Source organism: Balaenoptera musculus, chromosome 2 (genome assembly GCF_009873245.2).
Source record: "Balaenoptera musculus isolate JJ_BM4_2016_0621 chromosome 2, mBalMus1.pri.v3, whole genome shotgun sequence".
NCBI classification, from domain to species: Eukaryota; Metazoa; Chordata; class Mammalia; order Artiodactyla; family Balaenopteridae; genus Balaenoptera; species Balaenoptera musculus.
In genome coordinates, this window is record NC_045786.1 from 160,018,374 (window position 1) to 160,090,462 (window position 72,089).

The window sequence follows — 72,089 nt, forward strand, 5'->3', positions numbered from 1 at the left end:
GGTTAGTTGGGGACCTCTGGTTTTCATTATACACCATTTACTCTTTGAATTTCAAACTAGTGCACACATTACTTTATTAAAAATTGAATTTAAGAAGCAAAGAACTGGGCTAGGAGATTGGAGTGAGAAGTGACAGGCAGCTACCTGGTAACTGAAGCACCTGTGGAACCTGATAAATATCGGAGTGAGTAGTGAACTTCCTGCAGGGCTGTGGAAAGGGGCTCATGTTATTTTAACTGTATGTTAAAGGAAAATATGAGGCCAGCAAAATGAAGGACTCAAGAATATTTGGGTTAAAAGCAAAACCCAAAATTCATGGACTTTAATAAATCCTAGGGTCATTTATGGCTTAATCTTTGCAGACTAGTAATCAGAAGTAATTCAAAAGTAACTCCATTCAAAAAGCATGAAAGGAAATTCAATTCACAATCCAGCACAACCATTTTGAAAGCCGTTCCTCCTGTCTTCACTTCTCTTGCTCTTCACAATGGCTTTGGATCTCGAAATCAAACCCTCCTCTCTCTGCAGCGTGCACCCCACCAGCCCTTGATCATGTAGATTGACTTGTTTTCACTCCCTTTTCTCCACATCTGTGGCCGGTCCCTCTCCACGTTTTCTATCAATTTTATATTCACTAAGCAGGCTGGCAAGGCCTTTTCTTTAGTTAGCAGAATTGGAGAAGAGAGGAAACCATAACAAGGTAGTAAATATTGTCCTTATTCCCACTCCTAGAATTTTCTGGGTTAAAATCGAAGGCAGGAAAAAAAAATTCACACCACAATGCCCTTTCTTTAAGTTATTCCTACAAAGCACTACAGTGGTATGCTTTCACTCTTGGGGTGAGTTTGTGAAGCTCTGAGAAGAGAAAATGGAACATCACACATTGGCTGTGCCCAGGCATAAGAGACCCAGACCTCAGGGCTAAATAGTCACTAGAACATATGCTCTCCTTGAGAGCAGGGATTCTTATCTGCTTGGTTCATGCTGCTGTATTCCCAGTGCCTAGACCAGATCCTGCCCTGAACTAGGTACTCGATACGTTTTTGAAAACTTGAACCTTTGGCAGCTAACATCCTAGCAAGGTCATACAGTTTCAGCAAGCAATCCCCTTCTCCGTGCAGTGACCCAGCCACAGTGCAAGGTGGTGTTTCTCTTGCAAACTAAGAAACCGGAGTGCCAGGATCCACCTCAGCCTCATAAGCAGGTGAACATGAGACCATTCCCCAGCACATTCTTGATATACTGAGAGAATCTGGTTTCTGAGCATACACTACCGGGTACCTGATCTCAAACTAGGGTGAAATCACCCAGGAAATCCACTCAAGATGGTCCATTGCAGCCTGCCAGCTGGCCAGCCTCCCCTGGTGATACCTCCAGCTTAATATATAACCTAGTGTTTACAGAACTAGAGTCCTGGGCTAGGAAACATGAGACCCAGAACTGAAAACAAAGTACAGAGCCCCTCACTCTATAGAGTGTGGGATTTCGGACCCAGGACCTGTTGGAGTGGCAGGGGAAATATCCAAGAACACACACAACAGAAAAGCAGAATTGCAGAGCTACTGGGCAATCAGCATGTGGGGGAAACCAGGGCTCCCGGGTCACTGGGAGGAAGTTCATGGCAGGAACGAGTCAGCCAGCATGGGTGATTCTAGTAAGATATGGCAACTCAACTAAATATGATCTTTGAGGACATATCAAAATGACAGAGGGAATTTTAAAATGCACTTCTGTACAAATGCAGATGACTCACCGATGTATTCTGAAACAAGCTATTTGACATGGAGTTCCCTTGACCATGCCCTGGGATGACTCAACTTGTTCCCAAGGGTAGAGAGCAATGCCACTTCTCCTGGGGAGGAAACGTAGAGAGAAATGGATTTCCCATTATAATGTGGTCTCCTTTGCTACTTTAGTGTCTACTGTCATGTAAGTCATTTCAAAAATCTGAAAAGAAGTCTTATTTTCAAATTCATAATGTTGACCAAAGAGCTTACCTTTATTATGCTCATAAATCATTCATACCTCCTTCATAACAAAGAAATTATTTTTAATTTTTATGTTTTTTTTCTCTTTCTTCACAACAGGAGAGGAAATGAGAATAATATTTTATGTTAATAGGAACAAAATGTTCAAAATGTATGCACTGTATAGAAATCTTATAAAATGTTTCAGTGGAAACATTTTTTAACCAACAAAGGAAATGGAACACAAAAATCCACATTAAAAAAATGCTGACGATTTTTACTTCAACGAGGAACCTGAGAGGAGTGGATTATGGGTGTGTGGAGGGGAGCCTTGTGAGAAAATGACAGTCCACAGGGCTCGTGCGGTGAGGGGCTGTGTCGAATACCAGTGGGTAACCCAGCCTGGCTCTCAGGTGCACTCCCTGCTGGTCAGCCCCTTCCAGAGGCCAGGCAAGTCTTCCGGGGAGGGATCGAAATCCCTGAGTTCAGTCTCCAGGGACTGAGGCAGATGCTGCAATACGGGAAATTCTTTCCCTCTGCCAGAAAGATGCCATGACTCCTTGGACCATGCAATTGCTCTAATGATAACCCAAGGATTCATTTCCATGCACTGAAAGGTTAATAATAAAGGGAGGGGAGAAGGAAATAGCTAATAGTAAAAAGCAGGGAGCCCTGGCATCTCATCAAAACCCACAGCATCCAAGGCAGTACTGGTGGGAAACAAGATTTAGAGGGGAGAGAGTCATTTCTTTGACACTGATTGAGTGCTATGCTCCTGCCGCACATAGGCCAGTGAATGCAAAGGTGGTACTTTGCAGTGGGACTGTTGGCATGTGGTGGGACAGAAGTCTGGGGCAACCAGGCTTCCCAGCATCCAGAGAGCTTTGTGACCCACATTTTCGGATTTCAGCACCTTCCTGTGGGAACAGCCACCTTGAGTCCTACAGACGAGCTGATGGGGAAGGACCTTAACCCCCAAGGCAGGACAAACTAAACAAGCAGTTTCCCTCGCCATGAACTCTGAGAATGGAGACATATCTCTCCTGTCCAACCAAAATGCCACTCCCCAAAATGCCACTCACTGAGTTATTAACTTCTGAAATATCCAAAATGCTTTGAATTAGTCTCATCCTTGTTAAAATACATTTTTAAACATTTACAGCTTGTGCAATAAATGAATCACAATTTTTGGAGAGCAGATTTTCATCAGTGAGAAAGGGGAAAGATGAAAGAGGAAAAAACATATTTTGAGGACCCATTATATGCCAATTACTTTGCCTGGTGCTTTTTAAATTTATCTCATGTAAGTCTCAAAGTAGCCCTTGTAAATAAGCATGAGCTCCTAAACTGGTCATTTTATTTGTTTGTTTGCCAGCTTCCTTTATTCTCTCTGCATCTGTTTTCTGCCCTACTGAATGCATCTCTCAGGCTCCCCCGTTTCTGGTAGAGATCGGCCAATGGGAAACACTGGTATAAGATCACAAGGTTGGGGGAGAGAGAGAGAGATCAAGGTGTTTCTTGATCTTGATTCCCTCCGTATTTTCAAGCTGCATTTCTGTCTGCCACTGTTTTTCATTGTAAGTCCCTTAATATTTGACTCAAAATATCACTTGCATTATTTTGATAAGCAGTAATTTTAAGAAATGAAGAATTGGACTAGGGGAAAAAACTGGAGAGAGAGGTGACTGTTAGTTACTTGGGAACTGAAACACTCCCCTTGGAACTTTGAAACTCTCAGAGAGCCATCAGAAGGCATGTGGGGGACCGTGATACATCACACCCAAGCTCATCAACCCAGCACCACAGGTAACCCAGCTGGTGGCCCATGTCTTCCAGCTTTCTCCTAATTAGGGCGGTTTTCCTGTCTTCTTGCTTGGGGCAGTGTTCATCTCTCCCCTTGTTTCAGAAGTGATTAACCTGATGGGACCTATAAGGCCAAAAAGCCCCCTTCACTGTTTGCTTCCAGGAAAAGCAGCTAGTTCTCTGACAAATAGGAATCCTGTGTCCAACTCTGATATCTCGGCTTCATTCAGATCCCATCTCCACCATGACCCATGCTAAACTACAAGTGATCTAACGAAATATAAATGTTTACTTGTCTCTTTATTCCTACTGCAACGGAAAAAAAAAAATAGCTAAGCCATTGCTCGGTTCACTAACAAAATTAAATACAATTTAAAAGAATGCTAAATACTGAATTTTTATTTCCCATGTAGAAATGGTACAAAGTAAATATACCACATAAATAAGGAGAATATCAACCGTTTCCATATCCCCAGGATTTTATTACCTAAGGTGCTTTATATTGAAAGAGGATAGTTAGTATAAACTATGATTTTTCATTTATTACACTCCTTTTGTTTTGAATCTCAGGGGCTTATTGTTTGAGACATACTTGTTGATGTCTGTAAATAAAGACCTTTTTTTAACCATACAGCTCTTCTGACATTAACAGAGCAGCTATCCATCTGAAAAAATTGGCCCCTTTGAGGAAGCCATCAGAATTTGTGCAAAAATCAATACCCGTGAATGGGAGCTCTGGCTTGTAATGAAACACTGAGGAGACATTTCACGGTCCCTCACCGGCTGGGACTACCCCCTGCTCCGACCTTCTGGTAGGCAAGACACACCTGGGTGGAAAGTAAAATTCTATCAATGGGAAAAGAAACAGCAACAAACTCTCAACTTTGCTTAAAGAGTGGGGCTTAAGTCAAGAAGGATCACATTTCTCATCATTCTATCTGTAGGAAGCTTAAGAATCAAGCCTGCATATGTTGTGCTTTGTAAATAAAAGAAATCTGATATATATTTTTCTTAAAGAGCAGACTTATTAAAGGTGCAGAATAAAATGCTGCCAAATGAGCTAACGTAGGCATGATTCTCCTGAGCCAGAAATTTCTAAGTAAGCACTTACCTAAAGCTCAGAAATAATTAATGTTCCTAACGATAACCCGATGATGCCCCAGAAGTTCTGAAAGACCTTTCTGACTCATCTTGTTTCCTGTGGAGCTATACTGCTGGATCTCTGTTATAGCCTCCCAGTTCTTGATGAAGTCATGATTCTCACACAGGGTGCATAATCTTACTTTCATACCAAACAGACTATTTTAATAATCTGTGCAATTAATTCTTGAGCTAGGTTTGTGAAACTTTACTTTCAAAATGTTTCAAGAAGTTGTAGATTAACATCACCAAGTTAAATCACCTTCTGGTCAATGGAATCTCCTTTGTGTCGATTAAATCTTCTCTGGGGCAGTATACATCATAATTGTGATGGCTAATTTTGAGTGTCAACGTGACTGGGTGAAGAGATTCCCAGAAATTTGGTTACATATTACTTGTGGTTATGTCTGTGAGAGTGTTTTCAGTGAGATTAGCATTTTAATCAGTAGACTGAAAGTAGATTTCCCTCGCCAGTGTGGGAAAGGGAGGTATCGTCCAGTCCATTGAGGGCTGGAGGAAGGGAAAATTCTCTCTCTCCCCCCCTGACACAGCGGGACATCAGTCTGTTACTGCCCTTGGATTGGGACTTACATCACTGACACTCCTGGTTGTCAGGACTTTCTGTTCAAGCAGTAATTTACGCTGTAAGCTTTTCTGGTTCTCCACCTTGCCGAAGGTAGATTGTGGGACTTCTCAGCCTCCAAATCACATAAGCCAATTCCTCATAATAAATCTCTTTTTATATGGATACTGTTTCTCTTGAGAAGTCTGACTAATACAATTACTGTCATCATCAGTACTGTTATAAGTAATATAAATAATAAAAAATAATGCTAGCTAACAGTTACCAAATACTTAACTGTGTGCCTGGCACTGTCATGTCAAGGATTATCTCAGTTAAGCCATCCTTTAAAAGGAAGAGGGATTATTTTATCCTCACTTTTCAAATTCAACATTCAATATCTATTTATCGAGCACTTATTGTATTCCAGGCACTGATTTGAGTTTACAGCTATAAACAAGTCTGACGTGGAGCCTATTTTCTCCTATGAAATATGTTAATACATAAGTAAACCAACAGACAAACAAGATGATTCAGGAAGTAAAACTTTTCATAAAGACAATAAAATGACGTAATATGAATGAGAATGACCATGGGGGCCAGGAAGTAACTAGAGAAAGCTTATTTGAAAAATGATATTTGAGCAAAAGCTTAAGGATAGAAAGTGGTTACCCGCTTGAAGGTTCTGGGAAGATGGTAGATCAGCTGTGTCTGGTGTTATGAGTGTTTCACTGGATGTGAAATCTCCCACTCCAACCGAAACTTCAGTGCTCTGTCATGCTTTACATCCAATGTATTGTTAGCCTTTATATCCCCATAGGGTTATGTTGCTCTGAGATTTGTATCCAGCAGACTAGGCATTTACATATCCTTCTCATGGCCCTCCTCTCTGGTGATGCATGAGCAATTACATCTCTAATCTCCAGTTGCTGCTTTTATTATAATTACCTTTTCTTTCCAGTATCTAGGCATTTTAGTTCTAAACCATGCATGTTATAGCTACTGTGTATTATCAGAACCAGCTGTTTGGCTCTTTTTGACTATTTTGAACAGACTGAGAATGAACAGAAGCATAAAGGTACTTCTGATGAACCAAGAAAACACACACATAGCACACACACAATCAGAGTTAGCACTAAAACTAAACAAATCTGGCACAGCATTCATCAGTTTCATAAATACCAGGAATACCCACATGCTATTTGTTGAGCATGATATATTTTTTAAAGAGAGATGTTTTAAATTTTCCATTTTGTGCCAAGGTAAGTTTTATGCCTCTGTAATGTACAACATATGGATCTTATGACATTAGGCATTATTTGCATCCCAATAAAACAGCTCATTAATCAAATGGCCTATTATAACCTCCAGCTGCAGAAACCATAAAACACGCCCAAGAAAGAGGGTCATTTTTCACTTAGAATGTGTCCTTTTAAAATAACATTTGTCTGATCATGTTAAACAGTGGTCAAATCTACAAGAGATGTTAGTGCATTAGGAAAGAGATGGTAATAAGGACACAGCCAGTCCTGAAACACACACATAGAGAATTTCTTCTCTGACTTCGGGCCACATGTTTTGCTTTCCTCCAGTTGATTTTGAATGGTGTTTTCTTATGAGGTCAAAACAAGGTCTTTTTGTAGTAACCACCATTTAGCTATGATAATGTACAGCTAAATTAGGAGCAGGTCAGTCGTTGAAGAGCTCATTAGAGAAGTAAATTGGAATTTTACACCCACATCAATGATTGCAAACCCACCAAACCTAATAAAATATGCAAACAGGACTATAAGCCCTAGCCTACCGGTTCTTTCATATCAGTTCTTGACGTGTGTGTCAGCCAGGGTCCTAATGGCAAACAATAAAAGCCAACTCCAGCTAACTTAAGCAAAGAAGGATTTCTTTGGAAGGATATTCATGGAGAAAGAGTGCTGCTGCTTCTAACACAATCAGTGAGAAGCTAGAGGGTCAGACTTGGGAATAAATAGAGAAACAGGAATATCCAAAGGGAAGCAAAAAGCACAGCAATGGCACCATAACTAAAACAGCTTGATCAGGAAGCCTCAGCTACCATTGCCCCTAACATGAATGATCTCTGTTTCTTCTGACTTTGCGTCACTTTCTCAAGATGCAAAGCCCCAGGAGAGCATGGCTATCGGGTAGAGTTTAGGTTATGGGCCTGCTTGGAGTGGCAAGAGGATCATCCTCTTGGTTTCTTGGGTAGGAAAGCAGTGCCTGGAATTACTCTCCCACTAAGACCTTTACCATGGTGAAAGAGAATCACTACGCTCTGAAAAAGGGAGTGATTACTAAGTTGTGTGAAACATTGAGTACCTGTTACGTGCCAAGAACTGTGCTAGATAATTTTCAACAGACGATTTCTCATTTAATTATATTTATATTATATACCTCATGTAGTTAAAATCCCCACAGCCCTCATGTGGGGTTTTCTACTCACTTCCTAGATGGGAACAATGAGGCTTAGGAATATTAAGTGACCTGGCCAACTTGACAGTGCCTAGTAAGGTACAAGTCAATTATCCAGTCCTGGTCTCCTGACTCCTGGTCCAATGTTCTCTTTGCTGTTCCAGAGCTGCCTTATTAACCGAATTCAACTGGACCTCTAAATTTCAACTTTCTCAGCCCTGATTATTGGTCTATATGTAGACCAATTAGAAATTTGAGTGACTGAAATAGTCTAGCCAAGAGAATTAGGTTTAGAAAACCAGAGGTTTCACTGAAGGTACCCTTTTGCCTGTCTTTGTGTCATATGATGGTCCTTGTGCCATCTTTGGGATTCAACTATGGTCCTGAGTGTGCAAAGATAAATCACCTAGACTTATCTCAAGTATGGACACACAACTCCATCAGTACGGGCATCTTTCCATTGTCCCCATAATAGAGTTATTACACCAAGAGTGTAGCACAGCCGTTGCCCAGAGGCTGACAAACCACCCTGTTTGGTTTTCCCAATCACTGAGAACATATAAGAAGATGATGCTGACAGTCATATATGCCACTTGAACCCATGAGGACTACTACCCAGCCCCCAATACATGGGGCTACCTTCTAGGAATTCTAGGCTGAAAGACTGCGCTCTGTTTTATGAAGAGCTCAAACTGTGGAGTCAAGCTGACCTGAGCTCAAGTCCTTTCACTGCCTTTCACAAACATGTTCTTGGTTAAATTTTTCACTTTCTCTAAGACTCAATTTCATACTCTATAAATTAGAGATCATGATATATACTTTGCAACATTTTAAAAATTATCAATAAAGGTAAAGCCCTCAGCTTCAAGGCTAGCTCATATAGATGTTCAATAAATGGTTGCTCTTATAATTAATATTGTTTTGAGTGATACATGATCAGAAAATCTTTTCAACCTATTTTTCCTAGGTGGATGAAGTACAAGTTCATGAGTTTTCAGCATTATGATTCCACTACATAGCATTTTGCCCAATATAATAATTTTGAATTTGATGATATATATATCATTGCATATCTACTGTGCTATTTCTATTAGTCAGGGCTCTACCATAGAAATAGAATGAGTGATATATATAGATAGATAGATAGGTACACTTTATATATATATATATATATATATATAATGTATATATTTATATATTACCTAATTATATATTTTATATAATATATATAATTTCAAAGAATTGGTTTCCACAATGTAGATACTGGCAAGTTTTAAATATCTAGAGTAAGCCAGCAGGCTGGAAACTCTCAGACAGGATCTGATGCTGCCATCAGAGGTAGAGTTTCTTCTTCCTCCGTTTTGCTCTGAAGGCCTTTCAACTGATTGATGAGGCTCACCCAGATTAGTAAAATAATCTCCTGATTTGAAAGTCAACTGATTGTAGATGTTAACCACATAAAAATGTCTTCACAGCAACACCTAAATCAATGCTTGATTGAAAAACTGGGTATCACAGCCTAGCCAAGTGACACATAAAAGCATCAGAGCCCACCCTTTATCAACTTGGCACCTATAAATATCTCCTTAAACAATGCTTAAACTTCCATTAAAGACCAAAAAAAAGTAATATTTCTGCCTAATAGAATACACCTATCTTGTATACAATCAAAAATGCACTAACTCTTTCTCTAGAAGAGGATGCAAAGTGGGTTTTATGTACACTTCTCTTTGATATCCTATAACTTAAATACTGTGATATAAACATAACTATTATTAATACATCTTACATTAGATGGTAAGGGAATGAGAGAGGAAAGAAAGCAAAAATATTATATATCTGAATACACACACGCACATACATACACACAAATGAAAAATTTCATAAAAATTAGGAAGAAACATTAATAAAAATTACAGTCTTTGTTTCTGCAATTGGCCACGTGATCATAGCTAGAACGTATAACCACTTTCTTCCACAACCCATTCCATATTCTCTTTGCCTCTGCAAACATCTCAGCTGGTCATGGTTTTTAGCTTGGTGAGGTGACCCAAACCTTCATTCCTAAAGGGTCTGGGCCATTAGCAATCTGGTTTGAATTAGTCATTGCGTTTTCCATTGACTTGAATCACAGGTCATGGTAGTACTAAGAAACAACCTAAGGGATCTCCTGTATTCTAGACATAATCTTCCTTAGCTTCACTGTGTAGTAGCAGCGCAATTTCCCCTTGGGAGTCAAGATCAATACACCCAGCCAGCACAGGACTCCCTTCTTTGCCTGTTGATTCAGAGGCATGAGGAACAAAAGTGGCTTAGTAGCAATCTTAACCTCCAGTTCAGTGAAATCACCATTGTGTCTCCTAGTTGGAAGCATTCCTCCCTTTAGAACTAAGACCTCTAGAACAACAGAGAGTAAGGTCACAGGGACATGAGCAAAAGTTTTGGTGAGGATCATTAGGGGTGATAGTAAATAGTGCCATTTCCATTTCTACCCCTTGTTTCCTGGACATGTTAATACTGGCTATTAGGAAAACGGCATCATACATTAGATGCTGATTTAGAGCATATATAGCCTGCTGGATAACACTGTTCCAGCCTTGCAAGGTATTACCGCCTCACTGGCATTGTAACTGAGTCTTCAAAAGGCCATTTTATTGTTTAATCAAGCCACCTGCTTCAGGAAGATGGGGAACATGGCAAAGCTCATGATTTCCACAAGCATAGGCCCATTGCTGCACTTCGTTTACTATGAAGTGATCAGAAACAATTCTGTGTGGAATACCATTATGGGAGATAAGGAATTCTGTAAGTCCACAGATGGCAGAAGCATTGTATGCATGGAAGACAATCCATGTCCAGAGTAAATGTCTGTTCTAATAAGAACAAAGCACTGCCCCTTCCATGGTGGAAGTGCTCCAATGTAATCAACTTGCCACCAATTAGCTGGCTGATCACCCTGGAAAATGGTGCCATACTGGGGACTCAGTGTTAGATCTGCTACTGGCAGATTGGGCACTCAGTAGTGACCATAGTCAGGTTGACCTTAATGAGTGGAAGTCCATGTTGCTGAGTCCCTGCCACTGTACCCGCTCTGTTCATGAATTCATTGCACAGTGACAGGGATGGCTGAGGAAAGAGGCTGACTGGTACCCATGGAACAGGTCATCCTATTCTATTGATTATTAATATTCTCCTCTGTAGAGGTCAACCTTCAGTGAGCATTCACATAGGACACCAATATCCTCGTGTTTTTCACCCATTCAGAGAGATTCATCCACCTATCTCTTCCCCAGATATTGTCACTAACTTTCCAGCAATTTTTCTTCCAAGTCCCTGACCAAGCCAAACCATTGGTGGCAACCCATGAATCAGTATAGACTCATACCTCTGGCCATTTCTCTTTCCAAGCAGAATGAGTAACCACTGAGAGGATTTCTTTTCGCCACTGTTCTTCAGGGATGCTGCAGGTGTCCACTTGTGAGCGGTGCCTGATTATCATGCAGAATTGTCTATAAATCAAAATTTTTTTCTCTTCTTTGGTCAGTTGGTTCTAGGGAACTCCCTATTAGGCCATTGGTACAGATTCGGAGAAAGAAGGTAATATAGCAAGAATAGGGACCATGGGCATTTGTGGCACTTCCTCATGTAACTTATTATGCCTTCAGGGTCTGATCTTGTACATACTACTTCCATTTGATAAGGGAATGCATTCCATCTTGGCTTGGGTAAGTCAGAAAACAGCAAATTCATGATGCACAGGTCAGGTCAAATGGAAACTTAGTGACTTATGGTTAAGCATTCAGCCTCTATTAAGGCCCTGTAGTAAGCCAAAAGATCTTTCTCAAAAGGAGAGTAGTTATCTACAGAGGAAGGCAAGGCTTTGTCCCAAAATCCTAAAAGTCTACACTGACCAATCAGCATAGTATCATCAGCATAATGGATGTGACGTACAATATGATGTCTTATAGAGGGCAAAGTTGGTCAAGGTCCATGCAGACTAAATTATGACATAGGAATGGAGAGTTGATATACTCCTGTGGTGGGACAGTGAAGGTGTATTGTTGGCCTCGTCAGCTGAAATCAAACTGCTTCTGATGGTCTTTACTAATGGGTATCCAATAAAAGGCATTTTCAGCTCAAGAGCTGCATATCAGGTACCAGGAGATGTGTTCATTTGCTCAAGCAATGAAACCACATCTGGAACAGCAGCTGCAATTGGAGTGACCACGTGGTTAAATTTACGATAACCCACTGTCATTCCCCAAGATTCATCTGTCTTCTACACAGGTCAAATAGGTGAGTTGAATGGAGATGTGGTGGGAATCACCACCCTTGCATCTTTGAGGGCCTTGATTAGAGGCACTAATGACTGCAGTCCCTCCAGGAATGCAATATTGTTTTTGGTTCACTACTTCCTTAGGTAGCAGCAGTTCTAATGGCCTCCACATGGAATTTCCCACCATAATGGCCCTTATTACACAGGTCAAGAAACTAATGTGTAGATTCTGTCAGTTGCTGAGTATATTCATTTCAATTATGTATTCCAGAAATGGGGGAAAAAAAGCCACAGGATGGGTTCAGCAACTCTCTGAATCCACTGTGTTCTGATCTGCACTAAACCTCCATTGACCACCTGGTCTCCATAGCCCCTGTTCTGTTTGCCCACTGTGATGTTTCAGGTCTTCTGGAATTAGTGTTAGTTCAGAGCCAGTGTCCAGTGGTCCCTAAAAGGTCTGATTATTTCCTTTCCTCCTTTTCTTCTCTTTTATCCTGGTAAAAGATCATAGATCCCTTTGGGGAAGGCTGGGAAAAAGCTTGAAAGTATTAGCTTTTGGCAGTATAGCAGGGTCCTTTCTCAAGGGGTTCTGGCCTTAACTTGCTCAAGTCTGGGAATTGACTGAGGAGCCCTGACTCTCTTACTTTCCTAGGGCCGCCATAACAAAATACCACAGACTGGGTGGCTTAAACAACAGAAATTTATTTTCTCAGAGTTCTGGAGGCTGGAAGTCCAAGATCAAGACATTGGCAGGAATGGGTTTCCCTGAAGCCTCTCTAGTTGGCTGCAGATGACCACTTTCTCTTTGTCCTCCTATGGCCTTTTCTCTGTGCTCACACATCACTAGTGTCTTTTCCTCTTCTGATAAGGACACCACTTATATTGGATTAGAGCTCCATCCTTATGACCTTATTTAACCTTCATTACCTCTTTAAAGGCCCTATCTCCAAATTCATTCAAATTAGAGCTTAGGGCTTCGACCTCCAATTTCAGAGGGACACAGTTCAATCCATAGCACTCTGTTTCGGTGATTCAAGTTAGACTTCTTTTCATTCAGCCTAGAACTCCTCAACTTATACAGATCAAGTAAGAATTTAGTAGAATGTCCATCTATTCCTTTTCTAGAGACACCATGATCCACTAGCCAGCACCATAGGTCTCTGTGAGTCAGATTATTCTAATTACTGTTTTGATGGCAGCAGATTCCATTGCACTTTCTGGCCTAAAGAAAAGGGTGACCACAGAGCTCTTCAAGGACACTGGGACTGCCCTCAAAATTTATTTCCCACAGTCATCGTGAAAGGTGTGTCCTCTACATCCTCCCCAGGTGGATGAACAGGTCTTCTTATGTGATAAATCCACTCTAAAATTCCAACCTCCCTAAGCCTTTAAATACCTTCCTCTACAATACAACAAGGCAGTTCTGGCATTTCAACTTAAGTTAGAGCAGGCAACTTTTTGGTCCACATTTCAGCCAATCAGACAAACAAATCTAAAGCCCTTTCTAAATCCTCAAGTTAAAAAATTGAATGCAGAATCTCTGCTCTGTGGGCACATATCAATGAGTTCAGCCTGATTCAACTTTATGTTCCTTCCAGTTTTATCCCACACATTTAATACCCACTCTCACACATAAATTGGAAAAATCATGCAGTTCTTTCTGTGTGTATTGCATCTCCCCATGCATCACACACTGCATCTCACCCTCTGGAAATTGAGTTTAGTTATAATTTTAGAAGCAAAGAGGAGTAGGGTATATGTCCTAAGGAAGATCAACAGTGTCTTGCCAGGGAACTACCTCAAGAGAGACCATTACAGATTCTTCAGACAAAACAGAGTTAACCTCTTCAGAGAGAGAAGGAAGGGTGGTTTCTACTGGCAAAGAAGATTCAGCAGAACTTAGGAGTTCAATAACCTCAGGGTCATTGGGATCTGTTTGTAGATCCTCATTCTAATTTTCAGGATCCCATTCCTTTCCAATCAATGCTCTCACTTTAACAGAAGAAACTCTGTAAGGTTGGGAATTCAGTTTTTGTTTTATTATGGCCACTCACAGGATGAAACTCAGGGTTTGGCTTTCAGAAATCTCAGCCCTCAACTATAGAATGTAAAGGTTGCTTTCAGGGCAAATTTAGAAGTTTTCAGATCATGTATATGGAGCTTGAGCTAGGAATTCAGAGCTCTTAGTTCATTCTTTTATTTCCCCAGTTTCTCCAGGGTAGTTAGGAGCAAACAGCCAATCTCATTATATATCTTAGTTTGACTAAAATGTTCTAAGCTATCAAATACATGGTCACTGATAACCTTGCCTTTTATACACACTTGATAAGGAGTATTGAATGATGGTATTTTGTGTATTTCTATTGCTATATCATGCCACGGACCTCCAGTGCCCTCTTTACCACTGAAAATAAGTTATTAGTGCCTTTAAATCCAATCAATCTAATCAGATTAGAGAACCAATTCCAGAAAACCTAGAATAATTGAGAAACCTATCCTAAAGAATCTGTGCTTCTAGAACCACTCTTGCTACAAAAATCTGTATCCGTCAGGGTTCTGAAAGAGATGGAGAGCCAGTTTAAAGAAGATAGATTAAAGAAAGTTAGAAGAAAAGGAAGGAAGGAAGGAAGGAAGGAAGGAAGGAAGGAAGGAAGGAAGGAAGGAAGGGAGAGAGAGAGAGATGGAGAAAAAAATTAAGGACTGGCAAATCTGAAATCCATATGGGAGGCCAGCAGACCAGAAACCTGGGCAAGAGGTGATGCTGTCATCCACAGGAGTAATTTCTCCCGTCTCAGAGAAACCTCAGTTCTGCTCTTAGCCTTTCAAATGACTGGATGAAGCTCACCCAGATTATGAAGGATAATTTCCTTTACTTAAAGTCCACTGATTGACTGCCCACAACTACAAAATACATTCAGAGCAACACCCAGATTAGTATTTAATTGAATAACTCAGTACTCTTGCTTAACCAAGTGGAGACATAAAACTAACCATCACACTATTGTCTGCTCAGAAAAATTGGAACATTAGAACATGTGACATTTAAAGAAAATGAAGTCCATGTGATTGTCCCTCATTCCAAGTACTGCTCTGGCATTGAACTCAGTCCAGGTAATTCTGGAAATAAATCAAAATCCAATAACTGAGATGAAACCAATGTTGATCTGTCAAAGACAACACCAGAGCAATGAGACCTGCCTCTCAATATAGTTAAGCCTTTGGGAATGGGCATTGGTCACTCAGCGGGTGAGAATTAAGGGGGCTTCCTGCCCTAAAGTAGTTCTATGGCATTAAAGCGCACTGTTTCCAGAAGTCTCTTTTCAAAACTATTCCTGAGAGTGTTCATATTATGTCATTAGTAAGAATTATATTGAATATTAAACAAGACTTTTGGCAAGAATCCAAGGAAATAAAACACATGAAAATGTGGGGGTTTTTTTTTTATCAAAGCAGAGAAAGGAGGGAGGTGGCCCTTGGTTGAACAGCTATTTAACTTTAAGACTACATTACATCACTTTACGTTAATTCATCTTATCCTCAAAACAACTAGGAGCAAGTGTTATTATCACCATTTTAAGTAGGAAAATTGAAGCAAATAGTTGGTGCTGAAGGTTTCTCCAACAGTCTGGCTCAGGATACACTTTCCATTACATCTAGTTACCGTCCAATCAGAATATATCCCCAAGAGATGCAGAGAGAGCCTGGGGGCAGGAGGAGGAGAGGGAGGAGCAGGGAAAGGAGAGGTCGAGAAGAGACCTGGAATCTTTTCCACCTCTGGCATTGACTGCCCGGCTGTAATTCCATCCTTCTCCAGAGAACAGGTAAGTCATCTTCGGGAGATATCCAATCACGTCCAACCTAACAGCAGCCCAAATTCACAAAGCCTTCTATACCCTCCCAACAGCCAGTTCCTGCCAGTCTCAGCCCTAATATTTGCAGGGCCTGCTGCAGGAGTACAAATGAAGGGCCATGCACCATATCTCTAGACTTTTAGATGTGAGAAACCAAGCTAACAACTTTTATGTGAGACATATTCTATCTGCCTACCTTGACAAGCATGCCTTCATAATGACCTAGAAGGCCAGTTTAACTTCGCCCATCGCAGACTCGGAGTTTCATGCTAGAGCAGGGTGGCAGTGAGGGGGAAGCTGGTCTGGCCCTCAGCCCAGAGCCCACCTCACTTTTCTCCTACCCCCACCTCCCTGTTGCACCCTGAGAAGCATCACATGCGCATGTGCGGACACACCATCCAGCGGCAAAGCTTTGGGCACACCTCTCCTAACAGCCTCCCCCGGACCATGCCAGGGACCTAAAGATTTCTACCTGCAGAGTGGCCTCACCACCTCAGGAGGATGGACTCCTGGAATAGACCCTGGAAGGGGGGCTGGGACTATTTGAGAGGGAATTCCAGGTACCAGGCTGCTTGAGAAAGATCTAGAAGGGATGAGTATAGCATAGCTCCTTGCTCTCGAGCTCTGAGCCCACTGGGGAAAGACACAGATGGAAAAGGACCAGAGCAGGACCCTCTAAAACATGCGAGCAGGGGCAGAGACCCCTTTTGCTTGAGTAAAAAGCACAGTATAAAGACTCAAGATGGCCTGCCTGACAAACTGCAGCTCCCAGCCCCTCGGCTACTACTGTACCCGGCCCCCTCGCTCAGCCTGCCTCTCTCACTCACTGCCAATTCCAGACCCATTAAGACAATGTATTGTCGCAATGTTCATTTCACAATAACGAACGCAAGGCGTGATTTCACAGTCAGCAAGTCTAAGTACACTCCCAAACCGCTATTGCTAGAAGAAATGGTCTGGTGGGGTTTTGCACTGTAATATTTATTGTGGCAATAACACAGAGCCTCCCACCAACACACACACACACACACACACACACACACACACAACACATGCATATACATGCTGCATCTGCTTGTTCCAGAATCCAAAAAAAGGGAGCAGCATATAAAAAGAATACATTTGATTAAAGTCTCTAAGAACAGGCTTTCCCTTAAAAACAAAAAAGGAAAATAACTAAAACAGCCGAATTTGGTTAGGCTTTTATTTCTCTGGATCACAAGGCATAATTTTGTTTAAATAGGATCTTGGAAGGTTTAGAAAAAACTTGTAACTTTCCTAAATATTTCTGGGCTCCTAGAATCTCAGGGGTTGATTCCTGATTCCTAACATTCTAACTAGGCATTCTAGCCTCGAACATTGTAATAGCGGAGTTTGCGTACTGGGAGGGATAACTTCTGTAGTTGTATTATGGGAAGTTGCTGGCCAGTACCCTGCAGACGTTCACAAAACTCACAGAGGAGGTTGTGGAGCCCCTGAGCCCTGTATGTGTGTCCTACTCCTGTCTGTCCCACCAGGACATTTCTAGCACTTTTAATCTTTCTCATCACCTTGTCTGAATCATCTCTTTCATTTTCATCCATGATTTATTTTTAGGACATGGGGTAGTCTCTTATTTTCTATTTCTTGCTAAGTTGCAATGACGTTCCTATTGTAAAATCATTTTATTTTTTTTTTTAAATTTGACCATGCTGCAAGGCTTGTGGAATCCTAGTTCCCCAACCAGGGATGGAACCCGGGCCCTCTGCAGCGAAAGCGCGGAGTCCTAACCACTGGACCACAAGTGGGAACTCCCGTAAAATCATTTTCACTGGCACGTGAAAAGCTCACATATGACATTTTTAAGCCATGGGCACTAGGATGTGTCCTGTACCCAGGAGACAGCCTGTCTCCATGCCTTACACCATAAAAATCACTTCCTTATTATAAGTAAACACAACAAGAATTAGAAGCTTAGAAACACCACGCAAAGAACCAATCATTCATTGGGTTAAATGAATTGATCCCTACCCCTGGAGTGAAAGAGACGTTCAAAAAACATTAGTTTCTTCCCTTCCACTTGAGTATAATTAGTTAAATGTGCACTAGTAGATATGACATAGGTGCTATTGAAATCTGTAAGACCAGGGCTCAAATTCTACTATTTGCTGTCCAGCCTTGGGCAAGTTACCCTCCCTGAGCCTCAGTTTCTCCATCTGTAAAATGGTACCCACCTCAAAGGGTAAAGAGGTCATAGGTATGGGATCCTTTGGTAAGTGCCAGACACAGAGTCAAGGACTCAGTAAACTTCAGTATAGCTGAGTACATGCAGTGACACAGATCAAGTTTCACATACTGACCCTGTCACTTACCAACTGTGTTACCTTGGGCAAATTAACCTCTCCAAGAATCATTTTCTTAAAATAATAATTCTTACCTCACCAGTTTTTTATGAGGTTGATATTCAATAATATAAGAAAAGTGCCACATTCAGAATGTGGACATATTAAGCGTTACTAAATGATAGCAATTATTAATACATTTTTAAAGGAGAGATTAAAAGCTACCAGGGGAAGAAAACTATTAGATCCCTATATTGTAGACTCATATCGTTAAATTGGAGAGAAATAGGCACGATTCAGAATCCAAAAATAGAAATAATCTGAAAAGCTGTTTCAGGAAACTTTCTTTGATGGATTCCATAAGATAGATAGATAGATAGATATTCCATAATATATTTTATATATATTATATATACACATATACCATATATATATATATATATATATATATATATATATATATATATATATATATATATACACACACAGAACACTAGTGCCCTAGAATAAGTGTTGAAGTGAATTGGGTGAACCCTGCAAATTCCCCTATCAAAGCCCCCATCACCCTGTATGGAACAGTGAGTGTTCTTGAAAGCTCAACATAATACCCTTTCTCCCTGGATGTTTACCATAGAGCCTGGTGCACAAAACTACTCAGTAAATTTTAAATAAATGTTTCTGCCTCTGTAGGTCTGTTTCCCTATCAGAACATAAGTGCCTGAAATACACAGATGGTATAGTTCATGTCTGTATTCCTTGCATCTGATACAGAACCTGGCACATAGTGGGTCCTCCACAAGCCTTGAACCATTAATTCATTCATTCATCTCAATCAATTTAACTAAATTAATGAAACTGACAGCACAGCATTATGTGTGTCACTGGAGTCCTCTGAAGCATGGGAATCCAGCCACGGTATTTCCTTGTTTACATGCCTATCAGTCAAATGCGAAATGGCTCGGCTGTACAGACAGTGGTAAAGCAGTCTTGCTATTGCTCTCTCCTCCTACTCTTATAACAAGCATCTCCTAATAGAGGTCCCTTTCAGCAAGCTGCCGCGTGCTGTGAGTGCACCAGATAAGCCGGGGTGGTAATAACAAAGCTAATGTTTCAGAGATTAAGTCATCGTAGCCCACGAGAATGTTGGGATGTTAGAGGCAGCAATCTCCCTTGTAAGCAAGCACTCAAAAGAGGAGAGGGAGGAAAGGAAGGGGCTGGATAATGATCCAGGAGAACCTGTCTCTGTGTTTCCAGCCCAGGAAGTCAGGGACGCGCAATAGGGGGTAAGACCTGTAGGGGAGAAAGCCCAGGAACTGTGAAAAGAGCAAAGCTTCCCCATTCAGAATCTTGTGTTTACAAAAAACAAAAATAAAATTATAAAACTGTGACTTTTGAATCATCTTCATTTCTTTGACAAGAAATCTCATTGTTTCACGATCCAGTCTTCCCTTCCCCTCCTCCCCCAGGACTGTGTCTAAGTTCTAGGGGGGTTTGTGCAGAATAAGGGTGTTTGCAGGTTCTAGAAATGGCTGCCTGGACCTCATTTGTGACCTGCCCGCCCCGGCATGGGACATGTCCCTGTCCCCAACTGGTGTCCTGTCCTCAGTCTACACTGCTCAGTGCAGCATCGGCCCTTGTTCCTGACGTCAAGGCTTCTTTGGGTCCTGCTCTCTCTCCCTCATTTTCCCTGATCCTCTCAGAGGTAGGAGGTCTCGCTGCTCCTCCATCACCAAGGGTCAGACAGCTTCTGTGAGGCTGGCACCCTTTGCCTCTGGTACCCTACTCTCGGGTGCAGGGGGACGACTCCGTTGATGCCATGCCTGCTGGGGCTGGAGGGCTGCGTGAGTGAGGCTGTCACAGCGCCACCTGCTGGACATCCGTGCAGCCACCTCTGTTCTGGGGGCTAATGCCTCCCGGACCTGTACCTGAGATTCCGCCTCTGGACTACAGGCTTTCTTTCCCCTCTCAAATCCTCCGAACCCAACTGGGGTTTATGTAAACCCACCCCTTCCCTGGTAAAAAGCTCAGTCCCCAGAGTGAGTCTTTCTCTTCCTTCCCTTCTATTCCCCCTCAGCCCAAGACTCCTGAACAGCGAAGCTGGTCCTCTCTCTTTTGTTGCTGATTTTCCTCAAGCCTGAGGTCTTTGAGACTCAGAGGCAAAAATCGGGCTCCTTTGTCATGTTGTCTGTCACGCCCTCCCTTCCAGAGGCCATGAGGGCTGCTCCGTAGGGCAGCTGCCTGCACTGTGGATCATACAAGAAAAAGCAGGGGAAGTCTGCACTCAGAGATGGGAACAGCAGCTCCGACTCACCCTGGTGAGGGCACACGGCCATCCTAAGCAACCTCCCCCACAGAATCTCCAATGGTTCAAGCTTCATTTTCTCTGTCCCACGAAAACAGGGCATTCCAGAAGGGGTCTAGCTGAAGAATGGCTCGAAATCAGAGGTTAATAGAGGATGCAGATGAGTTGATGCCATTCAGGAATCCTGACGATGAGGCTGAGGCCAGGCTGAAAGCTGCAGATAAGGTGCCAAGGCATCAAGTCCCACCTGCAGGTTGGGGTGGGCGCCAGAACCCACACTAAGCAGGCGGAGGGTGGTCAGGTGGAGGCAGGTTCCAAAAGTAAAAAGACTTAGGTGAGAATTTAAGCCAGAAAAATGGACAGGATCTGGAGTTCTGAGCCCTAGGCTAGGAAAGAAGACCTTCAGATTAGCACATCGATGCTGACCCCTGGAGAGGCTCCTTCTTTGTTCTGCCCTGGCTTGACGTGACCTTCCCAGGGTAGGGAGAAAGAGCTGCAGGTCTGAGCTCAGGCTCGGAGGTCGGAAAGCTGTGGTTCAAATCTCAGCTCTGCCCCTGACATAAGCAGGTGTTTTAACCTCTTGCTGCATTTCTGTTTCCTTATTTCTAAAATGAGGTGAACTTTTCCCCCAGCTTCAAGTTTTTTGAAGTTGTCATACACACACACAAACACACACACACACACACCCCTTATACAAACAGACTCAGTCACCTGCTCAGCCACTGTTCTCCCCTCAGCGAATCAGGACCTCAGTGGCTGCTAAGTAAAATCAAAACAACTTCCTCTGGGCTTCCCCCATGGAGACATCAGTTGGCTTCCCCGAAAGGGTGACTTTGACTCTCTTCCTCCTTCCTGACATCATCTACAAGCCTTCAAGAAAATTAAACTCTTGATTTTGTTCCCTGACAATCACAACCCCACCTAGAATTACAGTACTAAAGCTATAGTTTTATTTAGGGAGCTTTCCTAATTATCTGGGTGGCTGCAGACTCCAGCCATACTCATGATCAATCTCGGACCTGCACTAATCGTCATAAAAGATAACGGCCTGCCATCTAAATGCACAGCACGTGCCCAGTGGAGGCCCATGGTGGGGGGGAAATGGCACATGATTATTAACTCATCTCAGAGATTCAGGATATCCTTTATTTACTTTCTCTGTTTTTTCCCCTTATGAAGGCCTAACACAAAGAAGCAGCACTGAACAATGAACAGAGCCTTGGGGTGGGAAAGGCAGAAGCAGGAGATCTGGGTGCTAGGCTTGGCTTGCAACCTTGAGCATTCACATCCCCCATTTGTACATGGGCAGATTGAGCTGGATCAATGGCTCCAGTGTCCAATCAACAGAATCACTTGTAGAATAACAACAGTAAAGTGATTCCCAGACGATCTATCCACCTCAGGCCTGTTGCATCAGAATTTCTAGAGCTGGTGCCCAGGAATCTGTATTTTTCAAAGTTCTCCAGGAGATTCTTAAGATCTGTCATGTCTGAGAACCACTGGACTCTATAGATAAAACCCAGACCCTTCAGCTTCTGTAATCACCTTCCATTGCATTTACATTTTTTTTGTGCTGCCATTATGAGATCTTGTTACAATGGGTAGGGTCCTTCGGTATTTATTAGCAACTAACTCAAGTTGGGAGAGCTGAATGGTCCATCTTACAGGAAAATAACTTCATGTCACATAGCAGATGTGCTGGGATGGTTCTCAGAAACTTGAGGGTCTATTTAAGGCAAAAATGTTCTCAAGAGGTATTCTATTGGCATTTTGAGCCACTTCATCTTTTAGGAAACTGTTCCGTGCATTTTAGGACATAGAGCACACCTGATTTCTATTCCCTAAGTACTTATAACACCCTCATATTCACCATGACTATCAAACACATTTCTCAGATGAGGAAACTGATGCCCAGCTTGGGGGTGGTGGGGGAGAGAGGAAGTAATAATAACTCCTACCTTACAGGAATATTGTGAGAATTAAATGAACAAACGCATGTAAGGCACTTATTAGCACAATGCCTGGCACTAAGAAGTGTTCAATAAATGTTTACTATTATTATTCCAGAAACAATAAATTTTTAAATAGATGAAAATTGATCTACGAACATAAAATAGAAATTACAAACAATTCGAAAATTGATCCAGTCTTCCAGGCTTGGTACAAAATAAGACCATACTTGTCCATTCATACAGGAATCCTCTTCCCCTCAGCCCAGCCCCCCATCATTGTGTCCTGCCACGGTCAATCTAATACAATGTATATATATAGGAATGTGCTGCCCAAGTAACACCTTAGGGATAATGGAAAGAAATGGAATTTTCAGTAAGCTACCTCAGTACGTATTAATATCATATTTTAAACTAAATTTCCCTGACTATAATTTAGCCCCCTTCCTATTTCCTTTGCCCTCCTATACGGTGAGGAAAATTGCCTTTCACTATGTCCACTACATCAGCATGCCTATTTATAGAGTTATTTCTCCCCCAAGTCTTCTTGACACAAGGCTGAACATGTTCAGTTCTCTTACCTCCTCCTCAAGGGTCTTATTTTTAAAACACTTCATCATTTTTGTTGCTCTCCACTGAGCTTCCCTGGATCTCTCACTATGAGGGAATTTGTTTCAAATTGCATCACTCATGAAAGAGAATTCCAGGGTGGAAAAAAATGTCAAGCCAACACTGAGCGCTCACGTGGCTCTTCACACATTCAGGAGTTTGGCTCTCATTATGGGATGGCTGTGGATGCTCTTTTACAAGTTGGCCCTGAAGGACCAAGAAGAGAATATTCAATCAATAGTAAAACACTAACACTGCAAGAGGGAATCACTGCACATGTTAGCATTAGTTCAGATATTTAATAGATCAGCGTAGGATAAAGAAAAATTTAAGAACAGTATAGGAGGACTCCATTACTATGGTTATAATCTTTTTACTGAATTTGCACCAGTGAAAGATAGATTCTGAAGTGTAAAATCAAAATGAAAACAGCAAGAACCAATGGTTCCAAGAGAAAAGCACGTTTCATAATTGAAATCAAGGTGGTAACACAATGAAGTTAATGGAAATATCTCAGGACTGAGGGTAAGGAGACTATAATACTGTGTTTAATATCCTAGAATGGGTTCATATTACCTATGTGGCCTTGGGTCAATTACTTAAACTTCCTGAGTGTCAGCTACTTTATCTGTAAAAGAAGAGGTAATAGGATTGGCCTAAATCTTTCAGGGTTGTAAGGACTGAATGACACAATGGACACAAGGCAACAGTAGCACACAGTGGGTATCAATGAATGGGTATTGTTATTATCGTTGTCATAAGTATTTCTAGCAATGGGAAAGTGTATAGCACAGTAGGAGGTATATATCAATAGTAGGTGCGTATGTGAGTTCCTCAGCTATGAACTCTCCATCTCATTAGCCTGCATGGGCTTCATTCAACTGCTTTACCTACAAGTGAAAAAGCTAATGAGAAACAAACTAAATAAAAAGAAAGGTGTTTGAGAGGAGGCAGTCAAGATGCTCCTTTTATTATGTTTAGAGAACAACGTATGTGAATCTCTCCTGTGTTCTCATTCTGTCACCTTGAAGTCCAATGACCAGGTGCTAGGAAAATTCATTCTGCACTAGAAGCAGGACATCTCTTGCTTCTAGTAGAATTCATTTTGAGTTGGGATTTTTTAGAGCTCTGTCCAGAGTGAAGTCCATGCAGGATCTTATTGTAAGATGACCTCATCTTTATCTTGTTTCCACAGACAACTCCTCCAGTGCCATTTTCTGAGGCCCCAGAGTGTAATCTATGTATTTACTGACTGCCAAGAAATTCAGCTCTTTTCCTTCCTCCAGTTGCTCACTAACTAAATTGATTGTTCTACTAAGTCAGGCAACACCTCTTTTTTTTATTAGGACCTGGTCTCTGATCACACATCTTAAAAGTATTGAAGAAGTCGTCAGGCATTTACGTCGGAAACCACACTGCCTCATTCTACGCTGCATTCTCTATGCTCACTGGCAAGGTTAAACAGGAAGTAATAAGAAATGGAACACTCAGGGGAAAAGTCTTTCCAAACATCTGAATCATCAGGATACTCTGTTAAAACCCCTTATTTTATTTGTAATTAAAAATAGACTTTTGATTGTTTTTGTCATGTTACAAAAGCAATGCATGCTCCTTACAGAAAAACAAATACAGATAAGCAAAGAGAAGGAAAAAAATCCACAATCTTACACAAACAGATTACCAAGTTTAACCCTAAAGGGTGATGCATTATTTATGATTGTTGTATTTATCAAGACCAAAGGGGGCGCCAGAGAGTAGTACCAGAAAGGGACCATTTTCCCACTACGGGAGGAGGGCAGGAGAGATTCACAGTAAGGACCTTCACCCATGGCAGATGGATGTAAAAGACTGAGCTTTCAGACTCTGCTTTGTCAGCTTTCCCTCTGCGATATGACATCCCAATGCTAAAGTCTCCTGCACCCGGTAGCCTAGCAATTGGTAGTATCTGGGAAGGATGGAGGGAGCCATGGAAGGAAAGTGACCTTGGTGCCACCACTTCTCCTCCAAGGCACGATGGTGGTAACAGCAGCACAGCCAGCAAGGGTGCTTGTCTCAGAGTTCCAGAAGGTGACCAGCAAGGAGACACTAGCCCAGAGCAGAAAGCAGCTATTAGGAGAGAGCAGAAGTACTGCAGGCAACATGTTTAATGAGGAAAAAGATGAGAGAAAACCTCCCCATTTTCAAAAAAAAACACACTGAAAAAGAAGTCACATTTTGAGGGTATAAAGAGCTAAATCTTTAGTCTATTACCACAGAATACAGCCCAACGAGGTGGCTGGTGCCCGTGTTCCACATACCTTTTTTTTTTTTTTCTTTACAAATCATTCTTTTTTTAATGTATTTATTTTATTTATCTTATTTTTGGCTGCGTTGGGTCTTCGTTGCTGCACGGGCTTTCTCTAGCTGCGGCGAGCGGGGGCTACTCTTCATTGTGGTGCATGGGCTTCTCATTGCGGTGGCTTCTCTTGCTGCGGAACACTGGCTCTAGGCACATGGGCTTCAGTAGTTGTGGCACGTGGGCTCAGTAGTTGTGGTGCACGGGCTTAGTTTCTCCGCAGCATGTGGGATCTTCCCGGACCAGGGCTCGAACCCGTGTCCCCTGCATTGGCAGGTGGATTCTTAACCACTGCGTCACCAGGGAAGCCCCGCATACCTTTATAAGGTAACATTCAACTATTTTCTGGGAAGTGTGAGTGAACAAGCTACAGTGCCATGGTAGATGGTTTCCAGAGGTGGCCATGCCAGTCCCTTGCACGCACACGCTGCCTCACCCATCAGGAGGGAGAGTCTGTTTCCCCTTGAATCTGAGTGGCCTCATGACTTACCTTGAACAATAGAATGCAGTGGAAGTGACACTGTGCCAGATGGGGCTGCCGATGGCCCCTAAACAAAGACTACCAGGAACACACCTGTGGTCAAACAAAATTGGGTTTGTTGACCAGCTGCAATGAGGGAGAATGCACACCATGGGGAGGCAAGGAATGTCTCCACAAGAGGGTGTTAGAAAGGACTTATTATAGAGACTGCGCTTGCAGCGGGTGATTTTGGAGAGTTCAGGAAGTGGGGCTTGTCTCCGGGATGGATGCTGTCAGAAAGTGGGGTAATCCTACGATTGGGGAACCTTAATGATTTTGATCTAGAAGCTAGAAAGAATAGAATGAGGCATACGTTATATTTAGAGAAGAAGCAGCAGTCACTGGGAGTAGCCACGATGTTCTTAGTTTTGTCTGCATTTGGACATGATTATGGAGTGTTGTGAGACTTTTGGGGTTTTGGGCTTTGGTTTTGGGGGTTATTTTTGGCTTTTTGTCTTGCTCCATCTTGGTCACAGAGTGACCTTGTCTAATGTTAATCTTCAGTGAAAATGTTTATATTTAATAGAAAAGACCATGGTCTAACAGTGAGCGCAGGGCAGCTCCCAGCAACATCAATGTTTAGCTGAGAGCGCCCGGCCGGCTCCCAAAGGTCAAGGATTCTTTCTCTCTTTGGAAGGGACGTAAACTTTAAGGAGCCTGACAACTTCCACTTTTGCTTGAGATAAACCAGCCACCGTGTGAGAAGTCCAATTACGGACATACCTCATTCTCATCTTATTGCGCTTTGTTTTACTGCGCTTTGCAAATATTGCATTTTTAACACATTATAGGTTTGTGGCAACCCTGAGTCAAGCAAGTCTCTCGGCACCATTTTTCCAACAGTATCTGCAGTCACTTCATGTCTCCATGTCACATTTTGGTAGTTCTTGCACTATTTCAAACTTTTTTGTTATTATATTTGTTATGGTGATCTATGATCCATGATCTTTAATGTTATTCTTTTTTTTTTTTAATAAATTTATTTATTTATTTATTTATTATTTTTAGCTGTGTTGGGTCTTCGTTTCTGTGCGAGGGCTTTCTCTAGTTGCGGCGAGCGGGGGCCACTCTTCACTGCGGTGCGCGGGCCTCTCACTATCGCAGCCTCTCTTGTTGCGGAGCACAGGCTCCAGACGCGCAGGCTCAGTAGTTGTGGCTCACGGGCCCAGTTGCTCCGCAGCATGCAGGATCTTCCCAGACCAGGGCTCGAACCCGTGTCCCCTTGCATTGGCAGGCAGATTCTCAACCACTGAGCCACCAGGGAAGCCCTTTAGTGTTATTCTTGCAAAAAGATTATGACTCACTGAAGTCTCAGTTGAAGGTTAGCATTTTTCAGCAATAAAGTATTTTATAATTAAGCTATGTGCATTGTTTGTTTAGACATAATGCTATTGCACTTACTAGACTACAGTATAGCATGAACGTAACATTTATATGCACTGGGAAACTAAAAAATTCGTGTGACTTGCTTTATTGCAATGTTTGCTTTATTGAGCTGCTCTGGAACCAAACCTGCAATATCTCCAAGATATGCTTGTACGTTGAGACCACCGTGCTGTAAGGAAGCCCACACTAATCACATGGCAAGACCATGCTGAAGAAAACCATGAAACCCAGCTGAAAGAACTGCGGCCCTAATCATATGGCTGTAGTCAAGCCATCCCAGGAAGCGAATGTGAACTTCCTTAGCTGATCTTGGAGCAGAGGTAAACTGTCCGTTCTATGCCCTAATGGAATTCCTGACCCACAGAATTCTGAGAAATAAAATGGCTATTGTTTTAAACCACTATGCTTTGGACTAATTAGTGATACAGCAATATATAATGGAAATAAGTAGCAACCAAGGTTCTATTATGCTGGTAAGATAGGCCTTGCTTTACCTAACTGAAAGTAAAGAGTTGGACACTGGGAAGACCATCATTTAAAAATTTTTAAAGATTAATCTCAGGTTGATGCGAATAATAATTCCCTCATCTTTATGTATAAGCAAATTTCACTACACTGTATCTCCTTGAAGAGTGTGACCATACAATCATCATCTAACTTTGTACCTGTGAAAATATATAGTACACCATTGTGAGAAAACCAGGCAAAAAGAAGGCATCTAGCAACCTGTTGAAATCAGCCAAGCACACCCCAAACTGCAGAGATGAGGGTAGATCCAGAGTCACCACGGGGTTTTCTGACTCAGGCCAGATCAGCCCTAGGAGGCAGTTCTGAAAATGACTAGGGAATGTGCAAGAGATCGGAGCCAATATTAAGGTCCATTCCAAGCAGGCCTATCATGATTGGGCCATGTCCAGAGCTAAGCGTGTCCTCCAGGACCAATCCAGAAATGCCAGGATCGGGTGGCCCTCAGCTTCAGTGTCAACTCGGCCACCCAGAGCACATCCATCACATCACAACAACAGCCCCATTTCACCCAAGCCCTTCTCAGGGCCTCCTGAGAGACTATGTTCTCCACACTCATTATTTTCCACTCCAGAGCACCATGGCAGCCAGCAGAAAGTTGGGAATTTCTGGCTCAACTTCAGCTGGCATGTCAGCTAGATTCAGTGGTGGCTGAGTTCTAATTACAGCAGAAATGGAGGGAAAAACATAGGCATATTTTTCAATACCAGGCTGTGTTTGCAACAGGGGTAGTTTGGGTGGGAGAGGTTATCTTTTGCCTTGTGGATAAAATAAGTTGTACATGTAGCAAAAATGTGGACTCAGACAAATTTCTAATACTTCCTTGTTGTCATTTCTTTGCCTCCCTTCTCCCTCTCTGGGTTCTACCCTTGTTCCCCTCATGAGCATTAGCTCTTCAAGAGCTTGCTACTCTCTGTGCTTGAGTTCAGCATAGTCCAATGAAACATAGTGCAAGCCACAAATGTGAACCATCTGTGGAACTTTAAAAGTTATGGTAGCCATGTTGAAACAAAGAGAAACAGATAAAATTACTTTTAATAACCTTTTATTTAACTTAATATATCCAAAATGTTGTCATTTCAACATGTAGTCAATAAGAAAACATTTAATGAAATATTTTACTTTTTTTGGTTGTTGTTATAAAAATCCAGTATGTGATTTATACCTACAGCGCATCTCAATTTCAAACTAGCCACATTTCAAGTGTTCAGTTGCCATATGTAAATATGGCTACCATCTTGGACAGCACATCTCTATTTAATTGAAATTTACCTGTCTAGTATTCCCATTTCAATGTTTATCTGGTAATTCTGTCCAATAAACTAATCCAACTATGAGATAGACTCACCTTCAATGCAATATATTGGCATGAACAGAAGTATACAATGCGTTGATAAACATTTCCAGAATTATGGCAATCTATCAAGTGCTCAATCACTGTGTCCCTCAAATCATACAGGTGGGCTTCTATGCCTATATATGATGTCATTATGAAGGAGAAAATAAGAAGCCTAAGAAAAATTTTTACAGGGCCCAGAACTGATCCTGATTGGGTTTCACTTTAAGGTGATTTCTTTTTCTAGAAGAATTTGCAGAGTAATAGGTAAATATCAATACATCCCTGAGGAATCTCTAAGTTATAACAATGGTATACATTCTAAAAACTTACCTTCTAAAAACCCAGAGAGTCTTTAAGAAATTTTCCTGAGCAAAGCAGCAATATCTGTAAAAAGCATACATTGGAGAAGGGCACATCAAAAAGCATGGAGGACACCATGTGGTTGTGAGAAGAGCATGAGCTCTGAAGTCAGGCAGACTTGCATTTACCATGCAAACATGGGCAGATCCCTCCTGGGCACCAGTTTCCTTGGGAGGTGGAAAATCGCATTTTCCTTGCAAAGTCACCGAGATCTGCATATGCCTAATACCATGTGCGACCCTAAGTAGACACTAAATGCTTACTTGCATGTTGTTCTAGAGTGAAGATCGATCATCTTTGCAAATTTTTTTTTATTGTAGTATAGTTGCTTTACGATGTTGTGTTAGTTTCTACTGTACAGCAAAGTGAATCAGTTATATGTATACATATATCCCCTCTTTTTTGGATTTCCTTCCCATTTAGGTCGCCACAGAGCACTGAGTTGAGTTCCCTGAGTTATAGAGTAGGTTCTCATTAGTTATCTATTTTATACATAGTATCAATAGTTTATACATGTCAACCCCCATCTCCCAGTTCATCCCACCCCCCCCTTTCCCCCCTTGGTATCCATACGTTTGTTCTCTATGTCTGTCATCCTTCCAATTTAAATAGCTACTGTTTTGGTCTGTGAAAACCCCAAGAGTGAGACAGTAAGCCATAGTGCATCATCTGCCCATTCAAGCCCAAATGCTGTCCTTTGGGCAGCTCCAAGGCAGGCTGGGGAAGGTCATTTCAGAAAGGTCAGCTCCCTTAGGAGCAAACAAGCTCTCACAAGCTATGGTTATCTTCTCAGTCATAATCCTGGTTCCAGGAATCAGTATTTTCTGGTTAAAAAACACTGCAAACAAATTATTATTTTGCTACTGACACAAGTCATAGGCTTTTGGCCAGCCTGTGGAGTGACGTCTCCTTGGCCAGGTGTTCACCCTCATCCAATCAGCTGTGGCCGGGCTGGGGGTGGGGTTCTGAAGTCAGCTAGATGTGTGGGCAGGAATTCATCGCAAAGGTGAGAAGGTGGAGTGGGCAGACAATCTCCTGATTACTGTACAACATCCCACAGATGAGGGAACTGAGCTCAGAGAGGATAAGTAGACTTGTCCAGCTCACTCCTTGAGCTCAGGGGCTGTGTCTGGCTGCCGTTACGGGGCCCTAGTACCCCCTCCGCACCCCACTGCCCGGGTTACTGAAGAGTGCTGCAAATATTTGTTGAAAAAATACTCGCAAGGCCAAGGAACTCCAAAACTCAAGCTTGGTCTCCCACACCTATTTTTCCAAATCTTGGCTGTACCTTTGAATCACTGGGGGGTTTTAAAAACTGCCACCCCAGAGACAAATCAAGCTTTGGGATATTTAAAAAGTCTCCCCAGATGATGCTGGTACACCCAGTGTTAAGAACCATTGCACTAGTTCAGTAGTTCTTAACCTTGACTGTACATTAGCATCATCTGGGGGGCTCTTAAAATCCAATTGCTCAGGCCATACCCCCAGGCCTACTATGGTTCTGATATGCAGCCAAAGTCCAGAACCCTGGTCCAGAGCAGCTCTTCTCAGGTTTCAATTTGCACTGAATCCCCTGGGGGATCTTATTAAAACGCAGACTCTGGGTCAATGAGTTTTGGATGGGCCTGAGAGTCAGCATTTCTAAAAAGTTCCCAGGTGGGACTAATGCGCTACTGATCTGAGAACCACATTTTGACTCTAAGGTTCTGGGAAAGCTGCTTTAATGAAGTCAAGAATGATCTTGATTTAGTTGCTTATCTATTGATTGTAGCAAATGGTTGCTTCCAAGCCACCTTAAAAATTCTGCAATGATCATTTTCAGGAACTCTCTTTCCCCTAATAGCTACAGTGAAGATGAATTTCGTGAATTGTTCACGTGGAAGTTGGGGTTGCTGAGTGGTTAGGAGCACAGACAATAGGTCAGATATGCTGGCTTGGAAACCCGACACTGTCACTTAATAGCTGTGAACTTTGGGTAATTTCCTAAACTGTTCAATGCCTCAGTTTCCTTATATGTATATTGGAGAGTTTAAAAAGTACTTATATGCTCAACCTCACCAATCGCCGGTGATGATGTTACTCATCACAAATCAAAACCACAATGAGGTAACACGTCACCCTTTTTAGAGTGGTTATTGTCAAAATGACAAGAGACAGCAAATGCTGCCAAGGATGTAGAGAAAAGGGAACCCTTGTGCACCATCGGTGGGAATGTAAATTGGTGCAAACACAATGGAAAACAATATGGCAGTTCCTTTAAAAATTAAAAATAGAACCACCATGTGATCTCGCAATCCCACTTTTGGGTATATGCCTGAAGGAAGTAAAATCACTATCTTGAAGACATATCTGAACCCCCATGTTCACTGCAGCAATATTCATAAAGCCAAGATATGGAAACAATCTAAGTGTCCATCAGTGGATGAACGGAGATATAGATATAGATACATGGAATATGATTCAGCCCTTAAAAAGAAGGAAATCCTACCACTTACAATAACATGAGTGAAACTTGAGGGCATTATGCTAGTGAAATAAGTCAGACAGAAAAAGAAAACACTGTATGGTCTCACTTATACGTAGAATCTAAAAAAAGGCAAAATCACAGGAACAGAAAGTAGACTCTCTGAGTAGAGTTGCCAGGTCCTGGAGGATGGGTTAAATGGAGAGATCTTAGTCAAAGGTACAGACTTCCAGTTATAAGATGAATACATGTGGGACTGCAGCATGGTGACTGTAGTTGACAATACTATACAATATACTTAAAAGTTGCTAAGAGAATAGGTAAGTTCTCAACACACACACACAGACACAAACGGTAATTATGTGAGGTAATGGATATGTTGACTAATTTTACTGTGGTAATCATTTTGCAGTGTACACGTGTATCAAATCACCACCTTGTACATCTTAAACACACAGAGTTATGTGTTAATTATATGGCAATAAAGCTGGGAAAAAGTATCTATGAATAAGTACTTATGGATATCAAATGAGTTAACACATGCAAGAGACATAGACCTGTGCTACACTGTAAGTGCTTAAGTAAGAGTGAGTTTATTGCTATTTTTCACTGAGCATTTGCTGATCTTTCTGGAGCTTCAAAGGTCAACAGCTCTGGAACACGACCACTTGGATTCAAATGCCACCTCCACTTAACTGTGAGGCATGGGTGATGTACTTTTCCTCTCTGCACCCCGGTTTCTTCATGTGAGAATGGAAATAATGATAGCATCTGCCTCTTAAAGCTGTTGCAAAAATAAATTATGTGCAATGCACTTAGACTAGGGCCAGACGAAAGGTAAACATGCAACAAATTTTGTGACTGCCCTCGTTATCGTTATTAATACCGTGTGCCAGGCACGGGGGAGACATAGGTAAATGAGGAACTTCAAGCAGAGCCCTTGTCAGAGCTAAAAGGAAACTGCAAATGTAAAACATTTGATTTAATGAGTTTTTACGGTATCCAGTCATCCTTGAAAAGAAAGTAGGAAAAAGGAAATTCTGTCAGTTAATATCTCCTGTATCTAGAGTCATTCTCTTGGTTTACGGCAGTTATTTTTCCTCTTTGCTTTAGGCCTCTCATTTGCTTAAAACTGATGGCTTGAGAAGGGAAATTCATCTGGATTCCTTCAGCGAGCTGACAGTCCACTGCCACTGTTATTACAATGATTTATCGGTATTCTTTCTCTGCTGCTTTTGACAAGAAAAGAAAGGGGTTTGCTGTCTTAGGCTTTGACTTTGATAGACACATTCCCCCAAAAAAGCAGCTTATGTTTTCTGATCTCACATCCTAAGAGCTATATTCTCTGGTCCAGCTAAGCCAAAACCTCCCGAATATGCCCTACATAAAGCACAGACTCCTACTTATGTAAATAATTACCAGATATGTTACACAGAAAAAAAACTCAATCTATCAAATAGTTACCAAATAGTAATGACTACCATGCTTCAGCCTGTCTCCTAAGTACCAGCATATTTATGATAGAGATTTGGGGAACAAACCCCCAATTCCTGGGAATATCTGCTTTCTACAGAGCACACTTGGTAATGACTCTTCCCTGGGTTCAGCAGTGCTGAGAAAATAACCCTTATGGATAGGGATCGATGCCAATAAATGATTAAATAGACATTTTTCGTATTATTTGTATTCGTTAACACACACACACATTCACCTGTGTAAGATGGCAAAAATAATGACTGAAAAAGGAGCTGGGTATAAGTGTAAGCTGGAGTTTGAGATTTATCTGTATTCATTTCCTAGGGCTACCATAATGAATTACCACAAACTTGGTAACTTAAAACGACAGAAATTTATTCCTTCACACTTCTGGAGGCCAGAAGTCAGAAATCAAAGTGTGGGCAGGGCCGTGCTCCCTCTGAAGGCTCCAGGGGAGGATCCGTCCTCCTTCAGCCTCCAGTGAGCCCTTGGCTTGTGACTGCACCACTCCAGTCTCGGCCTCCCTCTTGGTATCCTCTCTGCGGGTCTCTCTTTTGTGTGTCTCTTACAAAGACACTTGTGAAAATCCAGGATGATCTCTTGAGATCCTTAATTTAATTACATCTACAAAGACCCCTTTTCCAAATAAGGTCACATTCAGAGATTCTCGGGATGCGAATGGAGATATACATTTTAGGGGCCACCATTCAACCCTCTACAATATCCAAGGAACAAAATGATCTGTAATCATAATTAATTAAAAAGTGATTAAAATATCTGTCATGTCAGGGACCCTAAAGTTACAAAATAGTGGGCAGGAAAGACGGGAGGGCAAAAGACCCGTCACCTGGACAAGGGGTAACCTCAGCGCTAATGGTCGCAACTCTTGGATATTGATTCATTTTCAGATTACAACCAAATAGGACAGTTTTTTAAATTGATCCCACCACAGCAGATCGGAGCAGCTCATGGATTGTCTCCACCTCAGATTTCACGAGGAACACATTTACTTCCCTGTGCATTGCAGAGAGACCAGCAAAGCCACTGAGACACATCTCAGCATCTGTGGGGTCTCCAGGTCTTCCACTGTGATGTACAGTCCAGATTTTTAAATGCTTGCATGTCCTTCTCTCTCTCCCTCTGTGCCCTGTGTCTTCTTTCTGTGGGTTTTCTGCATAAATCAGGAAAGGGAAAGAAACTAACAGTCCTCTAACAAAGCCATACTACTTCCATTCATCTGTGACTCCTAAGAAACCATGAAAGAAAATACGGTAGTCTACTCCAGAAAGATAAAATGTTTAGGAATTTAAATATGGGTTTTGGAAAATTAAAAATAACCCTTATGTTTCAAGAATAGATAGTCATTACTTTTCCCATCCTATAGATGAAGAAAGAACCTAGGACTTAGAAGGTTAGGTAACTTCCTCAAGACACAGGGAAGCTGGGAGCTGGGAAGAAAACACAGCTCATTTGGTCCCAAACCCCTTCTTTTGGGAATCAATCTGACAACTGTTTCTGAACTCCTCTTCCAGGTGTGTGAAGGCTTTCAGGCTGACTCTGGGGTGTGCAGGAGGAAGAAGGGGAAGTGGAGTGAAGAGCCATTCTCTGAGGCATCTGAACAGAGGGAGGGACCCCCCTGGTGCAAAGAACAGGGAAGGGGCTGATGGAAGAACGCTGAGCAGCCTATGCATATGGCGTCTTTACTCTAATGGGAATGATTCCCTAGGCTTGTTGGGAAGACCCATATAATGGAGCCCAGAAGCAATCACATGACTCCTGGGACCCTGGATACCACGTGCTCTTAATCCCTGACCAACAAGCTGCACTGCTCTTAAAAGAGAGAGGCTTTGGCATTTCACTTCATGCCGCCCATTCACTCAGAGGGGAGGGCTGTGAGCCCAGGGGCCAGGTCAAGACACTGCTGGGCACGGTGGGGACGGTGTTGTCCCATCATCCCCAGCTAGCCCATGTCCAGGGACAGAACAGCTCCACTCTCTGTAGATGTCCATCTCCTGAATCCTCCTCTCTCAGGAGCCGAGCCCCGGTCAACCAGCCAAGAGTCACCTTTGTCCAATAGGGTACTCTGTGCAGAAGCGCACCCAGCATCAAGCTAATGACACTTATGCTGCAGGGACCCCTGAGCAGCAGGGACCTCTCTCAAGGGGGCCACAGGCATTTCATATCCATAATCTTTTTTTTTTTTTCTTTAAGAGAGTCCCCCAAATTGTAGCTGCTTCAGGCCACAAAAACCTGTATCTGCCACATCTCTTATGCTACAGTCATACTTGGTTTCATCGGGCTTTGCTTTGTTGCACTTTGTGGATACTGTGTGTTTTACACATTGAAGGTCTGTGGCGGGCCTGCATCTAGCAAGCCTATCAGCACCGTTTTCCCAACAGCGTTTGCTCACTTCCTGTCTCTGTGTCACATTTCAGTAATTCTTGCAATCTTTCAAACTTTCTTCATTACTATTATATTTGTGATGATGATCTGTGATCAGTGATCTTTGATGTCACTATTATAAGAAGATTACAACTGAAGGCTCAGATGATGATTAGTATTTGTTAGCAGTAAGGTAGTTTTTAATTAAGGTATGTGCATTGTTTTTAGACATAATGTTATTGCACACTTAATAGACTACAGTATAGTGTATACATAACTTTTATATGCACCGGGAAACCAAAAAGTTCATGTGACTCGCTTTATTGCAATATTCGCTTTCTTGCGGTGGTCTGGAAACAAACCCAGAATACCTCTGAGGTGTGCCTGTATATCCAATGGCCATTATAATTTATAGAGCACATAATAGGGGCTTAATAAATATTAATCAAAATAATATAGCATCTATTATGCAGCAACACTAGTCAGAGGCACAATCTTTGCCTTAGAGAAGTCCAAAGTATAGTGGAGAAGAGAGATAGAACAGAATAATCACCGAAGAAATGTAACATCACGGCTCAGATAAATACCATGCAGCTGCACAGTTTTAGGAAGGGACAAGTGGAGGACCCGACCTTAGGCAGAGAGGTTTCTGAAGAAGCAACAGTGGAGCTGAGATCAGTAGGGAGTAAGAATTAACTGGGCGGACAGCAGAGGAGTGGGGAGAGAGGACAGAAGTGCTATCAAGGGAAAGAACATGGTGTGTCCAAGGAACTGAGAGAAGGCTAAGTTTGCTGCAGCCAGAGAGCGAGCCGGATCTTGGCAGTAAATGAGTCTGGGAGGCAGGACCTCGTCAGCCATATGAAGGTCTTTACCTTTAGTATTATGAGAACAGCAGGAAGTGAGGAAAGGCATTTAGTTGGCGTGTTGGGGTGCCGGTGGAGAGCATGGATAAGAGGAATGACATGATCAGGGTACATCAGGTTCCAGAGAAGGCAGGAGGTGATAGAGAAGAGTTCACAGGGGAAGGAATCGGCTGAAGGCAGGAGGAGGGACATTCCTCTGTTGTAACAGGAGCGGAAGTGGAGGAGATGGAGGGAGTGAGTTTATAGGGGAAGGAGGTACCCTCTGATGCCTTTGTTTCCCTGCTGAGAAGAAGGGACATCAGGAAGAGGGGGCAGAGGTTTGTGAAGAATGTGAGATGATCTGAACCCTGCAGACACCAGGCCACGTTGTCAGCAAGATCCTCACGCCAGCAAAGGGCTTTTATTTCCCAGACGCCCCCCGCCCCGCGCCCCCCTGAGGCCCTGTGAGGCTTCACGGCTCTTTCCCACAGTGCTCTTGGCTTGTGCAGAAGGATTCACACTAACGGAGGGCCTTGGCAGGAGGACTTTATTTCAAATCTCCAGGCAGGTTTTTGTTTTGTTTTGTTTTTTGTTTGTTTTTGTTTTGTCTCAGCAGTTTTGGTGATGTTTAAGCCTCTTGGAGGCAAATGGTTTCTCACGTCCAAGAAAACCACCAGTTTTTCTTGAGGAAAACTATACAGTTATACTCACCTGAACACAGAGATTTCAGTGGCCCAGCGGCACGTTCTCCGTGGTGGGGTAAACGGGTATGTACAGCTGAGTCAGAAGCACACCTCGCTGGTCCCTGGCTGGTCCCTGGCTTCGGGGAGGGAGAAACATCTCTGTGGTCTGTTTGGATTCAGATGATACTGGGGCTATGACCTGTCACTCATTCTTTGGGGATGTTTGCATGCCTATTTGCATTTTTATTCTGATTCAGGAGGCCAGACTAATACATAAGGGTGCAAATGGCAAACTGCCCGGGGCATGCGATGATGGAAGTTGAGAAGAGGGAGAGGAGAGGGCGTGTTGCAGAGGGCGCAGCAGCCGTCAGGGAAGTTTCTAAGGAGAAGGTACTTGGACGAGGCCTTGAAGGACAGAGAGGGTTGGGGACGTGTTGGGTTAGGACAGCGCATTTCCCATGAAGGGAGCAGCTTGCCTTGATCTCTCTGCACTCTGGTCTGGCTCCGTCACTTACTGGCTATGTGACCTTGAAAAAGATGACTTCACCTCTCTGTGCTTCCTTTTCCTTAACTGTGACAAGGTCATATTCATACCGCCTGTGAGGCTGCACTGAGGCTGAAACGAGGTCATTCTTACAAAGGTCTTACCACAGTTCTTACACAGATATGAAGTATGCTGAAAATATTACCAGTATTTTTTTTGCTTTTATTATTATTATGTGTTAGGACATTAAACGCCAACTACTCTCACATTCCAGAGTGAACTTTGAGAGCACCCAGCGCGACTTGCCAGGAGGGTGTAAAGGGACACTTTGCAACTCCTAGCCCCTCACCTACACTGAGGGTAGGTCTAAAAAGGATCACAAACAGGCAGTTCCAGGAGAAGAGGAGGGTCTCTTTCAGAGAGCTGTGTTCTAAGTTTACTCTCCCAAGGGTAACGGTGTCCCTCAACTCCAGCTGGGGAAAGGGACTGCACCAGGACCCCAGGGAGAGCTTGCTATGTGTCCCCCGCAGATGGGGACACAGGAATCTGGTGTCTGATTCACAGCTGAGAAGCACAAAGAGCACAGACTTCTCTTTTCGAGCGGTGGAGAGGAGAGGCAGCGCTGGATTGGCCTGCCTCCCAAGAGCTCACTGGGGCAAAAGGCACCAGTTTTCCTGTTGACCACACCCAGGCCACATGCTAGAAGGAGCTAGCAAGAGGGTCCAAGAGGGTTCCCAGTAATGAAAACCTCAGAGAAATAAGCTGGGAATGCCTAAGATTGAGGAAGGAGCCATAAGTGACAAACTGGAACAGAGATGCATTTGCCCATATAGAGGAAAAACTAGGTAAAGAATTGCTAATCAAGGTATATTTTAAGAGGCTGGGAGGAAAGGGTGTGGGAGGGAGGGGGCATTCTCTGGGGGAAGAAATTGGAAATCAACCCCATGAGAGGAAGAATCCACTGTTAACTGGCAAACCCAACTCAAGAAAATTAGTTTAGTGTATTAATATAGTAGCTTCCTATTGCTGTTAGACAAATCACAAACTTAGGGCTTAAAAACTACAAAATTTATTATTTTACAGTTCTGGAAGCTAGAAATCTTAAACTGTCTCAATGGGCTAAAATCAAGGTGTCAGCATTAGCAGCTGTATTCCTTTCTAGAAGCTTTCAGGCAGACTCTAGAGCTTCTTGCTTTTTCCAGCTTCTAGAGACCACCTGCATTCCTTGGCTCCTGGCTCCCTTTCATCCTCAAAGCCAGCAATGGCCAGATGAGTCTTCCCCAAGTCACATCACTTTGACACTCTCTCCTGCCCCCTTTTTCACTCACAAGGACCCTTGTGATTACTCTGAGCCCATCTGAATAATCCAGGATAATCTCCCATCTCAAGGGCAGCTGATTAGCAGCCTTAATTCCATCTATCACCTTAATTCTCTTTTTTTATTGAAGTACAGTTGATTTATAATATTGTGTTAGTTTCAGGTGTACAACATGGTGATCCAGTATCTTTGTAGATTATATTCCATTATAGGTTATTACAAGATAACGGGTGTAATTCCCTGTGCTATAAGGTATATCCTTGTTGCTTATTTATTTTATATATAGTAGTTTGCGTCTGTTAGTCCCATACCCCTAATTTATATCCCCCTCCCCTTTGGTAGCTACGAGTTTGTTAATTCTCCTTTGCTATGTAACCTAACACATTCACAGTCTCCAGGGATTAGTATTTGGACTTCTCTGGGGAGCCATTATTGTGCCTACCGCAGTAAGAATCTCCTTGCCCTTTAACTCCTCTCTCTGCCTTAAACTCAACCCTGGAGGAGCCAGAGGCAGCCTGGCAAGCGGTGCAGAAGGAGGCTGTGAAACAGAAAAGGAGCATCTGTATATCCATAGCACCAGCACAGTGCCTGGAATACCATGAGTTATCAGTTAAATGAATATTCAGTGAACACATGCATCAACATCCCACAGTAACTGCGGGCCAAGTATGATTCCTAATGGAAGCAGCTCTCATTAGATGCCCCCAATCAGATCTTCCATCTCCCAATCGGGAAAACACTTTTTCCAAACCTCAAACTCTCTCTTAGTCCGTTTTAAATTATAGTCATTATTTTCACCCTGAACTCCCGAATTGTGTAATTATACCTTATAACATATGGCACACCCATCTCCCTGAGAAGAGGGCCCCATCAAAATTTATAAGGCAAAGAGTTTGCATCTCTGATTTTAAACGGGCTTAACCCCTCAAATTAAAACAGTTTTTCTATTCCAGAGAGAGAAGCGTGTTTAGAAATTCCAAGAACGATCAGGGCAGCGATACCCTCCAGTCAATGTCGTATTCAATCTCTGCTCCACTGGAACCGAAGGTGAGGTGGAGGCCTGTGTGGGCTCCTGAAAGAGCAGAGTGAATATGTCAGCTGATCAGAGCTGACTTTTGACTTTTCACAGGAAAGGGAGAACAGGGCAACATGAAAGACTGAGAGCCAAATACAGAGAAACAATAAGGCGCCTCCTGAATGAAGAGGTAAAGCGACCTTCTCAGAGAGAACCTGAAAGTCAGCGCATGACCATGTCAGCAGTGCCACCCAAACCCATCACCCAGCTGCAGGGGCTCAGAAACATTCAACAGTAATGGAGGAGACATGGGAGTTTCCTCAGGCCTGACTGTGACTAAAGAAAGCTTTAATCTAGGCAATTCCAGCAAGAAGAATAATGCTAACTAGATGGTCTCTGTATGTCTAGAAAGGAGAGTCAAGGGCAATAATGTGTCAGGGTTTAGCCAAGGCAGAGAGACAGTGCCCAGCAGATGACAGAGGTAGACCCCCTTGTAGTCCAGGGAGGTTCATAAGATCTTCCAAAGGCCTGGATGAATGGTCCATCAAAAGCATCTATCCTATGCTCACCAAACAGTGTTCTGATTACCAATATAGTTTCACGGATTTGAAGAAAGAGTTTGGAATAATCCAGGAATTAACAATTAATAGTCTCCTCTAATTTAATAAACTTGTACTTTAGTTTATATATCTGATCTTAGGACAGCCTGAGTCATTCTCTAAAAAAGTCCTCTGGGCTTTCACAAATCCACCATACTGTGGCCATCCACCGAGGGCCATCCAGGGTAGCCAGTCACAGCTGTCTCTCTGAATTCTACTCTTGATTCCCTGAACTTTGATCTATAGATCATTTAGAAATATTAATATTCTGGTAACCACACACACCTCATAGAGAACTCCTACTCATCCTTCAAGGGCCAATTTAAATGCTACACCACTGAGAACTTTTTTTGGGCTTACCCAGTACTGCTGGGGATCAGGGGGATGGAGAAGGGAAGCAAAATATAATTGGTGGAATCTTAGAGATCCTCTGGTTTTCAAACCTTTTCAGCTGAAGAACCCTTGTTCAACCACAAGAGGATATGGAAGCCAATATGTAAAACATAAAAAATGGATCTCCTCTGGTTAAAGAAGGAATAGGAGGCTCAGTAACTGATCCCTGGGCTTCCTCAAGGTACCCCCATCACAGGGAAACCTCTCACATCACGGTTTGAAAACCACTTATCTAGTCTCTCACTTTACAAATGAAGAAATTGATACAGAAGCTGATGTCAGAAAACAGTTTATACAATTGTTTCACGTGGTTCTCCCAAACCATAGACGATAAATAACATGCCATTAATACTGTCCCTTTCCAGCCTTGGCAGGCACAGCTAATCAATCCCAGATGTGGCCTCAGAATCCTTCTCAATACAGAGTCCCAGTAAGCTGCTAACAATTTACCATTCTTATTCTAAATATTAATGTATATATCCTAAATGTTAACATATATTATTTTATATCTATTATATTATCAACTGAAATCACTAATATGTAAAAATATATAAAAGGCTTAATATGACACCTAAGCTAACAGAAATTGCCTTTATACTTCACCTCTTCATTGAAGTAATGGCCTTAAATTTTATATTTTGGTAGTTGACCTTCCAAATCTAGTGGTATTAAGTAAACAACTACTATCTTATTACATTTTCTTTACTAGATTAAAACATAAAAATAAAGGTGCTGGATCTAGTCCTTGTTGGTATTGGGTAATGCTAGCTCAAAAATTAAAATGCTGGGAGGACACCATTACTTTGAACCGTCTCGGGTTTGGTTGATTCAAGCTGGAAGTGAAAAAGCATGGCAAAACATTCCAAATTCTGATGCTGCCTTAGCCATTCTCATTTTCTAAATATTCACTGCTTCCTCATTACGATTTGCCTTTGTGAGGAGAGAAATGATCGTCCTTTACCAATCAGCAGAGCTGATTTTCGCATATCAGCTACGTTCAAGGCATACGTGAGCTTGAAGGCACAGCAGACAGCACGCCAGCTGGATCTGTGAACCAGTCTCTCTCCTTAGATTCCTGTGATGGCGTTCAGGACATGCTACCCCAAAATATGGCATCTTGTTATTAAATATCTTAAGCTGAGGAATTTTTTTTTTAATGGCAGAAGCAGGAAGGGCACTCCGACCTCCCCCTTCTCCCACCCTTCTTCCCTGAAACAGGTCGTAAAACTCTCCTGTGAAAAGTGCCCTCCTTGTTCCAGGAGAAGGGAAGACTTTACCAGAAACAGGGAACTGGGGGGACGAGAAATCTGTCTGAACACACCGTGTTAAACTAACCTTTATCTTCCTAGTTACTTCTTCACCATTTACCACCCCCAGCCCAAACTCCTTTGTCTTGTCAATTCCTCACAAATTTATTGTTTCTTTGTCTAAATGATATAAAAGCTTCCTGCTCTGATCACTTCTTCAGGTCTTTACTCTCTTGTGAAGGCTTCCATGTAAATGTAAAAATTCAATAAAATGTCACACTTTTCTCCTGTTAATCTGTCTCTGTCGATTTAATTTTCAGACCCAGCCAGGAACCCTAAGGAGGTAGAGGAAAACTTTCCCTTCCCTATACCTGCCTAGGAGCTTTGCAGAGGAAAGTGTTCCCTCTTGGAAGAACTTAGGAGAAAGTCATTGCCCTCCTCACCACCTCCTTTCTCCACCTCTCCCTTGGAGGAGGGGTCATTCATCTGCTTGGGCAGGTGAGGACAGAGCACTTATACCCACCTGGTCAAGCCTTCACCTGTCTCTCTCCACCTGTCTCGCTTGCTGGGCTTGCTTGAAGGGAGGCTCTTCCTGTGTCTGGGCTGGAGAGTTCAAGGGCAGGTGGAGGAGAGAGCAGAGAGAGAATAAAGAGGAAGCCCTTCTGGGCCTCAGGTTCAATTCACAATGATGTCCAATCCAGATTATCAGCAATACAAATGACAGACTTTGACTTCTTAGGGACCCTCAGTTGCAGAATTTGGAGGGGAGAGGAGAGTTATCACGTAGTCTCTTCCGGAGCTCCAGCACTGCCCAAGATGGGGCTCTGTGCGCATGGTGTCTGTGTGCATGTGTGCTGTCAGCCATGGTTCTAGACACACATAAAAACTTCCAAACTTCTGGTAAGACAAACTTCAGGTGGTCTTTATTATCAACGAAGCTCAACCAATCAAGGAAACTTCCATTCTCCCCAAAGAAGAGGTTGTCCAATGTGATCCTCCGTCACCTCCACCAGCAGCACTCACACCTTCCCCCAATACACAGCTTTATGGAGCTTTACCAGCATCGCTTTATTCCAAGTCACAGCAGGACCACGCAAGATAATCCACCCTCACACTGTCACTGCCCTCGTGATACATCCACTGCCTTCTCCCTGATTCAGCTTCCCATGTCTCTTATAAGGCTAGACTGTGAAACTAAGACTTCTGCTCTCCCATCCGCAACACCTCCATGCTCTCTTCTGGGTGTGTCTTTGTCTAATCATTGCTAGGAGTGATCAGGCACTATCTCCGCCCCCTGAAGCTGACCACAGTCAGAAAAGACGGGACTTTCCCTTCTCTAGAATTAGGACTGGGCAAACCTTCCTGCCACTCGTCTCCATTTCTAGCAGCAAATCAGGTTTTTGACTTTACAGCATGAGCCTTCAAAAGACTGATTTCTTGGGAGTATGACAAAGTTCTCATTAGCTACCATGTATATTGATATATACACCATGGTGAGGAGTGGGAGGAGCTTCAAATCTTCAGGTTACCTCTTAAATCAGAATATACATCCTACTGCAACTGTTTCAGGGCTAAAGTATCTATTATAATAAACTTTCTTCCAAAAATCTGCTTTTCAACTACTTTGAGCCTTAATTCATGCATTATTTTCTGGGATCTTGGAAAACTTTAGGGAAAAGTTTTCATTTCTGTTTTTCATAACTTATTAAATACAAAGAAATATATCCATAAAGTAATGCAAATTCAAATAGTACTAGATGGCTCAAAATAAAAAATAAGTCTTCCTTCCCTCTTTGCAACCAAGAGTCCCACTCCTCAGATGTAACCACTCATAAATGCTTCTTTTGTGTAATGCTTATGGGCTTACCTTCACAATACTAAATCATATGCTTTATTTTTTAATCTGCTATAATATATTTTATACTTTACTTTTTAAATTTGCTAACTGTAAGCCTTATATATGGATTCCCTGAAATGAAAAATGAGGAGTTTTTAATTCGTTAATACTGCCTTCCCTATTCATCTTCAATATTTCTGCCAGTCACTTTGTTTTTTAATTTTGTAGGTTATGTTCACAAGTCTAAATGATGCATTTTGAGTCTTTGAACCATTGACTTTACACAATATCTTGACCCATTAACTTCAGACAATATGTTAGGACGAGGAAATTAGTGCCCCTACATTTGCCTTAACGTCTCCTCGTAGCCTTCCAATTCCTGCCTCTCCATCTGCCCCTTAGTCCAACACGCCATTAACTTTACATGCTCAATGTCAAGGTTTATAACATTTACATCAAAGCCAAAATATAACTAAGGCTTTCATGCTTTATTTATAAGTTGATTCTACATTGAAAGCCAATAACTAGCATTAGCAATATATGATTATGTACACATTATTCACTGCAGACCATAAATACATAATTGGACCAGCAGAGAAAATACTGTAATCCTACACCACTAAACCTGTTCTGCTTAGGTATCCAAACCTCAGAGGAGTAGAGAAGGAGGACCAGCATATTCCAATTATACATATATAATAATTATATATATAAAATAATTTAACAGTATACTTTCACTGTATTACTAAGATCACCCAGTCTTTTCATTCCACTGTTGGTTGAATGGACCAGCTTTCTTCATACAGATCTCCAGGAATTTTACTGTTCCCTGTTTTTCCTTGTTTGTTTTTGTTTTACTTGTTTGTTTAATCTTTAAAACTTTATTATAAAAAGAACTATTGATTAAATCACAGCACCAGTTCACATATCTTTACATTCTCTTCTCTTACTTTGAACATTCATGGGTTTTGGTAAAGTTGTGTTCAATTATTTCTTATTTTATCTTTAAAAATAATTAGTATTAATTTATTTTGGCATACTTCTGAATCCTTAAGTGGTTTTTGTTTTGTTGTTTTGGTTTTTTAATGGATTAAAACATTATATAATTTTCATGTGTGCAATATTATATTTCAATTCTTATATACACTATGGCATGCTCACCACCAAAAGTTTGGTTTCCATCCCTCACCATAGGGTTGCCTCCCTTTACCCATTTCACCCTCCATCTACCCCATCCCCCTCTGGTAACCACTACTCTGTTCTCTTTATCTATGTGTTTGGTTTGGTTTGTTCACTAATTTTGCTTTGCTTTATTTTTTCTACATATGAGTGAAATCATGCAATATCTGTCTTTCTCTGAGTTATTTCACTCAGCATAATACCTTCAAGGTCCATCCACATATGGCAAATAGCAAGATTAGCAAGATTGCATCCTTTCTTATGGCTGAGTAGTATTCCATTGTGTATATAGCACATCTTGTGGTATAGTATCACCTACTGGAAAACAAAAGAAAACCCTCTACACCATGTTTTTTTTTTAAATATCTTTATTGGAGTATAATTGCTTCACAATGGTGTGTTAGTTTCTGCTTTATAACAAAGTGAATCAGCTGTACATATACATATATCCCCATATCTCCTCCCTCTTGTGTCTCCCTACACCATGTTTTAAAGTGGACTGACTTTGGGACTAACGCATACTTATCATCCTAGGATTCCTTTTTATTGTATTCCTGGGTTGCATCCACTTTTTCTTGCATCCACGTCTTCAATTTCCATGGATTTTTAGATTATTATTATGAAACTTTTGATTTTAAGATAATTGTAGATTTATATGTACTTATAAGAAAGAATACAGAGAGATCCCAGGTAACTTTTACCCCAAAGTAACATCTTGCAAAACTACAATGCAATATCACAACCAGCATATTGACATTGAAACAATTAAGTTACAAAACATTTCCATCATCACAAGGAACCCTTATGTTGCCCTTTATAGCCACATTCATGTCACTCCCACCTTAACCCTAAACAACTGATAATCTGTTCTCCATTTCTATAATCTTGTCATTTGAATCATGTTATACAAATGGAATCATATAGTATATAACCTTTTGAGATTGGCTTTTTTTCACTCACTATAATTTTCTGAAAATTCATCCAAGTCTCTCTCTCTAAAAATAGGTGATAGATAGATAGATAATAGATAGATAGATGATAGATGATAGATAGATGATAGATAGATAGATAGATAGATAGATAGATAGATAGATAGATAGATAGATAGATAGATAGAAATATAATTATATACAATACAATTTGTTCCTTTTTGATGTGATCCTGGAATAAACCCTATGTGGTCACTCTTATAAACTACTGAATTTATTTGTTAAATTTTGTTAGGGAGTTTTGCATGTATATTCATTACAGGTATTGGTCTCTAGTTTTCCTTTTTTGTACTGTCTTTGATTTTTGTGTCAGTGTAATACTAGGTTCATAAAGTGAATTGAGAAGTGTTACATCCTCTTCTATTTGTTGGAAGAGATTGTGTAGGATTCTTCTTTAAACATTTGGTAGAATTCTCCAATGAAATCATCTGTGCCTGGAGATTTCTTTTTTGGGAGTTGTTAAATTATAAATTTAACTTTCTTAATAGTTATAAATGTATTCAACTTATCTACTTAATATTAATTGAATTCTGGTAGTTTCTGTTTTTTGAGGAATTGATCCATTCCATCTAAGTTGTCAAATTTATGTGTGTAGAGTTCTTATTGTTCATAATATTCAGTTATTATCCTTTTGACATCAGTAGGGACTGAAATATTCCCTATTTCATTCCAAATATTGACAATTTGTGTCCTCTCTTTTTTTTTTGTCAGTTTTGCTAGATGATTATCAATTTTGTTGATTTTTTTTAAAAGAACCAGGCTTTTGTTTCATTAATTTACCTCTGCTGTTTTTCTGTTTTCAATACGATTGATGTCTGCTCCTTCTCTTTATTTTTTTAATAAATTTATTTATTTATTTATTTATTTAATTTTTGGCTGCGTTGGGTCTTTGTTGCTGCGCGCGGGCTTTGTCTGGTTGCGGTGAGCGGGGGCTACTATTCGTTGCGGTGCGTGGGCTTCTCACTGTGGTGGTTTCTCTTTTTGCAGAGCACAGGCTCTAGGCTCACGGGTTTCAGTAGTTGCAGCACGCAGACTCAGTAGCTGTAGCTCGCGGGCTCTAGAGAGCAGGCTCAGTAGTTGTGGCGCACCGGCTTAGTTGCTCCGCGGCATGTGGGATCTTCCCGGACCAGGTCTCGAACCCGTGTCCCCTGCACTGGCAGGCGGATTCTTAACCACTGAGCCACCAGGGAAGTCCCTGCTCCTTCTCTTTATTGTTTCCTTCCTTCTGCTTCCTTTGGATTTATTTTGCTCTTCTATTTCCAGTTTCCTAAAGTAGCAGTTTAGATTATTGATTTGATACATTTCATCTTTCCTAATATAGGCATTTATGTTACAAATTTCCCTCTGAGCACTGCTCTAGCCATGTTCCAAAACTTTTATGTTGTGCTTTCATATTAACTCAGTACATGTACTTTTTATTTCTTTTGTGCCTTCTCCATTGGCCCATAGATTGTATATGTTATTTAGTTTCCAAGTGTTTGGGGAGTTTCCTATTATCATTCCACTACTAGTTCTTATTTAATTACATTATGGTCAGAGAACACACTCTGAATGATTTTAATTCTGCTAAATTTGTTGAGGGTTGTTTTATGACTCAGGATATGGTCTATCTTGGAATATGGTTCATGGGCACTTGAAAATGATGTGTATTCTGCTGTTCAGTGAAGTGTTGTATTAATTTCAGTCAGATTCTGTTGATTGGTGGTGTCAAGCTCTTCTCTATCCTTGCTGATTTTCTGTCTAGTTATTTTTATCAGTTTCTGAGAGAGGGTGTTGATGTTTCCAACTACACTTGTGAATTATCTATTTCTACTTTTAGTTCTATCAGTTTTTACTTCACATATTTTGCAATTCACTTGTTCGGTGCATATGCATTGCATATTTTTAGGCCTTGGTGGTCTGACCCTTTTACAATTGTGAAATATTCCCCTTTGTCTCTGGGAATTTTTGTTGCTCTGAGGTCTATTTCATCTGATATTAATATTTATCTGATACCTTTTGATTAATTTTTGCATGATATATCTTTTTCCATCTTTTACCTTCAATTTTCCTATATCATTATTTAGTTAGTTTCTTGTAGACAACATACAGTTGGCTCAATGTTTTTTAATCCACTCTGCCAATCTCTCTAATTAATGTAATTAGACTATTTACATTTAATGTAATTATTAATACATTATGGCTTAAGTCTGCCATTTTATTTTTCATTTTCTTCTCTTTCTCTGTTTTTCAGGTCTCTGTTTTCTTTTTCCTGTTTACCTGATAGTTACTTGAACATTTTTTTTAGAATTCCATTTTGATTTTTCCAGTGTTTTTGAGTAGAACTCTGTATAACTTTTTAGTGGTTTTTCTAGGTGTAACTTTATGTATACGTAATTTAATTATCACAGTACACTGGTGTCATAATTTTACCAGTTTGAGTGAAATGTAGAATCCTTTCCACCCTTACATCCCTTTACACCTTCTGTTTATAGCAAAATTCTCTTAAACATTTCCTCTACATGCATTTAGAACCATATCAGACAGTGTTATAATTTTTGCTTTAAACATCAAACATAACTTAGAAAATATAATAGAAGGAGGAAAATCTATTATATTTACTTATATTTTTGCTTACCATGTTCTTTCTTCCTTCTTAATATTCCTTTTATTGTTTCCTTTCTCTTAAGAGATCTTAAATTCTTATAAGCATTATTTTAGGGTAGGTCTCCTGGTGAAAAAATCCTTGTTGTTTTCCTTTATCTGAGAATATATAGATTTTCCCTTCATTTCTGAAGGATATCTTTACTAGGTATAGAAATCTGGGTTGATAGTTCTTCTCTTGCAGCATTAAAAAATACTGTACCACTTCCTTCTGGCCTTTATAGTTTCTGATGAGAAATCTCTCATTCAAGTTCCTGTTCCTCCTTAGGTAATGTATCATTTCTCTCTAGTCACTTTCAAATTTTTTTTCTTTGCTTTTAGTTTTCAAGACTATGATGTGTCTTGGTGTGGATTTCTTTGTTGTTTATCCTATTCTGAGTTTTTCATCTTCTTGAATCTGTAGATTTAGGTCTTTTGCCAAATTGAGGAGGTATCAGCCATTATTACTTTGAATGCTTTTTCAGTCCTGCCTTTTTTCTTCTTTCCTTCAGGTCTCCAATGATGCAAATGTTTACTCTTTTGTTTCCTGGTTCTTGGTATAAGTGTTTTGAAATCTGGACATTTTGGTTATGTCATGATACTCTGGATATTATTTAAATGCTTCAGGTTAGCTGGCATCACTCTGGCATGGGAAAGGGGAAGCATCACCTTGTTATTGCCAACTGGCAGTAAAAGTCCAGATTTTCTACTCAGCCTCCAGAGATACCTAAGGAAGGGTGGTCCTCATCACTGCCGGGCAGGGTAAGAGATCCAGCTCCCCACTAGGCCTCCACTGATCCTATCCTGGTCAAGAGGGGTAAGAGTGTCTTGTCACTGCTCCCCACATAGCTTTCTTAACACAGAGAATAAGGTAAGGGGCAGCCTCATTACCATATGACGATGGTGAAAGTCCTGGCTCCCTATTTGGCCTTCTCTGACACCACATTGACGGACTCTTGGGTTGCCTCATTACAACATGACAAAAGAGGAAGTCTAGACAGTCCCTGCTGATCTTCGCTGGCATGATTGGTGGTGGGACATCAGGTTATCTCTGTGTTATTTAGCTTGGGAAAAGCAGTTACTATCTAAAATCTTCTGTCTTGCTAGGCTTCCCCTTTTTTGGTCCTTTGTCTAAAGAGAACAGGCTTTGGTTAGGTCTCTCTTTTTTTCTGTCTCTCTTGTTTATGTTACTGGGTGGGTTATCAGCTTCCTCAATCCCTGGGATATATGAGGCAAAAAAAATGTTTCAAGTTGTTTTGCTGGTCCTTCCAGGTTTCAGAGTTTTCTTCTGTTTGTTTTATATATAATGTTCAAGATTTTTAGTTGTACTTAGTAGGGGGAATAGAGAAAAGTGTGCCTACCCTGTCTTCTGAAAAACAGAAGTCTGAATTTCTTTTTAATTTTACTATTTTTTTCAGACAATATGTCTAGGTAGTAAAATATCTGAATCCTTGTGTGTAAAAAAATATCTTTACTCTTACTAAATACATAATTTATCATGAGACTAAAAAAGACTTCTATGCTCAGGGACTTTTAGTTTTAGCTCCAATATATAAGGAGATTGGAAGTTGTCACCCATCTTTACAATGTGAAAAAAAAATGGGTAAACTGAAAATCAATGACTTGTGGACCCATCAGAGAACTGAGGTCTCAAGGAAAACCATCACCCTAAAATCTGGGGAGATGAGTGAATCCAGAGAGTCACAGCAGAGATCTGCTTACCTGGAGTAGAAGCCACTGAAGCCATAAACTGATAGAAACACTTAAATGGTAATTTTGACGAGTTGCTGGAGGCTGGATGTACTAGCATTAGAATGAGAAACTCCTAAAGGCCACAATCTTAGGGGTGCCCTCATACTTTCTTTGGTTTTTTTTTTGTTTTTTTTTTTAATATTTATTTGGTTGCACCAGGTCTTATTTATTTATTTTATTTTTATATTTATTTTTGGCTGTGCTGGGTCTTCGTTTCTGTGCAAGGGCTTTCTCCAGTTGTGGCAAGCGGGGGCCACTCATCATCGCGGTGCGCGGGCCTCTTCACTGTCGCGGCCTCTCTTGTTGCGGAGCACAGGCTCCAGACGCGCAGGCTCAGTAGTTGTGGCTCACGGGCCTAGTTGCTCCGCGGCACGTGGGATCTTCCCAGACCAGGGCTCGAACCCGTGTCCCCTGCATTAGCAGGCAGACTCTCAACCACTGCGCCACCAGGGAAGCCCACTTTCTTTGGTTTTACCTCTTAGAGCTCCATCATGTTCTCATGGTGAAGAGCCAAGAAATATCCCCTAGTGGCTCTTACAGGAAGAGGGGAAAAGTTACCATTGTCAATATTCTCCATAACAAAGACCAGGAGAAAAGACTTCACCAGAGTCTTACCCCTCTTGATGGAAGGACAATCTCCCACTCCAGCCGTCTTGTCTCACCTAAGCAGCAGGGGAAAGCTAAGATACCCTTGTGAAGGTCACAGCCTTGAGACACAAACCCACTATAACCAACTGAGATTTAATCATAAGATTATATGATTATAATTCCACATACCTAACCACCAAACCACAAGGGCTCCAATATAAAGAGCAGATTACAGCTGAAAGAATTGCAAGACACAGACTCTCCCTGAAGAGGAGTGCTTACAGAAGCCCAAAACCAACAGGAGAGACAAAAACTAGGATGCTAAAGGAATTTGAAGTCTCAGGCACCTGCAGCTACAGCAAACAAACACAACTCAGCTCCTCACCAAATTAGCATAAAATATCACACTAAAGGCCTATTCACCTCAGTTTCTATTATCCAACATCTTGGGCTTTCAACAAAAAATTACACGGCATGCAAAAAGGAAAAAAAAAGTCTGAAGAGACAAAGAAAGCATCAGAACAAGATTTAGATGTGACAGAGATGTTGGAATTATCATACAAGGAATTTAAAATAACTATGATTAATATATTAAGGGCTCTAACGGAAAAAGTAGACAACTTTCAAGAAGAGATGGGTAGGGCTTCCCTGGTGACGCAGTGGTTGAGAATCTGCCTGCCAATGCAGGGGACACGGGTTCGAGCCCTGGTCTGGGAAGATCCCACATGCCGCTGAGCAACTGGGTCCGTGAGCCACAACTACTGAGCCTGTGCGTCTGGAGCTTGTGCTCCACAACAAGAGAGGCCGGACAGTGAGAGGCCCGCGCACCGCGATGAAGAGTGGCCCCCACTCGCCGCAACTAGAGAAAGCCCTTGCACGGAAATGAAGACCCAACATAGCCAAAAATAAATAAATAAATAAATAAATAAATTTTAAAAAAAGAAGAGATGGGTAATGTAAGCAAAAGTGACTATGCATGTTCTCACGACCTCCCTGCCTAAATATTAATAGTGTCTCCTTTGTCTTTCAAACCTGTCCAGGAAAAAAAAAACAAAAACCTGTCCTGGATTAGGTAACAAAACACATGGTCATCCTGCTGATATGTCAACCTAACAGACCTCAGATGTTTACCTCTAAAAACATTTAATTCAGTTTTACTTTTTGAAAGCTTCTTGAAGAATAGATACTCTACTGCTGCTACTGTTCTTTTATTTTGTTTTGTAGCAAAATTTGAAACTTTCCAGGTGTCTTGATTATCCATCATAACTATCCCAGAACGCTCCCTAATTTGTAGAAATCGAATTGTTTATTGTTTCAATTTTTCACCCAGAACTCTAACAGTCCTTAAATGGAGCCATAGATAATAGAATATCATTTTTCTAAAAGGTATAAAAACTGCTAACACAAAGTATAGAGGATACCAAGGTATAGAGGACTATTTGCTTACCCTCATTTATCTGGCAACTTCTTCCCTCCCACTGCGGCTGTGAAAGCAGCTATTTTGTACAATAAGGCCCTGCCTACTGCCTACAGTTGATTGGTCCAGAGGCAGATACTTGACCTACTCTGGGCCAATCAAAGTCAACCTGAGTCCTTCCCAGGAATGTATTCATTGGATCTCAAAGAGAGTCTATGATTCTCTGGGTAGTTAAAGCTCCATGATGTACAGCTTTGGATGTTGTCTGACCTGGTGAAGAAAGAGAAAGAGGGAAGGGAGGGAAAAAGAGAGAAAGAAAAATAAAAGAGAGAAAAGACTGAAGTCAATGACAGCAAGAAGCAAAAACTGGAGACAAAGGAAAAAGCCCTGATGACATTTGAACACCTGCTTCTAGTCATTTCTGAGCCTAGCTGCCTTCTTATCTTTCTCCTGTCCCTTGACTGTTTTCATCTTCCACAAAATACCCAGATTCCTGCCAATAAATTCCCCTTTTTCTTTAAGTAGAATGAGTTTGCTTTCTGTCACCTTTGATCAAGGAGTCCTAACTAATACAAGAGGTTAATGTATATGTCCCATTTAAGAAGACTCTTATGGCAGGAAGTTCACAGAGAAACTACACAGTTAAAAGCCTCTACTTTTCAGCTGACATGCCCTCTGACCATCTGCTGCAATTTCTCTACTTATCATTTAGGAATCTAAACACAATTTTTTATATCGTCTCCTCACTTTCTATGTATCTCTAGAATCATTCAACCACCCTTATTCTTTCAACTGTTTCCATTAAGGAAAATAGCAGATACTTTTAAAGAAAAGGGTGTTTGACTTCATAATCCCCCGGATTAAAAATCTCTTTCTTTCTTTCTTTCTTTCTTTCTTTCTTTCTTTCTTTCTTTCTTTCTTTCTTTCTTTCTTTTTTTTCTATGAAGACCATTTCCAGCATTTACTTTTAAAGCATCAAGTCCTGACTTAGAAGCTCTTAACTCCTTTACAGGTTTTGTTTTGGGTTGAATTGTGTTCCCCTCCCCAAATTCATATGTTTAAACTTAACCCCCACTGCCTCCGAATGTGACTATATTTGGAGATAGGGTCTTAAAGAGGTAATTAAGTTAAAATGAGGTCACTAGTGTGGGCCCTCATCCAATATGACTGGTGTCTTTATAAGAATAGGAAATTAGGGCAGAAGTGTACAGAGGGAAGATGATGTAAATGCAGGGAGAAAGCAGACATCTACAAGCCAAGGAGAGAGGCCTCTGAAGAAACCAACTCTGTCAACATCTTGATCTCAGTCTTTTAGCCTCCAGAATTGTCAGAAAATAAATTTCTGTTGTTTAAGCCACTCAATCCGGAGTACTTTGTTATGTCAGCCCTGGAAAATGAATACCATCTCTATCAGTGTTTTCCAGAGAAACCGAACCAATAGGAAAGATGGAAAGATGGAAGGATGGATGGATAGATAGAGAGATAGAGAGATAGGGAATTGGCTCATGTGATTATGGAGGCTGACAAGTCTTGTCTTATGATCTGCAGTCAGAAGCTGGAGATCCAGGAAAGCCAATGATGTAGATACCCACAGGCTCAAGACCCAGGAGGAGTGAAAAGCAGGAGAAAAGTCAATGTCCCAGCTCAAAGGCAGTTAGACAAGATTTCTCTCTTACTTGGACGGGGTCACCCTTTTTGGTCTATTCAGACTTTCAACTCATTGGATGAGCCCATCTCTTTAGGAGGATGAACTGCTTTACTCATTCTAACCATTTAAATGTTAATCTCATTCAGAAACACCCTCAGGGACACACCTAGAATAGTGTTTGACCAAGTATCTGGGCACCCCATGGCCCAGTTAAGTTGACATATAAAACTATCACATCATCTTATAGAATGAAATCTATAACTTAACTTAACCACCTGATATCCCAAATTATTGGAAACAAATTCCACCCAAGTTCTTTACAAGTACAGTTGACACTTGTCAACGTAGGGGTTGGTGCACCCACCTTCCAAGCAGCTGAAAATCCACGTATAATTATAGTCAGCCCTCTGTATCCATGGTTCTAAATCCACAAATTCAACCAACCTCGGATTGTGTAGTACTGTCGTATTTACTGAAAAAAATCCATGAACAAGTGTATCCGCGCAATTCAAACCCATGTTGTTCAAGGGTCAACTGTATATTAGATAGTCATTTAGGTAGTAAAGTCACCTGATACCACCAGGATCCATAGATTAAGCCACCAAATTACATAAAGTTCCAAGTGAAGCTGGCCAGCTGGTAACTTTAATTTCTGATTCTGATCCCATGAGGATGCATCAGAGGTAACAGACCTGTGAGGAGAGAGCTCTTGTGCAAGAGGAACTTCACTTTTTAAAACCCCCTTTACTCTTTTTCCTTTAATCTAGTGTATCTTATGAGGAGTAAAAGGAGTTTTCATATTAAAATCCTCATCAGCAGCTTGGCATATGCCTCACTGCCTAAGAGGGCAATCAGCAAAGCCGTTCTCCATTCCACTTGCCCCTGTGGTTTGTCAGCACTCTTGTCCACTTATTTTTGGCCACCATCTCCCTGCAGCATTAACATGTATTAGGGTAATAGCTAATTATCAATTGCAGCCCATGAAAAGTGGTTAATTGGGCATAATATGTAGGTCTGGGTAAAGACAGACTTGGCTAGGAACATTGTGAATTATCAGAAAATTATTAGACCAGTGCTTTACAAGCTGAAAATGCCAGAAAGTTTAGCAACATGGGAACAGAAAGACCCGGCATCCTCCCCTAGATTCATTACTTTCTGCCCCTTAAGTACCCTGAACTTCTTTCATCCCCAAACATCACACTACTTATTATTTCATCCACAAATTGCCTACTCGCTGAAACTTCTTCAGGAAATAAGAAAATGATCGATTGTTAGAGATGTCCATTTTGTTCTCATATTCAACACCACAAGTCTATTCAAATACTTGAACAACCTGGGGAAATGCTAGACCATTTAAAATAATTGTCAGCCAAATATAGGTAGGGATCAATATATACAGAACTCTTTGAGAAAAAGAGAAAGTGGTTGAAGAATCTGTAAGCTCACCCAAAAGATGTTGAAATAAATGGGATGAGATTCACTCTCAAAATTGCTTTGATTTAGATGATAAAATATATGGTGGTCCTATTGATTTGACCCTGTAACAGAACCCTTAAGGAAATAGGCTCTCAAGCAAAAGGATAATCTTCCTGATGGGAATTTGAGGCTCACCTCAGATCAGACCCACTAAATGGCTGCCCTTTCCAGCTATTCATGGGCCAGATTTAGCCAGTCTCAGCAAGACAGTGCCAAGAGAGATTTGTGACCCAGCTCAGGCTCTGACATGGAGAGACCTCTGGAGCCCTGGAACACAGCGTTCCATGCAGCTCCTCCTCCTCTGACTTCTCAGTGTGAGTGTCCCTCACAAGGTTCTGCCTTGTCGTTGCTTCTCTGTCTCCTCCACAGTGTTCACTGGCCATACTACCTGAGATGCCAATCTCTCTGCATCTCTCTGAATTATCCCCTTAATCCATAGGTCCAGCGTGGCTCCCAAGTCCCAGCCCCAGCTCCTACGCCAACAGTACTTACCCACCGGAATAGCCCAACTCACTTTTCAACACGCTTGTGTCTGAACTCATTCTTTCCCACAATACACATTTTCCTCTGGATCACTACTTCTTTTAAATGGTATTCATTTTTTATTTATCCTCCTTAAAGTTATTTACGCCTTTCCCTCTTCTTTTACCTGTCACACCCCCATCCAATCCTCCACAATTTCTCTTTAATGAGTTCTCACACATGTATTCTTTCTCTCTCTCATCACGACTGGCACACTGACCTAGAGCTCCATTTCCTCAGTTGATGGGACTCCCGTTATCCTGCTGTGGCCTTCTTGCCATTCTCAAATTCGTAGCACCAAAGCATTGCTTGCTCATGATACCCTCCTGCTCTAAAAGGTTTCCCATGAATCCCATTTGCTCACAAAACGAAGTCCAGGGGATTTACTCAGGGAACCAAGACCCATCACCACCTTGCCCCAGCTCCCCTTTGGCTGGAATTCCTAAAACTCCCATCTTGAAAAGAGAATTGCGATGACTTGTGTTGTGTGCTGCAGTTTACAAATCACTTTCACAGCCACGATCTTAGCAGCTCAAAGAACAACCTGTGAGGATAGGGGCTTCAAGCAGGACTCCCAAAGTCCCTCGTCCTTCTCAGCATAGCCCCCAGCAACAATGTGGGAGAAATAATTAGCTTTTCATTGACATGTTACCTGGCATTAAGTATATAAGATACTCTGTTTAGAAACCATAACCTAAAAATAAGAGAAATTGCTACCTGCTTCCTGGCCCCCATATTTCTATAGCTTCTCCAGCCTCAAAGTATATTTCAAAAAAACCCATAATGTCTTCTGGGTATTTCGTTTATGACACATATATGGACACATGAATTGCAACAAGTTTATGTAAAGCTAATTAATATCTTTAAACAGTTTTAGATGTATGGAAAATTGCAAAGTGATACAGAGTTCCCTATACCCCACAGCCAATTTCCCCTATTATTGGCATCTTATAATTTGTGATAATTAATGAAACAATATTCATAAATTACTATTAAATAAAGCCCATACTTTGTTCAGATTTCATTAGTGTTTACCTGCTATACTTTTTCTGTGCCAGGATACAATCCAGGATACCACACTATATCCTGTCATAGTTAGGCTCTTCCCAACTATGATAGTTTCTCAGGGTTTCCTTGTTTCTGGTGACCTTGACAGTTTTGAGGAGTGCTAATCAGGATTACATAAAATGCCCTTCGATTGGAGTTTGTCTAATGTTTTTCTTATGACTACACTGGGGTCATGGGTTTTTAGGAAGAAGACCACAGAGGTAAAGTAACAGTTTTCTTGCATCCTTGCTATTAGCATGACTTATCCATGTTGGTGCTGACCTTGATTACTTGGCTGGGATGGTGTTTGTCAAGTTTCTTCTCTGTAAAATGACTCTTTTTTCCGTACTTCCATATTGTTTTCTTTGGAAGCAAGTCACTCTGCACAGCCCACCCTTAAGGATGGAGAGTCACACTACATGAACTACAAAGAATCTACATAAATTATTTTTAATTCCTCTCTATGAGCTGTCTCTTCCTCCTATTTATTTAATTATTCAATCATTTAGTTATATCATTATGGACTCATGGATATTTATTGTATAATTTGGGTTATAATGAAATACTATTTTATTATCTTATTCATATTGTTCCAGTTTTGGCCATTGGGAGTTCTTGTGTCCCTTTGACATATGCCCCTCATTATGGTGTTTTTTGTTTGTTTGTTTGTTTGTTTTATGAGCACTTCCTTACTTTCTAGCACTACAAGATGATCCAGGCTCACCCTGTGTATTTCTTCCTCAGACCTAGGATCAGCCATTCCTCCAAAAAGCCCTGGATCCTTTTACTGAAGAATAACATTAGAAACCAAGATTTGGGCACTAGATGTGTACCAACTAAATTTGGATTAATCCAGATCCAAATGAATTTGTAAGAAAGCTTTGAATACAAGATTATTTCTTACACATAAGTGGTAATAAATAGGTAAACTAACTTCCTTATTTTATCTACAGGTATGAATCAATTTTGGCCTTTTTTATAAGGGGGCTTTAATCATAGCTCCTACTGATTGGATAACACTGGTGAGGTAAATAAAATTAAAATGATAATGATTACAGCTATAGGGAAGACATTAAGCTAAATACTATATACACATTGTCTTATTATATCCTAATTATGTCTTTGAGACTTAGGCATTATTATTATGCCATTTCATAGATGATAAAAGTGATATCTGCCTTGATTATCATTCTGAGAATGAACTGAGAAATCATTGTAAGCCCCCAACACAGAGCATGTAGCAGTTGCCCAATACATCATTATTTTCTCACTCCTTTGCCTCTAGATAAAAAGAAAATAGGCAAACCAGTAACACATTAGCTATAAAAGTTCAGCTCAGTTCTGTGAGATGAAAAATATAGGGGTTATATTAGCTCATTTGTTTTCTTTGCTGCTATATAAATGTGATCTGATTCCCAAGAGCTAAAGAAATCAACCTGCTCATAAAAGATCTCAAACAAAACGAAGTCATATTTATCTGACAGTCAACTCTGTTTACAGAGTTGTCTATTATATAACCCAAATTCTCAGATATCAACAAAACCTATACAACAATTTTGTAGATATTTACATAGTCTAAGGCACTTTTCCAAAACTTTAGTATTTGAATTAAGATGGAGAAAACATTAAATGAATCCACAAAACCTCCTAAACTTATAAAGTTCTGAAATGGTACAAAGTTACAAAATACCTACATAACATGCAGAAAAGGTCTGGAAGATATGCCTCTCCATGGGAGTAATTTCACTATTGTTATAAATCTTGGGCTAAGAGGTTGAACCACATGCAAATTTGCAGGCTTTCTTAGAACAGATAGAATATTCTGAAAAGTGAAAGGCTTCTCATTCTCCATTGTTTCTTCCAACCATTTTCTCCTCTTAATGTATTAGGAAGACAAAACTTGAGAGTTGAAGGAAAAACTAAGGACATATATCTTGTAAGCAGCAAGAGTGGCATCTAGAATTTAGATCTGCTCTGAAAACACTCTTTTTAGAGCCTCTGTGCTGCCTTCGCTTCAGCAAGAAGCTTTATTCACTGCAGGTCCAATTTCAAACTTTTGGAAGTGACATTCTCCACCTAACGAGCCCTCGACTTCCTCTCTCACACTCCATATCAGATCATCAGTTTACAAGGAGGCATAAGCCCTACATCCACCCAAAAGTCGCCCCACTCAACTCCCAGTCTTGGAACTCCCCAGATTTTCTTCCTTGGACCAATCGGCCATACACCCTTTACGACAGATGTACGTCCAGTGCCCCAGATAAATTATAAGGTCCCTCAGGCGTGTTGCTGTGTTTCAATTCTCTCAACTACTAAGCCTAGCCCAGACGGTCTCAATAAATATTTCTGAGTCCTTTTCATGGATTGATTATTCCTGGGGTTATTGCTATGGTCTTTGGAGGAAAAACCAGGGCAAGGATGTTTCCTACCCTAACTGTAGGCTGGCAGGGGCCTCAGAAGGTACCTGCCCTCAGCAAAGGTTTTCTCTAGGCTGGCATTTGGGAAGCTCCAGAGCTCTGAGAGTGTTCCTTTGATCAGATTCTTCTGCAAAGGAATAATGGAGCTTAAGACATTTTTTTTTAATAAAAGAGCATAAAAAGTGAATTTAAAAGCAAATGGGCCAAGGATTTTCCCTGGGAAGTCTTTCAATTTCACACCTAGCAAATTCCTATGGTATGGAACTATTAGAAATGCTTTTTTTTAGTCTCTTTATACATATTTATTATGTTCCTCTGTGGCTTTGTTATTGCTTAATTTGACACCAAGCCTCCAAAGCCACATCTTCTTTCTTCTTCAACTATTAAACAGGGGCAAAATATTTTAATCATGAAGCTCTGTATAATTTAAAGATTATCTTCTGTCTGCGTGAGTTACAGCAATAATCAAAGGGAGGCTGGGGATTTATAAAACTAAGGCACTAATTTTTGGACAGGTGTTCTGTTTGGTATGGAATTAACCTCTCTTCACACCTTATACATACATAAGAGCAAATCATTAACTGTATCCTTGGTACACACAGGCAACAAAGAGGCAGAATACACTAGATGAGAACTACCCCAGCACAGCCCTGAGCCAGGCTCAGTTCCTCATGGATGAGAGGAAAAAATGATGGAGGATTCTATCAGCCAAAAAGAAGATTGGGAGTGGTTCCTGGGACTTGTACTATCTCCCAGTGTCCAACCAGTTTAGTGCAGTGATGAAAAGCACAGCACCTGAAGTCAGACAGAACCAGGTTTGAATCCTGGAACCACTACCTGCTAGTTCTGTATCCTTTGGAAAGTTACATAACCTCCCAGAATTCCAGTCTCCTCATGTATATGACAGTGACATTCATCACATCTACCTCTGGGTTGTGTAAATGAGGTAACACACGGGTAGCACTTAACAAGTACCTGGCAAATAGCAATTGCTCAATTAATGACACTTCTTCTCTGGCAACCTCATTGGTATCTTGTTATTCATTCAGTTGTTTGTTCACTCATTGAACAAATAGCTTTTGAGCCAGATGCAAAGTACCAGGTAGTGACTATGTCTTGGTAAATAAGATAAGACTTGTTCCTATATTCATGGAACTCACCATCAGGAGGGGATATATGCATAAAACAGTATACAACATTTAAAATTATATATAACTATAAGTACATGAAGATAAAATAATGTTAAGTGAAGGAAAATAATGGGGGGAGGGAGATGTACTTAGATAGAGTACTATTTCAGTCAAGGTCCTGGCAGGAAGCAGATGGCAAACTCAAGCAGAGTAATTGAGGAAAGTTTAGAAAAAGACTATGCATAAAAAAGTGTGAGGAGAGTTGAGAGAAGCTAGCAAGGAATGGTGAAGTTCCTTGGTGGGGGAAGGAAGAGAAAAGCTAGCAGTTTACGTTTACTAACCCAAAAGGGCAAGGGGAGGAAGTTGCCTGTGGTTGTAGAAAACATCCCCCTGGCAGAAGCTTTCAGTAGAGGTACACAGTCCACCCGTGTGACTCATCAGAGATGGAGTCCAAGGAGTAAATACCCCAACCTCTCTCCACCCTCTGACCTTCTGAACCCAAGAGGAAGCCAGAGGGCATGGAAGCTTCATAGTACCTCTCAGAACATAGAACTGGGTAGAGAATGGTAGAAAGTGCATCTGAGGAGCAATCAGAAATAGCCATCACAGGCAATCAACAAAGGCTTCTTTGAGAAGGAGACCTATAAGTGGAGGAAAAGAGATTAGAAAGGAACCAACCAAGCCAAGTCAGGGAAGGATATTCAAGATAGGTGACTGCACGTGCAAAGGCCCTGAGGAATGGAAGTTGGTGGGTCAAGGGACAGAAAGAAGGTCAGTGGAACAGGACCACAATGGGTTAAGGGGAGAAAAGAGCGTAAGGAGTTTAGAGAAGTTCTCAGGGACCATTGACCTACCTGGATCCTAGATCAAAGCAGAGAGATTTTCCTTCCCCCTGATTTTTGGCCTCACAACTAGTAGAGGCTGAATAATTAAACTTACTATAAGTTAAAACTTTAAGAAGCCTCCTGAAAATTTCTATTTCCAAATAACATTCTATCCATCTGAAATACTGATTCTTCTCCTCCAATCTATGCCCAGGGCTGACTCCAAGATCAAGCTTGAAAATAATGCTTCCTTGAAATCAGCCTGGATTAATCATATTGATGAGAAGGATAGGTATCTGAAGCAATACCAGGTTGTGCTGAAAAATAGTCCAGGGAATGCTGATTAAAATATGCCCTTCCCCCTTCGGTGGCAACTAGGAAAGTGGAAGTTCACCAGAGTTAGTGACATCTGATTTCTTGCCTTACCATCTGAACCCAGGGATGTCCCATGATAGTGGTAGTATGGGCAGTAGCAGAGGGGTCCTCAGATTCCAGGTACCTTCCATGGTGATACAGGCAGGCCATGAGCATGGACCAGGACTACAGTAGCTGGTGTCATTGAAGAAAGACTTAAAAAAAGTAGTCACATCAAGAGGTTGCAGTAGAAGTGGTGGGAGTAGTTGGCTAAGGATGAGAACTGGACAGAAAACTTTATTAGAGCTGACTGAACAGCAGATGAGCAGTGGAACAGTAGTCACAGATGTTGGAGTATTTCCTGATTCTTCATTCCCTCCTGTTATAGAATTAAACATCCATGATCTTTGTCCTGTAACTTAACAGCATCCCCCAATACTGTAGGCTGAGTATACTTCCCTGCCTCTTTGATGTTAGGCTTAGCCATGTGACTTGCTTTCATCCGTGGAATATTAGCAGGTATAATGGAGCAGAGGCTTCAAATGCACCTGCGCAACTTGGCTTGATCTCCTGTAACCCTGTGATGTCCCAGGAGAAGAGCATGCCCCGAGATTCCACATGAGTAGACCTGAACCTGACTGGAGTCCAGCCTGGCTCATCCAAATTCAGCCTAGATGAGGCAAACTTCAAGCGGACCTGCAGATCAATGTTTAGCATACAGCTTTAGGTGAGAGGTTTGTTACTCAGCAGACACTGACTAACACTAGATTTCCAGCAAATGTGTGGTGGCAGAGACTGGGGTTGGTGAACAAATATGGGCAGGCTGGGGTGGTTTCTAGCATATATACATGTCAGACAACACAGACTATTACCTCAGAAACAGATTGGCTACATCCTTCTCGGGGCTTCATCTATTTTCAGTAAGTTCGTGCATGTAAGAGCACGGCACTTCAACCAAAACAACTATTCCAGAGCCAGAGGGATTCTACTGGCATCAGTCAGAAGAAATACTGGGATCATGTTTCCCTTGTTCTTTGTGGTCCAAACTGTTCATTCCAAGCCATATGATGTGCCAAGATCTTATTCCCTCCTTGGGGTCCCCACATGTCAGGTAATTGCAGGTATTTCTTTCCTCCCAAAGTGCTTAACTTCCCCCCCCCGCAAAGAGCCTCTCTTAAATAAATCAGACTGGCTGTCTCTTTGGCCATTCACATGGTTTTTGTTCCCCACTCCACCCATCTGGCTACATCTGGCTCATACTTCACCATACTCCTTCAGACATGATCTCACAAGAAAGACACCAGAAAGTCTCTACAGGATGTTTGCAATAACGCACAACTCAGAGGTGAAAATATCTCATGCTCTCCTTTGAAACAGCTGTAAAAGGCATTGGGAAAGAGCTTAAATTATCCAGATCCTCCATTTCCCTTTCCCTACTGAACCCAAAATACAAATAGCAAAAGGAATAACTCTGAGAGCGTCCAAAAGAACTCATACTAATGTGCTGCCCACTGGTTGTCTAAAAGCCCCGCTATGCACCCGACACCACTGTGCAAGGCGCTAGAAGGAGTAAGAGGAAAAAAATAAATAAATGTCCTGCCCTCGAAGAATTCATAGGTAAAAAGAAAACAAAAAGGCTTAAGCAAATGCTACTGTTTAATGATAACAACTGACGATAAACCGGCCAAGGCCCTTTTTATAGAGTATGTCATTGAACCCTTGCAAAAAGCCTGCTATGGACCAAATGTTTGCATCCCCCCCAAATTCATGTGTTGAAACTCTATTCCCCAGTGTGATGGTATTTGAAGAAGGAGCTTTTGGGAGGTAGTTAGGATTAAATGAGATCATGAAGATGGGGCCCTCATGATGGGACTAATGCCCTTATAAAAAGAGAAGACAAGAGATTTTTTCTCTCTCTCCCTCTCCCTCTCTTTCCTCCTCCCTCCCCGTGCACCCACTAAGGAAATCCATGTGAGGACATGACCAGGAAAACAGCCCTCACCTATGACTCGACCATGCTGGCATCCTGATTTCAGACTTCCAGATTCCAGAATTGTAAAAAATACATGTTTGTTTGTTGTTTAAACCACCTTGTCTATGGTATTCTGTTATAGCAGCCCAAGCTCACAAGGACAATGCCCATTTTATAGCCAGGACAATTGAGGCTTGGAATGGTCTAAGGAACTCAGCTAAGGTCACATAGCCCAGAAGCGGTTGATGTAGAACTTAGGCTGGATTCCTGACTCTGACCATGAAGACCATGTGCTTAGCCACTGCCCTTCCTACCTCTGCATGGTCACATTGCAACAAGACAAGAGCCCCAATGAAAGTGTTTACCAAGTGAGATGACCATACAGAGGAGATAATGGCTCTCTGGGGGTGGATAGAACCATATCACAAAGATGAACAATGAGTAGAATATTGAAGAATGCATCCAATTTTACAAATACAAATAAAAGTAAAAGGCATTTGGTCAAAGGGAACAGTATTTGCAGAAGCAGGAAGGTATAAAAGATCATAGACCATTCAAGGAGATTACTGGGAAAAGGTGCTGGGGGATTGGGGGTAGACAACAAATAGGAAAGGATGACTCAGACAGAGATAGAGAGATAGGTTGGTACCCAACTAAAAAGGACTCTGAAGCATCTTGCAAATTAAGTTCTTAGTGGCCTTCTAGGGATCATTTTTTTCTTTTATTTTTTCCCCTGATCTATCCTAGTTGGCATTTTTTTGAAAATGAATCTCATTTTGCTGTTTATTACCCATATACTGAACCTGTCTATATCTCTTGGAATAAATTCTATCCATCATTCTTATTGGGTTTATTCCAGCATCACCCCAGTTTGTATAATTTGCAGATTTCATTAGTAGTCTCTTTACTTCCTCTTGGAAACCATTAATAACATTGTTGCATATGGTCAGGCTTAACACCAATCTCTTTTGCACCCCTACTAATCAACTACCTCTGGCTGGATGTCACACTATTCATCACCACGCCTTATTTACAGACCCCCTGAAAATTATCAATCCCTATGACACTGTTCATATCCAAGCCAGTGTCAATTAATTCCATAAGTAAATTTTTGTGACGTGGTATCAAATACATTACCAAAATCAAGATGAATTGTAGTAACTTTGTTCCCCTCCACTGTGAATTTAAACAGCTTTCAGATCAGTCCTAGATGATTTATTTGTGGCAACACCAAGCTGCTTATTCACTCATGATTCCATTACTTCTTGGATGTTCTGGGCTATTTTTCTCCATACAATTAAACTTCCTAGAGGTAATCTCAGGGATCATTCCTCTTTTGAAAAGATAGACGAACACATTTGTTGCTGGCCTGAACTCCTGTGATCTCTGCAAACATGTCAAGCTTTTAAAAGGCAATTCCTTTTTTCCTCATCTGGCAGCTTTTATGAGGTAGCTGGGTGCCTCTACTGTGCTGAGCTATTGCTCCAGTAAGGTGGTGTTAGGTGCCACTAGCTGGGGCAATGAGCATGTGTTACTGCTTATGGAGACAAACATCATGGTTTCAGGGGCTCCTTCAGGTCTACCTGTGCCTCCATTCCGGAATTTATTCATTCACTCAGCCCTGAGTGCTAATAATCTACAGCATGAAATATACCCGGGCAACGTACCTCACTGCCAGTCAATGCTCAGCAGATGCTGTGGGCTTTGGGGACATAAATAAAATCAAAAGTAAATGATTAGGAGTATAAATCTGCTCTTTAAAAATTAGAATGTATCCATAAGCTGAATCCAAGTGATTTTTGGCACCGAGAGCATCGTGCTTTGTTGTACTTCTTTCTCATTTGTCCCTGACTTTGACTCCCACCTTCACCATCATTGACAAAGATAATTGATAGGCAATAAGATCTAAGTATGAATGTTAACAATTTCTATCCAAATGTCCTTTTTGTCTCAAAATAAGAAAGGAGAAAATACGCGTGGGAAAAGCTTACAAAGGGAAAGAAAAAAAGGGACCATTGGTTGGACACTCTTGTGAGAAGGAATAGTTTGCAATGAATTACATCAAAATTCAAGTGGGCTTAGGTAGGGCTTCAACGATTTTTAAAGAATCATTCTTAAACCATCCAGGCTACATCTCCCAAGTATTTATATGACCACTTTGCTGTTGACTCATCCTGGTAGACACAAGAGACAAAGTTGCCAATTTGCACACTGTTTACTGCTGAGACCAGGCTGCAGCTGGCACTTGGTAAAAGCTGCCCTAAGTGCTTTTCTGAATAAGATTGGCCTCCCTCTAATACACGATTTAGAGCCCTGGGGCCTCAGCCCATGACTAGGAGAGGCTGAAATAAGTCAAATATGTCTTTAAAAAATCATGTATATGGCCACATGAGTGTGTGTGTGTGTGTGTGTGTGCACGTGTATTTTCTCTGCCTCTGTCCACCCGTGATACAATGTGATTGTGTTCATGGCAGCTGACCTTTTACTAGGACAGAACCACATAAAGTCTCAACTGAGCCTCCCTCAATCTAGTACCTAAAGGGTGTGGCTTTCACTGTAAAGCAGATCTTCAAGCCTGTCTCTTGCTAGGGCACAAGCCTCTGGTCTCAGCTTGGCTGTCCTCATGGGACGTGTGTGGCCACTTCATGGAGCCTGAGCTACTGGACACTGTGGGATCACCCGGCACACTGCACACATGAACTGCTTTGATCCCACACCCCATCAAGAGATTAAATCACCTCATCCTCATATTCTTCCATATATGCATTTGTCAGCTATGTATCGAACATCTGTTATATCACTAGACACTTTGGTGCCCCAAAGATGAAGATGGTTTGGTGTCTACCCTCCAGGAAGTAAGAGCGATGGTGGGAGGGATCATAGGACACATACACCCATAGAGAAAAACACACAAGGCCAGATGTGGTGTAATGAGGATCACAAACATGGGATTATAAGAATTCAGGGGAGGAAGAGGTCACAGCTGGCTTTGGGAAATCTAGAAAGGCTTCCTGAGGGAGGTGGGATTTAAAGGAACACTCAGCAATTTGAGATGGGGAGGAAGGCTTTGCAGCTGGAGAGACGTTCGTTCATGGTGAATCTGGGTCCACTCAGAGAACAGTGAGCAGGCAGATGTGATGGTCTGAACTGAGTGAGTGTAAATGGGTGACATTACAGGGAAAGGCTTTGAATGTCAGGCTGAGTCTGAGTTTAATTCAACTGGCAGAAAAGCTTTCAAGGAGATATAATTTAACTACACATCCCCTGTCATTAGAGTTGACCTGTTGACGCATGTTTCCAAATCCTGTGTAAAACTGTGCTCTTCATGCCTTTTCTGCCTTCATTCATGAATGCATAATTTACAGTGCTCCATTATGGAAAAGGTGCCACTAGGGTACCTACACAAAGACAGATCACATAAATTCTGTCTTCAGTCTTACTCAAAGGAGACCAGTGAAGGTGGGTTCAACTGGGTTAAATTCTACATGTGCTGAATTTAAGCCAGTAGAACCCAAGCCTCTTACCAACATCCCCTTCTCCCTTGCCTCCTAGGGAGCACGTTCCCCTTGCTCTTCTCCAGTCACCTTGAATACCTTTCTCTGTCTCCTTCCTTGTGTCTTATCCCTCTGCCTGCCTTAGAGTAGATTTTCTTCTATTCCAGAATCCAACCACTGCCCCTTCTCTCTTTTCACACCTCATGACCCCTTTGAAGAAGCTCATCTATTTCCATGGCTTCACCCGCCATCTGTGTGCCAATAACTGCTGTCCAGTTTTAACCTGTCCTCTGACCTCTGACACATATTTTCTAATGCCCCCTGATTATGTCTGCTGGTAAATGTTTCAAAAGCAACATGTTAAAAGCCAAGGTCTTTCTCTTCCCCTTCCAGAGTCCAGCTCTGCTCGAACCTGTTTTCTTAATGACATCCTGCCTCAGTTAATAGCATCATTGTACACTGCAGTGTTCACGCTACAAACATGAGAAAACCTGTGAATCCTCCTTATTCCTTAACCCTACATACTACTGAGGATACTTTCAAGCATCTGTAGAATCCATACTCTCTTTTCATCCCAATCTGAGTGTGTCAACATTTGTGTCCTGAGTTATTCCAACAGTCCTATGACTGGTCACCATATCTATGGATTTCCCTACTTTAATGATGAACTGGTGCAAGGGTGATCTCTCAAAAATACAAACTTGACAGCAAAACTAGGTGAAACCAGACTCCAAGATTTTTTTAATCCTTTTCAAGGGGACACCAAAAAGAAACTGTCATGATTCAACAGTACGATGTGGAAACGAATCAGACCTGGTCCCGATCTTTAAGCACCTCCCTCCTCTGGTCTGGTGGGAGGTAAGGTGAGGGAGACAGACAAGGAAATGATTGGACTACATTGTAATTAGTACTATGAGAAAAATATGTATAGGATGCTGAGCTGAAAGAACACCCAGAACATTCAGATGAGAGGGTCCAGGGAAGATTTTCAGAAGAAATAATATCCAATCTACACTCTGAAGAAGGTGTAGGCACCAACTTGGCAAGCTGGGGAGCTGGCATTCCAGCAAGAAATGGCATCCCCGGTATTAGGAGAAGTACAGATAGACCCAGTTGTGTGTGAAGCAATGTCCTTGAAGTTTGGCATGGCTGCAGGGAAGGGCTCGGTTGGAGGAAAATCAAAGGCTGGAACTACAGAGGACAGAGCAGCCAGGTGAGGAAACATCCTGTTCACTAAGCAAAGTAGTTTAGATTTTGCCTCCTCATCACCATCACACTAACTCTAGTTGGTGATTCCAAAAACTAGAAATGCCTGCAATATCTAAATACTAAAATTTGGTATTCTTTTTTAAATCATTAAAGAGAACAAAAGAAAGAATAGAAACACTAATAATAAATAGGACACTAGGTTTTTTAAAATGGATTTCTAAAAAAATCAAGTAAGACAAAAAATGAAAAACACAGGGATTGAAATAAAAAATACAATGGGAAAATTAAGCAACAGATTAATGAAGAGAAGGCATTGCTACAGAAACCATCAGAATGGGGAGCTTCAAGATGGCGGAAGAGCAAGATGTGGAGATCAACTTCCTCCCCACAAATACATGAGAAATACATCTACATGTGGAACAACTCCTACAGAACACCCACTGAATGCTGGCAGAAGACCTCAGACCTTCCAAAAGGCAAGAAACTCCCCACGTACCTGGGTAGGGCAAAAAAAAAAAAAAAAGAAACAACAGAGACAAAAGAACAGGGACGGGACCTGCACCAGTGGGAGGGAGCTGTGAAGGAGGAAAGGTTTCCACACACTAGGAAGCCCCTTCGCGGGCGGAGACTGCAGGTGGCAGAGGGGGGAAGCTTCGGAGCCACAGAGGAGAACGCAGCCACAGGGGTGCGGAGGGCAAAGCGGAGAGATTCCCGCACAGAGGCTCGGTGCCAAGCAGCACTCACCAGCCCGAGAGGCTTGTCTGCTCACCTGCCGGGGCAGGCGGGGCTGGGAGCTGAGGCTCGGATTCAGTCGGATTGCAGGGAGAGGACTGGGGTTGGCGGCGTGAACACAGCCTGAAGGGGGCTAGTGCGCCATGGCTAGCCAGAAGGGAGTCCGGGAAAAAGTCTGCAGCTGCCGAAGAGGCAAGAGACTTTTTCTTCCATCTTTGTTTCCTGGCGCGCAAGGAGAGGGGATTCAGAGCACCGCCTAAACGAGCTCCAGAGACGGGCACAAGCCGCGGCTATCAGCACGGGCCCCAGAGACGGGCATGAGACGCTAAGGCTGCTGCTGCTGCCACCAGGAAGCCTGTGTGTGAGCACAGGTCACTCTCCACACCGCCCCTCCCGGGAGCCTGTGCAGCCCACCACAGCCAGGGTCCCGTGATCCAGGGACAACTTCCCCGGAAGAACACACGGCGTGCCTCAGGCTGGTGCAATGTCACGCCGGCCTCTGCCGCCGCAGGCTCGTCCCGCCTCTTCCGTACCCCTCCCTCCCACCGTCCTGAGTGAGCCAGAGCCCCCGAAGCAGCTGCTCCTTTAACCCCGTCCTGTGTGAGCGAAGAACAGACGCCCTCAGGTGACCTACACGCAGAAGCGGGGCCAAATCCAAAGCTGAACCCTGGGAGCTGTGCGAACAAAGAAGACAAAGGGAAATCTCCCCAGCAGCCTGAAGAGCAGCGGATTAAATCTCCACAATCAACTGGATGTACCTGCATCTGTGGAATACCTGAACAGACAACGAATCATCCCAAATTGGGCATGTGGATATTGGGAGCAAGAAATATATTTTTTTTTCTCTTTTTCTCTTTTTGTGAGTGTGTATATTTATGCTTCTGTGTGTGATTTTCTCTGTATAGCTTTGCATTTACCATTTGTCCTAGGGTTCTGTCCTTTTTTTTTTTTTTTTTTTTTAGTATAATTTTTACCACTTGTTATCGTTGGGGGATTTGTTTTCTGGTTTGGTTGCTCTCTTCTTTCTTTCTTTCTTTTTTTTTAATTACTTTTTAAAAAATGTTTTAATAATTATTTTTTATTTTTTATTTTAATAACTTTATTTTATTTTACTTCATTTTATTTTATCTTCTTCTTTCTTTCTTTCTTTTTTTTCTCCTTTTATTCTGAGCCGCGTGGATGACAGGCTCTTGGTGCTCCAGCCAGGCGTCAGGGCTGTGCCTCTGAGGTGGGAGAGACAAGTTCAGGACACTGGTCCACAAGAGACCTCCCATCTCCATGTAATATCAAATGGGGAAAATCTCCCAGAGATCTCCATCTCAACGCCAAGACCCAGCTCCACTCAACGACCAGCAAGCTCCAGGGCTGGACACCCTATGCCAAACAACTAGCAAGACAGAAACACAACCCCATCCTTTAGCAGAGAGGCTGCCTAAAATCATAATAAGGCCACAGACACCCTAAAACACACCACCAGACGTGGACCTGCCCACCAGAAAGACAAGATCCAGCCTCATCCACCAGAACAAAGGCACTAGTCCCCTCCATCAGGAAGCCTACACAACCCACTGAACCAACCTTAGCCACTGGGGACAGACACTAAAAACAATGGGAGCTACAAACCTGCAGCTTGCGAAAAGGAGACCCCAAACACAGTAACTTAAGCAAAATGAGAAGACAGACAGACACACAGCAGGTGAAGGAGCAAGGCAAAAACCCACCATACCTAACAAATAAAGAAGAAATAGGCAGTCTACCTGAAAAAGACTTGAGACTAATGATAGTAAAGATGATCCAAAATCTTGGAAATAGAAGGAGAAAATACAACAAACATTTAACAAGGACCTAGGAGAACTAAAGGGCAGACAAACTGTGATGAACAACACAATAAGTGAAATTAAAAATTCTCTAGAAGGGATCAATAGCAGAATAACTGAGGCAGAAGAACGGATAAGTGACCTGGAAGATAAAATAGTGGAAATAACTACTGCAGAGCAGGATAAAGAAAAAAGAATGAAAAGAATTGAGGACAGTCTCAGAGACCTCTGAGACAACATTAAATGCACCAACATTCAAATTATAGGGGTCCCAGAAGAAGAAGAGAAAAAGAAAGGGAGTGAGAAAATATTTGAGGAGATTATAGTTGAAAACTTCCTTAATATGGGAAAGGAAATAGTTAATCAAGTGCAGGAAGCACAGAGAGTCCCATACAGGATAAATCCAAGGAGAAACACGCCAAGACACATATTAATCAAACTATCAAAAATTAAATACAAAGAAAAAATATTAAAAGCAGCAAGGGAAA